Source organism: Camellia sinensis, chromosome 5 (assembly GCF_055761805.1).
Source record: "Camellia sinensis isolate YWXY chromosome 5, ASM5576180v1, whole genome shotgun sequence".
Taxonomy (NCBI): domain Eukaryota; kingdom Viridiplantae; phylum Streptophyta; class Magnoliopsida; order Ericales; family Theaceae; genus Camellia; species Camellia sinensis.
This window is the reverse complement of record NC_138965.1, coordinates 37,153,755-37,225,843: the sequence shown is the minus strand read 5'-3', so window position 1 is coordinate 37,225,843 and position 72,089 is coordinate 37,153,755. Positions and strand designations below refer to the sequence as shown.

Genomic DNA, 72,089 nt, shown 5'->3' with positions numbered 1-72,089 from the left:
GAGGCATTCCGACCTCCTCACTGGCGTGGACCCCATAGGATAGCCGCTGGAACGCCGTCACCCTCTGAGCCTCCCGCCGGCGAGCTCGTTCCTTTAAGACTGCCCGCAAATCCTCTGAACAAGCGGAATAAGAATACCTCGACGTCGTTGCCAGACGTGAGGGTTGATAGGTGCTGTCTTGCGCGCTGGACTTCTCTTCGTGCAGGTCGGAATCTCCAACCTTGTAACTTCTGGTGATGGAAATGGACACTGTGTGTCGCTGACTCTGACTGCCTGAACGGCGGGGTTGGGTGCGCTCATTGTGGTCTCCCACTCCTGCTACACCCTTCCCTTTAACATGCCACTTCAGCTCCTCCATCTCTGCCGCCATTCGCCGGATGACGGCGTCCTGGTCCCTTAACTTGTGTTCCAGACGTCTGGCATGTGATTCTCTCCGCCGCCGATGACTGTCTGGACTTCGTGAATGACCATAACTTCTTCCGCGCTTATCCCACGTATCTCTTGAATGTCCTCCTGGAGAAGTCTCCAGGTCCACCATTGGAGGAACGATGGTGGGATGCCCTTCTCTCCGTCTGCCTAGCTCCGGGGTAATTCCGTCGATGGCAGACAATGGAATCTCGTCGTTGTTCACCATGGACGGCAATCAGATGAGCCTGGAAGACAAGGTTTTGTCTGTCAAGTTCCCACAGATGGCGCCAATTGTACGGGGAACAAATATTTAGGCAAGCCCGTATTCCTATCTATTGTATCATATCTGTTTTATCGCCTGCATCCTTTCCATGTTAAGCTTGGTCTGGCATGTGCTCATACATTTCCTTCATAGAAGCATGGTTCTGTGGTAATGTGTACGCGCCTATTCCACTAAGAGAATTGTGGTCTGAGGGTTACGGCACCTTTTCTATGTTAGACGTGGTCTGTTTTGTGCCCATACCTTTGCTAGGTAGAAATGTGGTTTGGACGCGGGCCTTATTCGCCACATCCACTGCATCCATTGCATTGTACTTTGTTTTGTTGCATTCAGCATGTAGGATCACGATCTTTCCTCAGTAGATCATTCCTCACTTATATCACGCCACCCAATTATTTGTATTCTTTCTACGAAACACGTAGTTCTGCATGTGCACACACCTATCTCACTAAGAGAATTGTGGTTTGTGGGTTCCGGCACCTTTTCTATGTTATACGTAGTTTGATTTTGCATCTCCAACCCTTTATGATATTTGTGTAGTTTTGCACTATTTGTGGTTTGATTATTTCATTGCATTGCATTTCATTTATATTGTTTTGTTGCATTGTGTATCATTTTTGTATCCTGCCCTTGATCTATGCTAGTTTGATTCCTTGCAAAGGGATACATAGGCAGCCTGAGGGCGCAACCATTTATTTATTTGTATTTTGTTTGTTTGTCCAGGTCTTCGACCTTGTCAAAAATGGGTCGTCTCTGGGCTTTGATATTCACTCATGTCATTTCATGACTTTGAGCTCTATCAAAGAGAGGTAACTGTAGACACTCCATTTTTGACCACCCTTAAGACTTGGGCGCCACTGATGGCTTCTTTGGTGATGAAAGTTGTGCAGTGCAAAGGTTCACTTTCTTCGGCAAGAGGAGAGTTAAATCCCAACCTTACACCCCATTTTGGATCAAAGCTATTTTGAATGGTTTTTAGACCTTAAAACCCTCTCTTTCGAAATGCTTTTTTGAAAGAAAGTTTCTGCGATGTTCCGAGGTTCGCATTTTGTTAAATATTGCGCTTTTCGGTAAACCGAGCAAGGACAAAGTGGAAATGAATGAAAGAGAGATGAAATGTTTGAAAAATCTTCCAAAACACCTTGTTTAAAGGTTTGGAGTTGAAGAAAAGAGGAGAGGAGAGAAGAAACCAAGTTGAGGAGAAGTTGGGCATTAATTCGGTTAGGACCAAAACGGCTTCACTAAAATGAGCAAACTTTTTGCACAGTTGGAATTTTGATGCAAGGCTGCCACCATTGGAAAGCTTACTTCCGGGGCTTCAGCAACAGCATTTGCCAGCCACTTTTTCCCCTTGCCAGCCAGTTGGAGTGGCCGGTCAGCCACTTAAAGTGGCTGACCGACCAGTTAAGTAGCTGACTCAGATTTTTTTTGCAGATATTTCTTCTCTAGCTGTCCTCCAAGTGCTCCAGTTGGAGCCTTGTTTAAGCTCTAAATGGAGGATTGAGCTTGATTTGGTGCCTCTTTTGTGCCTAGTGTGTGCTTTGCTTCAAAGGTATATAACTTACCGCATTTAAGCTTGTCTTGCACACTTGTTTTGCCACCTTTGCAAACTATTTTTTGCTTGGTTTTGAACTGAAAATACTCTGTATTTTAGTCCTAAAATTGGCGGTTTAGCCCCCTTTTGAGTTTGGGGGCGGTCCACCCTTTTTGCTCTTGGCTTGTAGAGCCTTTTGAGCCATCTCTCAAAGCTTTTCAAATAACCTCTTTTTGGCCTTTTAATCACTGAAATCCAGGGGATTTTCAGCGGCAAAAAGTTGATTTTGAGTTCCAAAATAGGAGGGGGTGGCCTTCCCTCCTTATCTTTCTATGCCATGCCTTGTTAGCACTATAAAGTAGCATATTTTTATAGCTTGTGTTGGCTTAGTTCAAGCATATTTTTGGTATTATTTTAACATGTTATAACTCTGTTTTTGGCTGGTTAGAGCACCCCTCATTTGTTTCTTACACTTGTAGTGTAATTTTGCTCACTAGCCTAACATGCTTAATGAATTGGCCTATCTTTCTAGCTTGTGTTAGCTTGGCTCCAACACATTTTTGCTCATGTTTTAACATGTTTAAGCTCTGTTTTGAGTTGGTTTGATCACTCGAGCTTTGCTTTGTATGCTTGTAGAGCAATTGTGCTAAATTGCCTAACATGTGCTATTGTTTTGGCCTATAAGTCTAGCCATTCTTAGCTTATTTCAAGCATGTTTTAGGACGTCTTTTAAGTTGTTTTAGGACTGTTTTGGAGTGTTTGTCCCATGTGAGCTTTGTATTGCATAGCTATAGTGCAAGTGCCTTAACTAGTTTTGAGTTTTAGGGCCTCTAGCATGCTTTGTTTGTGATGTTTGCATGATATAGTACCCTTTAGCATGTAATTTCAAAGCATATATTACTGCCACACTCTCACATATTCCACTCGTTAAGTGCTTTTGAGAATTAAGCGTCATGCCTTGCTTGCGAGCCAATGAGTGAGCATGTATTTCTTGCTTTTTGTGCCTAAGTTTCAGCATGATTTAGCCACTGTTTTGGCATGTTTTAGCTCTGTCAAGAGCTGGGTTGGTTGTTTGAGCATTGTATGGCATGCCTCTAGTGTTGTGTCCTTCACTAGTTTCAATACCTTTGGGTCCTTAATATGTCTTGCATGCATGTCTTGCATGATTTAGTGTCTTTTGCATGCTATTTCAATGCTGAAATATATGCTATTGCACTCCATTAATTCACTTTTTCATGTGCTTTGGAAGAGGTCTTTAGCCCCTTGTTGGCTTGAGCATGGAATTGAGGCTCTCATATATAATAGTTTTAGCCTTCTCTTGAGGGTTTCTACTAACCAAAAGCATGAGGCTTCTTTCATGCTCAAGGTGCTTGTGGCTGAGGCCATTTTTCCATTTAGAGGACTAACACTTTGGACTTAACCGGTTAAAGGACTAATTGGTAAGCTAAAATGTGTAAACAAGAATTGGACAAGTAAAACATGAATAAGAAAAGCATTTGTGTTGCATTGCATGTGTTTGGATCGGACATTAATCCAAACACAAGAAATGTGGGACGTTTCATACTCAAAGTGACGAAACGTGTCACGTTTCTTAGTCGCCGACACCCTTGATCATGCATGATAGGGTGGTGGCCATTCGAGTCTTATGTGTGCATTCATCAAGCTTGTACAAGCTTGGTTCTCGGCCACCATGCATTGAAAATGTTTGGTTGGTGGCTTGAGAGCCGAGTGCCACTCTCCTTTGAGCTTGAAACATGATGAGGAGGGTGGATGTACGCACATTTTCTTGCAAATACATTGCTATGCCTCTATTGTTCTCTGTTGCAGCAAAACCAGAAGCTTGGAGAAGTAACTAGCAGACCGGCTAGTGGCACTAGCCGACTTGCCAGTTAAAGTGGCTGGCCGCCACTTTTTCTAGCTGGCATTCCACCGAGAGGTCCCTGTTTTGAAGCAAAGGCAATCTGGAGATTGGCACAATTTTCAAAGATCAAGGCAAGTGCAAACAGAGAAAACCGAAGGCAAGACAATGGATTTTCGGGACGACGCCAACTGAGCATGTATGTCTCCCTCGCCCGCGAGGCCATTTAACTGCTTTACTTAGCTAGTTAATTTACTAGTTTTGTAATTAGATAATTGATGTGTTTAGCTAATTAATTCATTTTGTAATATTTGAATTAGCTTAGATTAGCTAGTTATTCAATTCGGTTTGTAATTAATTAGCTAGAATAGTTAGTTAATTAGTTCGTTTTGTAATAAGTAGCTTAGCTTAGATTAGCTTAGCTTATTTATTCGGACCCTCCGTCGAGAGGGCATATGTTGTAATAAGTGTGCGTGTGCGTGTGAATGTCTTCTAACCCCACATCTTTCTCCCTTTTATTTAACTGCTTTCGATGGTTAGATTAGGGCATATTTCAATTAGCATATTTTATGCTTGCATATTTGCATTCATTCATTTGTCTTGCATGCACCGGGCTCGGCGCATCATTCAAACTGCATTGTATTTCAATACTTCTTTGAACACATGTTATCAAATTGCATTCATATGCCATCTTAGATAGCCGCGTCTATTTAGTTGCATTTTTGCATGTGCTACATTAGGCATGTTGAATATAGTTAGAATCAGGCATATTTCTAACTAGTTTTTTTTGTTTTGGCTCGAAGTACACTGTAAGTGTTTACGCTTTAGTATCTTGCATGAGTCTGAACGATTTCCATGTTTAGCATGCTTGCCATGAGGCTACGTGCTTAAGTGATTAATTGCTTGAATGCCTGTGGATGAAGGCTTTGTTACTTGAATTGAAATAATTCATCAAAATGTGAGTTTTAAGCCCACTTGAAGGTGGCGAATCATCATGTTTTAAGCCCATTTGAGGGTGGCAAATCCACGCTTTAGCCTACTTGAGGGTAGAAATTCTAAACCATTTTTGAAAAATAAATATTGAATTAAGTTGTTCCAATTCTTGCGATATAGTCTATACTTGCATGCTCTGTGCATCACGTAATAATGATAGACTAATAATCGGAATAAGAACACATAAGGTTTATAAAACAACATATCATGCTTAGTAGAGGCCGATCTTTTGATTGGGCGAGCGGGGGTGCTCATTTCAGGGCCTTCCTCTCTCGTACTCAAGTTCCCGAGCCGAGGCAACTTTGGTGATGATGGCCACGTGGCCTTTAGCACAGGTTAGGGTTTCCTAAATTTCCCAAAAACAAAATATTTAGGTGGCGACTCTGTAATCTGGCAAAGCAGTCCAATTTTGGCCTTATTTGATTGAAAATCAGTTTTTCAAAATGATTTGTCGGGTTGGACTCTTTGGTGATTTATCTGTCTTACATTGCACTTTATGAGATTAGACTCAGAACCATGACAGGAGTCCAAACTATAGTAGCTAAGAACCCAATTCGCGCCCTTTCATACGGAGAGAGTTCGGGCGGTCTACACTGTCCTAATTTGGAATGGTCTTTATGGCTTCCGATATGCAACTAGGTCCATTGGTCAAAAAGGGTGCCTTAGCAACACCACCTAATATACCTCTCGCTCCTAACACCGAGAAGTGAAAGGAGGATCAAACAGTACAACGGTAGTCCAGATCTAAGGTTTGAGTTCCCATCGTGGCAGAGCCCGCAATCGGTCAGCCTTATGGCACTTTTTTCCAAGCAAGCCTCCGGCAAACTGTTCAGGAATAGCAGATGGAAAACACTGTGACTTAGGCACACCAATGCATATGCAATGCAAAGAAACACATAAGTGTAAATAAAACAACATATCATGAGTTCGAGTCAAGTTCTCTAAGTCCCCAGTAGAGTTGCCAGAAACTGTGGACTCGACTTCTTCACGCCCCCTTTTGGAGAGCATCGAATCGGTCTCCTACAGTTCGGACTCCTGTCACGGTTCTGAGTCTAATCTCACAAAGTGCAATGTGAGACTGATAAACACCAAAGAGTCCAATTCGGCAAATCATTTTGGAAAATCAGATTTGAGATTAAATAATGCCAAAATTGGACTGCTTTGCCAGATTACAGAGTCGTCACCTAAATATTTTATTTTTGGAAAATTTAGAAAATCTTGACTCGTGCCAAAAGCCACGTGTTCGTCATCACCAAAGTTGTCTTGGCTTAGGAACTTGGGTATGAGTGGGGAAGGTCCTGAAATGAGCACCCCCGCTCGCCCAATCAAAGGATCGGCCTCTACTAAACATGATATCTTGTTTTATAAACCTCATGTGTTCTTATTTGATTATTACCTAACTTTACTTTGTGATGCACATAAGCAAGTATAGACTAAGTCGCAAGACTTTGAACAAATCAACTCATGTTTGTTTTTCGAAAATGGTTTGAACTTGCCACCCTCAAGTGGGCTAAAGCGCGGATTTGCCATCAAACATGATGGGCTTAAAACATACATTTGTCGAATTGTTCCAATTCAAGCAGCAAAGCCTTCATCCACAAGCATTCATGTAGTTAATCACATAAGCATATAGCCTCATGGCAAGCATGCGAAACATGGCATGATGGAAATTACACTCATGCAACATGCTAAAATGTAAAACTCCCCGAGTATTCCAAGCCAAAACAAAAACTAGTTAGAAAGTATGCACCATCCTAACTATGCAAAATGCCTAATGCAACACATGCAATATGAAATTAATAGGCTCGGCTACTAATATGGCATATGACTTGATTCAATTTGATAACATCCTTTTAAACACGTATTCAAAGAAGTGTATTTAAATTACAACGTAGTTTGAATGATGCGCCGAGCCTCGGTGCATGCAAGACAAATGAAAGATGCAAACATGCAAGCATAAGGTATGCTAATTGAAAATGTCCCTAATCTAACCATCGAAAGCAGTTAAGTAAAAGGGAGAAAGACGTGGGGTTGGAAGACATGCACACACGCACGCACGCACGCACACACACTTATTACAGCATTGTGCCCTCTCAAAGGAGGGTCCGAATAAATAAGAGCTAAGCTATGCTAAGCTAAGCTAATCTGAACTAATCTAATTAAACTAATTTGACTGATTATTACAAATCAAAATAAAGAAATAGCTAAGCTAAGGTACTTAATTATTACAACACTTAACTAATTTTCAACTAGTTAATTAAAGTACAAAACCAATGCACACTAATTAAACATATAAAGCATTAACTACGCTGCCTCTGCTCTGCTTTAGAACATGAAATATGCATGCATTCGGTTTTTTTCCCCGAAAAGCCTTTCGGTTTGCTCTTGAGAGGCTCTGTTTGCAAGGTTGACTAAGAACTTTCTGCTCTGCCTTACCAAACCAATGCTGAGGAATGCACTAGTGGCCTGCCAGCCATGAGAGCTTGCGGCCAGCCAGGAATGTGCCATGCTGGCCATGGATGAAGCCATTGCCGGCCAAGGATGAAGCACTGCGGGCCACTGGTGTACTAAATCACCAAAATGTAATAGAGCACAAACAGAGGAAAATGGAGGGTTTTCCAAGGACATGTTTGTACTATGCCCCTCCTTATCATCTCAAAACATCAAAGCAGTAGCATTCTTGGATCCAAAACCATCAATCAAGCATTTTCAATGCATGATGGCCAAAGATCCAAGTTGTACACTTTCAATAAATGCACAAAACAAGACTCTAGACCACTACCTTATCATGGATGATCAAAGGCAATGGAGACTAAGGAGATTGGCTCATTTCATCACTTTGAGTATGAAATGGACCAATCTACCTTGTGTTCAATATAATGTCTGATTGAACACATGCAATGCAAATGCAAAATGCTTATCTTATTCATGTTTTACTTGTCCAATTCTTGTTTACACATTTTAGCATTACCAAGTCATTCTTTAACCAGTTAAGTCCAAGATGATTGTCCTCTAATTGGAAAGATAGCCTAAACCACAAGTGTCTTGACCATGAAAGAGGCCTCACGCTGTTGGTTAGTAGAAACCCTCAAGAGAAGATTAAAACCATTAAGCATGAGAGCCTCAAGTTCACACTCAAGCCAACAAGGGGCTCAAGATCACTTTCAAAGAAAAATGAAAAGTGAAGAATGGAGGGAGGTTGCAGACTTTTTAGTGCTGAAATGGCATGCAAAAGACACTAAATCATGCAAGCAACATATGCAAGACATGCTCAAAAGCCAAAAGCATTAAACTAGTGAAGAACACTACACTAGAGGCATGCAATACCAAGCTCAAATGACCAAACCAGTTCAAAACAGAGCTACAACATGCCAAAATAGTGGCTAAAACATACTGAGATAGAAGCAAAAAAGGCAAGAAAATCATGCACACATGTTGGCTCGCAAGCAAGGCACAAAAGATAACTCTCAAAGACAATGAAACAGTGATATAAGTGAAAGTCTGGCAGAGGTATATACACCGAAATCACGTGTTAAATGATGCTACAACATGCAATTATCTCATGCAAAACATGTTAGAGTCCTAAAACAATGAGCTAGTGAAGGCCATTCACACTACAACCATGCAAGACAAGGTTCATTCGACCAAGACAGCTCAAAATAGAGTTAAAGCATGCTAAATCAGTAGCAAAAACATGCTGAGATCAAGTCACGAAAGAGTAAAAACACATGCTCACATGCTAAGCCATCTACACTTGTAAACAAAACACAAGGAGGGGAGGGCACCCCCTCCTATTTTGGACCTCAAAACCAAGTTTTTGCCACTGAAATTCTCCTGGAATTCAGTGGTTAAGAGGCCAAAAAAATTTATTTTAAGAGCTTTGAAAAATGGCACAACACCTTAGCAAACAAGCTACAAAAGAGGGTAGACCACCACTAACTCCAAAACACACCTCAAACCACTATTTTAAACCATAAAAATAGATTTTTTTAGAGGTTAAAACCAACCTCAAAAAAACATGCAAAGGTGGCTAAGCAACTAACTAAAGCAAAGCTTGAAAGGGGTAGGCCTTTACCTTCGAAGCACAACACTAAAACAGCCAAAATTCTAAGCCAAAACCAAGCTTAAGACCTCAAACCAAGCCTCAAAGAACCTCAGCTCCAAGGTGAAGGTGTTTGGTCAAGGGGCTTAGTGAAAATATGTAGAAAATTCTCACTTTCAAGCACAAAATAGGAAGAGAGAGAATTCTAGAGAGAGAGAGAGAGAGAGAGAGAGAGAGAGGAAATTTTTCTCACAAAATTTTCGTAACCCCCCACATGCAAGAGGATGACATCTATATATAGAAGATACAAAATTCTCTTGAAAAGATCCAACCATCCACGTGCAAGCAGATGCTCCAATCTGTGCAAACAACTGGCACCAAAATATTAGAAAATATCTACTGATGCACTGGTGGCCGGCCAGCCATCAGTGATGGCCGGCATGGCACATCAATGGCCGGTAGGCCAAAGTCCTTGGCTAGCAGTGCCTTATCATGGCCGGCAGTGCATCAGTGGATGGAAAGCTCAAACCTGTGGCGCTCCGCCATGGAATTTGAGTGCTCAACGAGCAATCAAACTTGTCACTGGATGTACCTGCAAGAACATCCAAGTCTTGATGACAGTAAAAAATGGGGTGTCTACAAATATAAAAGAATGAAAGGAAAAAAAGGGCTCGCAAGGTTGAAAACCCAAAAGAGTGGCTTTGGAAAAAGTTAGAGCACAAAAGGAAAGTAAAAATACTCAAGTGAGCCTTACCCGTGTACTAAGGCCTGATTCCTATCTTTGGGATACGTAGGTATCTTCATCCCGAAGTTCGACTCTAACCATTTTCAACTTGCCTGTCTAGTCCATGTTTGATTGGTGTATCCTTATTCAACTCAGTTATCCTATCCATGTTCAATTAGCTCATCTTTGTTTAATTCGGTTGTCCTATTCCGATTCAGTTGTAAGACAGATCTTGCCCGAGTTATCTAATTTGAGTTTGTGCATCTCAAGGGTTGATCCCGTGTTGGTCGGGTTGTGGCCATTTGTGAAAATAGTTTTTGAGGTTTTTTTTTATATTTATAATAAAGTCGACTTATCTTCTTGAAAATTATTCCATTTTTACAAAACTGGACCATTCTTAGACTCAAAAAAGGAACATTTTCAGTGTTCACAGCTTAGCTTACATGATTTCAAAATAGAGAGTTGAACAAGCATGTTAATCTAACTCTCATGTTGCTCAAAATCTTTTTAGTTTGAAAAAAAAAAAAAAAAAAAAAGTCAAGGTAATGAACTAGGGGCATAGTTGAGTCAGGAATTATGTCTTCTCCGCGCACTCTCGAGTCCCATGTTTAAATTTCAGTTGGCCTGCTAACCATTCAGTCGGCCATCTAGATTTTAGTTGACTCCAGGCGTGCTTCATGTTTGTGTCAGCCGACCAGTCACTCAATCTGCCGGTAGGCCAATTTATGAACCCAAAATAGGAAAACTACAGAATTTGTGTAAAGCTCAATGGCTTGTCTTTTAGAGTTTTGTTTTGAGTCTCTTTTATTCTAGTGAATGTAAATAGGTTTGTTTGGAATTTTTTTTTTTTTTATTTTTTTTTTGCTCTGTTCATCTTTAATTGAGCCATTCTTTGATTTCTTGTCAGCTGAGGGCTCAATGTCCAATTTAGAATTCATTCAAATTCGATCATTCTTAAATTCAAATTTAATAAAATATTTTCAAACTCAAGTGCAAAGCCATTCACGCCATGATGTGCAAAAATGAAATTTTTTTATTAATATTCTAGGGTGAACCCCCCTTGATTACAGCATTACAAAAAGAGGAAGAAATTTTGAAACAAAAGAGAGAAAATTTTGAAGGATTGGTGCTCCTTCCTTAAAAAAAAAAAAGAAAAAAAGAATTGCATTTTCTCAGTTTTCCACCAGCAGCTCAGCGGCGAAGATTACAACCGATATCATTTGCACACAACTTCGTCGTTCGACCTCACCGGCAGTCTTACTTCATTATTACTTTTTTGAAGCCCTGGAGGACTTTGTCCCCATATTCAGAAAGCCTTCGAAGGAGATTAGTCCCCGCTGGCCATCAAATGCGAAGTGTGAGGGTACTCCTAATCGGGCCATGGAGGTGGCCTGTCGTTTCAGCTCTTTATTCTCATTCTTCAGTGCGCTAATCTCTTCTCGAGCATCTTTATACATATGTTGAAGCAGGGAGAGTTACGCTGACAACTAATACACTTTAAACGTTCAATTCTGCAATCAACGGGACAAGTTAGAGATCGCAGTCACGGTCTCTACACATGACCTCAACATATACAAGTTAGCCTTGATGTCAGACTGTGCTACCATTATTTGCTCAACTGATATCGCTGGAAAATTGAAAACTGGGGAAGGAGGAGGGGTATGTAGCTGAGGTTCAAGGGAGTCAGAACCAATTAACTCTATTGTGGACTCGTTGAGGTCTGGAAAAAGAGTGAAACAACTGTCGGAAGAGGCCATGTTAGAAGAATGTGATGCAAAAGAAAGGGGTTGTAGAGTGGTGGCAGAGAGAGTTTGTAGCTTTTTGCTCTGCGTTTCTCACAGGCCTTGGTTTAACCAAAGAATGAGAAAGGAAAAGAAGACAAGGAGGTGAAGGTGCCGACGCAATCGTTGAAAAAATCGAGGGTCTAGCTTTGTCGGTCAAGTGACGTGTTTGTTGAAATCGTGCACTAGACACGACGCTCAAAACAGATGAAGGAAGAGAGAGAGAGACAAAAAATCAGAGGGTAGAGAGACATATGTATGTATGTATATATTTTGTATGAATATGTATCTACCTGCATATACTTTGTATGTGTATGTATATTAATGTATATGTATACTTCTGTTGTGTATACTGCTGCCTTTGTATATCGTTTACCAGGTTAAAACTTTTCCCCTCTCCATATGAGATACGGTTAGGTACGCCTGTTGGTTACACCACCTTTGCTCCTTTCACTTGAAACGTGTTAGGATTTCATGTTTACATTGTTAAAACCTCCCCTCCCCCCTCTCCACATGAGATACAGTTAGGTACTCCTGTTGGTTACACTACATTTGCTCATTTTGCATGAAACGTGTTTGGTTTTAACGTTTTCTCGGATAAAATCTTCCCTCTCTCTGTATGATATATGGTTGGTACACCTCTTAGTTACACCACCTTTGCTCCTTTCATGTGAAACATGTTTGGATTTGACAATTTCCTGGATAAAACCTTTCGCCTCTCCCTATGAGATATGGTTGGGTGCGCCTGTTGGTTACACCACCTTTGCTCCTTTCACGTGAAACATGTTTGGATTTGACGTTTTCCTGGACAAAACCTCCCCATCTTCGTATAAGATACGGTTAGGTAAGCCTGATGGTTACACCATCTTTGCTCCTATCACGTGAAATATGTTAGGATTTGATGTTTACCCGGTTAAAACCATCTCCCTCTCCGTATGAGATAAGGTTAGGTATGCCTGTTACTTACACCACATTTGCTCTTCTCAAGTGAAACGTATTAGGATTTGATGTTTACCTAAATAAAACCGTCCCCCTCTTCGTATAAGATATGGTTAGGTACACTTGTTGGTTACACTACCTTTGCTCTTTTCACGTGAAACGTGTTAGGATTTGACGTTTATCTGGTAAAAACTTTTCCTCTTTCCGTATGAGATACGGTTAGGTATACTTGTTGGTTACACCACATTTTCACCTTTCACGTGAATCGTGTAAGGATTTGATGTTTACTTGGTTAAAACCTTTCCCCTCTTCGTATAAGATACAGTTAGGTACGCTTGTTGGTTACACCACATTTGCTCTTTTCACGTGAAACGTGTTAGGACTTTCACCTCTGCTTGTTGGTTACACCACATTTTCACCTTTCACGTGAAATGTGTTAGGATTTGATGTTTCTTGGTTAAAACCTTCCCCCTCTCCGTATGAGATACGGGTAGGTATGCCTGCTGGTTACACCACCTTTGCTCATTTCACATGAAACGTGTTAGGATTTTCACCTTTGCTTGATGGTTACTCCATATTTTCACATTTCTCGTGAAATGTGTTAGGATTTGATGTTTACTTGGTTAAAACATTTCCCCTCTCCGTATGAGATACGGTTAGGTACGCCTGTTTGTTACACCACTTTTGCTCATTTCACGTGAAACATGTTAGGATTTTCACCTTTGCTTTTTGGTTACACCACATTTTCAGCTTTCACATGAAACGTGTTAGGATTTGATGTTTAACTAGTTAAAACCTTCCTCATTTCTTTATGAGATATAGTTAGGTATAATTGTTAGTTACACCATATTTTTACATTTCACGAGAAACGTGTTAGGATTTGATGTGTACCTGGTTAAAACCTTTCCCCTTTCTGTATGAGATACGGTTAGGTATGCTTGTTGGTTACACCACATTTTCACCTTTCATGTGAAACGTGTTAGGATTTGATGTTTACCAGGTTTTAACCTTCCCTCTTTCCATATGAACTACAATTAGATATGCTTGTTGGTTACACTACATTTTCATCTTTCACGTGAAACGTGTTAGGAGTTGATGTTTATCCGGTTAAAACCTTTTCCCTTTCTGTTGTATGAGATACGGTTAGGTATGCTTATTGGTTAAACGACCTTTGCTCATTTCACGTGAAACGTGCTAGAATTAGATGTTTACTTGGTTAAAACCTTCCTCATTTCCGTATGAGATATGGTTAGGTATGTTTGTTGGTTACACTACATTTTTACCTTTCAAGTGAAACGTGTTAGGATTTGATGTTTATTCAGTTAAAACCTTCCCCCTCTCCGTATGAAATACGACCAGGAATGTTTGTTGGTTACACCACTATACCTCCTCCCACGTGAAACGTGTTTGGATTTCGAGTTCATTATTTTCTTCTGTCACATGAAATGTGTTTGGATCTCAGGTTCACTATTTCTCTTCTCACATGAGACGTGTTTGGATTTTGAGTTCACCTTTCTTCTATCAACTGATATGGCATATTTGTATGCGATGCAGTCTCTCTATTATTTGTGTTGTGGCACATTTATATGCATTATACCCTCTGTTATGCTTCATATGATTTGCACGAGGCTTGTCTCATATGTTACTATCTTTATATCTTTATCATCACTCCACTACATTGCATCCTATTACATAATCATGAATTTTCAAAACAAACGGCTATGCGAAGCGTGTGAATCCAACTTTCAAATTATATACGGAACATGTCATATTATTCTGCCACTGGACTACGCTAGTTTGATTCCTTGCAATGGGATATGCAGGCAACCTTCAGGTTCAACCACTTGCATTGCATCTCATCTTCGGGCTTCGATATTCACTCACGTCATGAAATGACTCAAAGCTCTGTCAAAGAGGGGTAACTGTAGATACCCCATTTTGACTGACCGTAAGACTTTCGCACTTTCTTTTGATCACCCTATGATGAATAACAAGAAGGTATTTCTCACAAAATCCTCAACAAGAAAAATGGAATTTGGTTTTCTCTCAAAAACCTTACGCCCCATTTTGGCTAAACTATTTTAGGCCTTAAAACCCTATTTTCAAAATATTTATCCAAATGTTTCTACGATGTTCCGAGGCTCCCATTTTGATTAAACTATTGCACTTTTCAGAAAATTGAGTAAGGACAAAGTGAAGATAAATGGAAGAGAGGTGAACTCTTTGAAAAATATTTGAAAGCATCTTCCCTATAGGTTTGGAGTGAGATGGAAGAAAATTGGTTTAGGAAAAGTGTTAGACTTATTTATTTTGATGATTTATTTAATTATGTTTTAATTTATTTGAAAGAGAAAAAGAGAATCCAAAATTTATTTTGATGATTTATTTAATTATATTTTAATTTATTTGAAAAAGAAAAATAGAATCCAAAATTTATTTTGATGATTTATTTAATTATGTTTTAATTTATTTGAAAAAGAAAAATAGAATCAAAATTTATTTTGTCCCATTATTTCTCACTTAAACTTTTATCCTAAATATTTTTTGAATGTATTTAATATTTGCTTAAATCAGGAGTTCATTTCAACCCCAAAATAATGCCCAAACCAGAGGTTCAAATAGCCGAAAAACAAAGGTTCAAATAACCGAGCACAGCAGCAGGCCAAAAGGTTCAAGTGGAAGATATTCAAATTAGTAATGATGGAGTGGAAGATATTCAAATGAATACAACGGCTATAAACGGTTATAAGTTTCATTATATATACCAAAGCCTCTGATGTGAACAAGAGATAGCAACTACAAACAAGTTATAGAAACCAGAAAATATTCTTTGATCTAAAATCACTCTCATCTATTCTCTGAAAAATTTTATGAGAAGTGTTCTTCAATTTTTGTTTACATCCTCTATAAGAAATTATACATTAAGTCGTATAGCTTTAAGCCCATCTTTCTTGTGTGAGGATTATTGAAAAATCAGAGTCTCATTTTTATATCTATCTTTGAGAGATAATTCTTGTAGCTTTCTGTGAAAGCAAAAACACCTTCTTTTCAACCCTGCAAGAGTGTAGTACTCTCAGTGTTTTTTGGACTTAGAAAGTCTGTGTAAAATCCGTGGAGGATTGCTCCATCTGTGAAAAGGTTGCTAGCACCCTGTGAAGCTAGAGAATAGTGAAAAATCTCAAGTGAAGCTTGAGAAGTGGACGTTGGCCGAGTTGAAATCAAACCACTATAAATTTGTTTGCCTCTCTCTCCCTTATCTCTTTATTTTATTTAAATTGCCATAGCTATATTTCATATTTTTATTGTGCTAAAATCATTAATTGACATAGTTGTTAGAACACTTGTTTTAATTATTTTTATTTCATTAACTATATTTATCTATTGTGCTAGTCATAATTTTTATTAGGGTATTATTATTTTTATTTGTAAAAACATAATTCACCCCCCTCTTAGGTTGTCTTTTGGGTAACAATTGATATCAAAGCCTAGACTCTTGTTTTAGATTTAACCATCTGGGAGTTTTAATCCATGGCAACCTTAGCTGAAGGACAAGCCATAAATAGGCCACCATTGTTTGACAGAAACAACTATAGTCATTGGAAGGATAAGATGACCCTATACCTACAAGTCACTGATTATGCCATGTGGATTATTGTCACCAAAGGTCCAAAAATTCCTACCAAATTAGTAGACAATATTAATGTACCTAAAAATGAAGATGAATGTGATGAGAGGGATCATAAATTATTGCAAGCCAATGCTAAAGCCAAATTCACCCTTGTTTGTGGATTAGACTCTAAGGAGTATAATAGAATTTCAAGTTGTGATTCGGCAAAAGAAATTTGGGACAAACTTGAGGTAACGTATGAAGGTACAAACCAAGTGAAGGAATCTCGTATTGATATGCTTGTTCGTAGTTATGAATTGTTTAAAATGAACTTTGACGAATCTATTTCAAGTATGTTTACTAGATTTACTGAAATTGTAAACTCTTTGAAATCTCTTGGCAAAACTTATACTAATAGTGAGTTGGTAAGAAACATTCTTAGGTGCTTACCAAAGAATTGGGAAGCAAAGGTCACGACCATTATAGAAGTCAAAAATCTCTCCACACTTGGATTGGGTGAGCTTATGGGTTCCCTTATGACTCATGAGATCACCATGAAAGGACATGAAGATGTTGAAAATAAAAAGGAAAGTGGAATTGCATTCAAAGCCTCATCAAATGAAGAAGAACATGAAAACTCTAGTGAGGATGAAAAGCTATGCCACGTTTAGTAGAAATCTCAAAAAGTACTTCAAGAAAAACAATTATGGAGGAAGAAGACCTTTCAAGAAAGAGTACAACAAAGATAACAAGAAAGGGCCTATTATTTGCTATGAGGGCAAAAATCCTGGACATATGAAGATGGATTGTCCAAAATTGAAGAATCATGGAAAAGACTACAAAAGAAACAAAAAGGCCATGGTAGCAACTTGGGGAGAAAGTGAAGATGGAAGCTCAAGTGATGAAATTGAAAATGAAGTAGCCAACTTATGTCTCATGGCTCTTGAATATGAAGACTCTACTCAAGATGAGGTAACTACTCTTTATGAAGAACTTGAAAGTGCATTCCATGAACTACAAGATGAATTTAGAAAAGTTTGTGCCAAAAATAATGTATTAAAGAAATCTGTTGCATCTTTATCTGTAAATGTAGAAGAATTAAAGAAAGAAAAATTTGTTTTGAAAAATGATTTTGATACTATCTCTAATGAGAAAACTACTTTAAAAAACAATATTGATGATTTAACAAAAACACTTCAAAATTTTGTAAAAGGTAGAAATAATCTCAACATGCTTCTTGGAAATCAAATATGTGTTTTCGATAAAGCGAGCATTGGATATGACCCTATTAAAACACAAAAGAATCTCAATATAATTTTTGAAAAAGCGCCTCTCATGACTCTCCCTCATATTACTTGTTATTATTGTAGAAAGAAAGCCCATTATATATCTTCTTTTCCATTCAAAAATAATATAAACATGGGAATTAAAAAGATTTAGATTCTTAAGGGATCTAACAAAACTAACCAAGAAGGACCCAAGAAACTATGGATACCAAAACCAACACTTGATCGTCATCTTATAGGTTTGCTTTAAGTCCAAAGCTAAAGAAGGGAAGTGGTACCTTGATAGTGGATGTTCCAAACACATGACTGGAGATAAATCCTTCTTTACTACACTGTTATCCAAAGATGGATGCTTTGTTACTTTTGGAGACAACAAGAAAGGAAAAATCATTGGTATTAGTACCATCGGTATTTCTTCTAACCCTTCTATTGAAAATGTTTTACTTGTTAATGGACTTAAGCATAATCTACTTAGTATTAGTCAATTATGTGATAAAGATAATCGGGTTATTTTTGATAAATCACATTACACAATTGAAAACACAAATTATCATAAAGCTTTATTCGTTGGTAATCGTCATGATAATGTTTATGTTTTTCATCTCAATGATCTCTATGCTAGTGATGTTAAATGTCTATATGTTAATAATGAAAATAGTTGGTTATGGCATAGAAGACTTGGTCATGCTCATATGGATTTAATTGCTAAACTTTTGAAAAAGGATTTAGTCATTGGACTTCCAAAAATTAGATTTGAAAAAGATCATCTTTGCAGTGCTTGTCGACAAGGAAAACAAACTAAAACATCGTTTAAATCAAAATCTCACATTTCCACAACTAGACCTTTACAACTACTGCATATGGATTTATTTGGTCCTTCAAGGACATCTAGTCTAGGTCGTAAACATTATTGTCTTGTTATTGTTGATGATTATTCAAGATTTACATGGGTTATGTTTTTAGCACACAAAGATGAAACCTTTTTCTTCTTTCACAAAACTCTGTTGTAGAATTCAAAATGAAAAAGGCTTTCTTATTACTAATATTCGAACCGACCATGGTAGAGAAATTGAAAATGGGAAATTTGAATTATTTTGTGATGAGCGTTGTATTGGACATAATTTTTCAGCACCTAGAACCCCTAAACAAAATGGTGTAGTAGAAAGAAAGAATAGAACTTTAGAAAAGATGAGTAGAACAATGCTTTGCGAAAATAATCTTCCTAAATATTTTTGGGCCGAAGTCATTCACACCACATGTTATATTTTAAATTGTGCATTAATTAGACCTATTCTCAAAAAGACTCCTTATGAACTTTGGCATGATAGAAAGCCCAACAGTAGTCACTTGCATGTTTTTGGTTGTACATGTTTTATGCATAATAATGGTAAGGATAACTTAGGTAAATTTGATTCAAAATCTGATGAAGCAATTTTTCTTGGATATTCCTTAACTAGCAAAGTTTATCGTGTTTTTAATAAAAGAACTCTTGTTGTGGAAGAATCTATACATGTGGCATTTGATGAAACTAACATCTCTGCTCAAAAGCAAATTGCTAGTGATAATATAGATTTGGAACCAAATGTGGAAGATTCAAGTATCTACAAAGAAGAGAACCAACCATGTAAGTTGAACAAAGAGATTGAACAACCTATTCTTCCACCTCAAGAAGAAGGAGGAAACAATAATGATTTGCCAAGAGAATGGAAGTTTGTTCATAATCACCCTAAGGATTTAATCCTAGGTGACCCTACAAAAGATATTGAAACTCGCTCTTCACTTAGAAATATTTGTAGTAACTTGGCTTTTCTCTCACAGATTGAGCCTAAAAACTTCCAAGAAGCCAAATTCGATGAACATTGGATGATAGCTATGCTTGAAGAGCTTAACCAATTTGAGAGAAACAAAGTGTGGGAACTTGTGCCAAAACCTAAAGACCATACTATTATCGGTACCAAATGGACCTTTCGAAACAAGCTTGATGAATCCGGCACAATTATAAGAAACAAGGCTGGACTTGTTGCACAAGGATACAATCAAGAAGAAGGTATTGATTTCGATAAAACCTTTGCTCCGGTTGTTAGATTAGAAGCCATTCGCATGTTAATTGCATTTGCATGTTTTAGAGATTTCAAACTTTATCAAATGGATGTAAAAAGTGTCTTTCTTAATGGTTTTATAAATGAGGAAGTTTATGTTAAACAACTCCCAGGTTTTGAAGATCATGCTTTTCCAAATCATGTTTTCAAACTATCAAAAGCTTTATATGATTTGAAACAAGCACCTCGTGCATTGTATGAACGATTAAGTAAATTTTTGATTGAAAATATTTTTTCTAGAGGAACGATTGACACAACACTTTTTGTTAAAATTAAAAATGATGATTTACTTATTGTGCAAATATATGTGGATGACATTATATTTGTTGCTACTAATGAAACTTTGTGTAAGGAATTTGCTAAGTGTATGCAAGGTGAATTTGAGATGAGCATGATGGGGGAGCTAAATTATTTCCTTGGGCTTCAAATCAAACAATGTAAGGAAGAAACTTTTATCAACTAAGCTAAGTACACAAAAGAACTACTCAAAAATTTTAGTATATATGACTCAAAAATAGCTGGAACACCTATGAGCACATCCATTAAGCTAGACAATGATGAAAAAGGTAAGTCCATTGATCAAATAAAATATCGAGGTATGATCGGCTCACTTCTTTATTTAACTGCAAGTAGACCCGATATTATGTTTAGTGTTTGTATGTGTGCTAGATATCAATCAAATCCTAAAGTTTGGGACTGTTTTATCTTAGAGGTGTTGCATTTGATTTAATTAGTTACTCGGATGCCGACTTTGCCGGATGCAAACTTGATAGAAAAAGCACCAGTGGCACTTGTCACTTCCTTAGTAACTCATTAGTATCTTGGTTTAGCAAAAAGCAAAATTTTGTTTCTTTATCAACGACCGAAGCTGAATATATAGTTTCTGGAAGTTGTTGTGCCCAAATACTTTGGATGAAACAACAATTAGAGGACTTTGATTTGCATTATAATCATATCCCTATTAAATGTGATAATACTAGTGCCATCAATTTAAGCAAAAATCCGGATCGACACTCACGAACAAAACATATTGAAATTCGACATCATTTTTTAAGAGATCATGTTCAAAAAGGGGATATTGTATTTGAATTTGTAAACACCGACAAGCAATTGACAGCTATTTTCACAAAACCCTTAAGCGAGGATCACTTCAATTTTATTCGTAGCGAGCTTGGAATGTCGATTTCTACTTAAAAAGTTTTGTTATGACTATGAAACTTGAATTTTTGTTAAAATGATGTGTATTGCTACATTGATATGGAAACATTTATATCAGTTGCATGCTCTTAAGTCCTTTATACATTTATTATCCTTAACAGTTTGTTATTCTCAACTGTGTAATTTTTTTGGGGTTCTGCATCTTGAGGTAAAATTAACTTTGCATACATTGATTTTCTTTAAAACCATCATGGTATTTTTTTTGCATTACACTTCCAGCAACACCGACGTCCCATTAAGTATAATTTACGCTAGTATTATTTTATTTTAATTTATTTTTTTATTGCTATTAGGCTTAATATCTTTTATTTTTTTTTATTTATTTTTTGTTGTTTTACTAATAGGCTTTATTTCCTTTATTATTGTTTTTCTTCTTTTCTTTTCATTATTATTATTTATTTATTTTTTGTTTTTCCCTGAGGCTTAATTTTGATTTATTTTTTTTCTGCACTTTACTTTCATCTTCAAGTGATTACATTAAACATAAAAACAAACACAAATCAAAATATACATATTTACATTAAAAAAAAAATTCCCTTCATTTTTCTGGCCATTAGTCGACCTCAATTACTCACCTCTTCCACTGCCCTCTTCTTCTTCTTATCACCTTGGGCAACGCTTGACGTCCCTGCCGCCGTGCTTTCGTCAAGAGCGAGCACTCCCTGCCGACTATCAAAATCCAAGAACGACGTTGCTCCAAATCAGGCCATGGAGGTGGTCTTCCATTTAAGCTCTTTATATTCGACCTTCAGTGTGCAAATCTCTGCTTGCGCATCCTTGTACATGTGCTGGAGCAGAGAGAGTTGGGCGTTGACCTGGTGGAGCTCACTTGTTCTATTCTACAGTCAATGCGCCAATTTTATGGCTGCAGTCACCGTCTCCATACAGGACGTTAGTGTGAAATGATTGGCTTCAATATCTGATTGCGCTGTCATTATTTGCTCAATCGACATCGTAAAAAGGTTGGAAAGAGTAGGCGTCGGGGCACTTGGTCTAGCAGTACTTGAGGGGTCATTCAAGTCCAAAAAGAGAGTGAGGGGACGGGGCAAGGCCATGTGGTCAACGAGAGAGATGTAATCGAAACGATGGTCATTTTTGGCAGACTTTCTACTCTGCTCAGTCTCTTTGCTCAGTCTCTCAAGACGACATAGAAAGTCTAGCGATCCCGGGTTTGTCCCCTTTATGTACAGTGTTCCGGTCGTAGGTTCTGTGGAGTTGGTGGTTGTATGTCTTGTTGTCATCCTTTAGATTCCGTGTGTCTGAGTTTTAGGATGTGTTAGGCGTGTTTCGAACAGGCGGGTTGAGCCTTAGTCCCTTTCCTTGTTGCCCAGAGTTTTGGTGGTACGCTCGAGCGGGTACCCTTGCGCTCGAGCGGAGTTGGATTTTTAGTTGTACGCTCGAGCGGACCATATCACGCTCGAGCGGAGTTTTCACACTTCTAGTATCTGTGCCTCTACAAAACTTCTGCAGATGTGTTTTTCACGCTCGAGCGGGTTTCCTTACGCTTGAGCGGGTCTGTTGCCGCTCGAGCGGGGTGTTCATTGTCTGCGAAAGTTTTGAGAGGGGGCAATCTACGCTCGAGCGAACTAGTTTTCGCGCTCAAGCGGATGTATTTTGTTCTTGTGTCCTGGTGCTCGAGCGGGCCTTCTTGCGCTCGAGCGGGTCCAGTTTTTGTGCTTGACGCTCGAGCGTTCTATTCTTCGCTCGAGCGGATCATGCGTATATCAGTTGGCAGCTGTGCATTTTTTAATCACATTTCAACATCCTTTCTCTCTCTTACTTTTTTGAAAAATCCTTTTGAGAGCTTCTCTCACTAAAACTCAACTTCTCTCTAAGTATTGATCTAGTAGGAGTGATTTCCTCACCTTTGGCCTTTACAAAAATTGTGTTGATCGTCGAGGGCTACGTTTTGATCCGAGCATATTGAGTTTTGGAGCACTCTGGGTTTCGTCATCTTCTCCCTTTGAGCTCCGAATTTGAGGTAGGGATATCCTACTCTTCCTTATGAGTTTTGTCTTTGAATTTTAGCATTTTGATATGTTGGGGGTTATTGGGTATTTTTGAGAAAGTTTGGGTCTTTGTGTAATTTTACAAAAGATGGGGGTTTGCTATATGTAAACCTATATGCATGTTTGATAAATAGAAATGAGGCTAGTGTTGAACTATTGAAGAAAATGGAACCTTAGTGTTGTTATGTAGATTATGGGTAAAGCCGTAATTACATTGATAAATTAATTTGTACAAGAAATTTAGGGAATTGAGAAATTGAATAGGAAATATTCAAATTAGAAAGATATGGGGTTAAAGGGTGTAGTTGGACTCACTTATCGCTCACCTAGTTAAACTGTTGATAATATATCAAATTGGTGCATTTATTTCCTATTTAGAAATAACTGTATTGGACTATCGGTGGAGGATAGTCTTGATTGTTGTAGGCAATGTATGATGATTAGGCAAACTAAAGCTAATCTATTGAGTATGCTAATGAACATGGAAATTGGTTTAATACATCAAAATGTTGTATTGATAGGCTAAATTTGTGTATGATAATTGTTTATATACATTGTATTGTGTGGGAGGAGAAAGGGGCTGTACTCCACGGTTCATTGGAAGAATGGGGCTGAACCTCTAAACCGAATCTTGTGACAGTGATACAGCACTACAATGTGTATCAGGCTGCGAATTAGAAGTGTTTTTGTTTCATTAATACAGCACTACAATGTGTATTATTTGAGACTTATGGAAGTGTTTGTTTTAATTTGATATAGCACTAAATTGTATATCATTATCATTCGTGAAATATGGAATTGTTTGTTTTGATTTGATATAGCACTAAAATGTATATCATTATCATTCGTGAAATATGGAATTGTTTGTTTGATTTGATATAGCACTAAAATGTATATCGTTGAGAAATATGGAAATGTTTTGTTTGACTTAGATATGACACCAACATGTATATCCATCATGAATTTTGAAAGTGTTCTAGTGGGGAATTATGATCTCATCAAATGATTTGGCCAGGGCACTGAGCCTTGTTTTCAAACTCTAAGTTGAATAAGAAATGGAAAGTGAATCGTAACACGGACATGAATGTCATGGAACAGTAATGTGAGGTAAACGAGTGTACAAGTGTTGACCACCTATCAACTGCTAATCTTTTAGTCATTGCTTATAGTTGGTTTAGTGTATTTCTACTGGGCTGTGGCTCACCCTATATGGGATACCATTTTCAGGTACAGGAAGCATGCCACCTCCAAGGACATAGCTTGAGAGGCTAGAGGCAGGCAGACGTTTGTGGTTGTGTTATCTTTTGTTTTATTTCATGTAATTTCAAGCCAAGGGCTTAATGTGTATTTGAGTTAGTACTCTCCTCTTTGTAACCAAGTGTTAACTTGGAAAACTGTGAGTCCGTAGGGCATTTGCTTTTGTTGTTAACATGTAATGCTTTTGTAAAGAATTACTCTGATGAATAGAATGATGTTTATCTCTTATATCAATGCATGTCTAAATTGATGGATGTAGACACCCCATTTTTGACCGTCCTTAAGACTTGGACGTCATCGTTTGAACACTCGATGATTACCCTTGTTTGTGTTCGTCTTGAGTTCTCGGAAGTTTCGGCTACGTGCCTTACCTCGAGACCTCTCGACTTGTCTGTTTTGTGTCTGGTTTTGCACCAAACACTTGTTGTTTTGCTTCTGAGGGTGGGAAGTAGCTTGTAGGCCATCCCCACACCTCACCGGCCATGGCTTGAGGCCACCGGCCTTGTTTCCTTGCCACCGGCCATTGGTGATGGCCGGTCGGCACTATTGATGGTCGGTCGGCATTGTGTTTGGGCGGCCGGCCGCTGTTTTTGATCAATCGGCCACTTTTCCTAGCTGAGACCTTTTTTTGAGGGAGCTTGACCCTTTTGACCTTTTTTTTAGCTTTTCTGAGAAGCTTGACCCTTTTTTAGTTTCTCCAAGAAGCTTGACCCTTTTTAGCTTCTCCAAGAAGCTTGCCCCTTTTTAGCTTCTCCAAGAAGTTTGACCCTTTTGAACCCTTGGTTTTAGCTTCTTGAGGAAGCTTGAACCTTTTGAAACCCTAGTTTTAGCTTCTTGAGGAAGCTTGAACCTTTTGAACCCTTGGTTTTAGCTTCTTGAGGAAGCTTGACCCTTTTGAACCTTAGTTCTAGCTTCTCCAAGAAGCTTGAACCCTTCTAAGCTTCCAAGAGAAGCTTGGACCTTTTACACCATTGTTCTAGCTTCTCCAAGAAGCTTGGCCCTTTTGTCTAGCTTCTCCAAGAAGCTTGGCCTTCTTGGCTCTTTTGCTCCAAGCTTCTAAGAGAAGCCTGACCCCCTTGACCCTTTTTTTTGTTAGCTTCTCTAAGAAGCTTGGCACCTTGTCTTGCTCTATAAATATAGAGCCTATCCTTCCATTCAAGAGGTGCCAAGAATTGGTCTAAGGCGCCATACATATATCTCTCTCCATATCTCCTCCATTTTAGCTCCAAATTGCTTGGTTCTTGGCTCCTTTTCACGCCAACCCCTAGCTTAACACCTCCATCATCAACCTAAGGAGCTTGGAGGCCATTTTCAGAGGCTAAGGGACTGGTTTTTTGTCCAAGAAGCTGCTGGTTTTGTTGGTCTACAAGGGTGAGCCTTTAACACTCTTTTATCCCCCGTTTTTGCACAAGTTTTTAGCTTATCTTGCTTGCTGTTTTGAGCTTTGTGTATAACATAAAAAAGTTCTATTTTTTTATGTTTAAGATACTTCATTAAGACCACTTTTGTGTTTGGGGTCGTTTACCCTATCTTACGCCTTGTTTGGCCCCATTTTTGTGTGATTTCTTGGTTTAATAGTCCCTTGCATGCACCTTACACTTGCCTTGCATTCCTTTATTTTGCCTAGAAAGGCATCTTGCATTTGGACCACCATGCTTGCATGTTTTGGCTTAGCTTTGTGAAGTTTTTAGTCATGTTTTAACATGTTTAAGTTCTGTTTGGTGTCGTTTTGGTCATGCTTGCCATGCTTTGTATAGCCTCTTTGCATTCTAGCTTGTTAGCCTTGGGTGTGTGTGTCACTAGCATGCTTTACTCGGCTTGTTCTCATGATTTGGCATCATTGGAGACCATATTTCAGTCCATGTTCCATGCTTTCATACTTGCATTTTCCATCCCTTTTCATGCTTTGGAGAGTTGATAGCTTATGCTCCATGTTTAGGCCTTTGTGCATGCATGCTTGTGTGTGAGTTTTCATGCCTTTGTTACATCATTTTGGCCACTGATTTTGGCATGCTTGAGAGCTACCTATATTAGTTTGAGTCCATCTTTGCATGATTGTGTATGCTTGTCTTGCATATTGTCACATCCTTGTTCCATTTTACATGATTGTTGCATGCTATACATATTCACATGTTCATGTTGCATACTTAGCTCACATGCCTAGGTTGCATTACATTGGCATGCATACTTTGCCTCTTGAATTGAGTATGATAGAGGTTGAGTTCATTGTTTGTTTATGTGCATTTCATTCCACATTGAAATTGCACACTTTGGTTCTTTGGGCCATCACGCATTGAAATGCGCGATTGGTGGTCCGAGAATCAAGTACCATGCTCCTTTGAGCCATAAACATGATAAGGAGTGTGGTTGGTGCAAACATTGCTTGAAATGCATTGCCATGCCATGTTTTGTCCTCTGCTGCTGTCAAACCAGTTTCTGCAGGAAAATTTGGCCGACCGGCCATCTTCAGTGCCGACCAGCAAATAGTGTTGGCCGTTGGATCAATTTTGTGGCCGGTGATCATTTCCCTTGGTCGGTGGCCATTCCCCTCAGCCGGTGGTGTTCCACAGTGTGTAGAGAGCATATCCTGGGACTTGTACAATTTTCAGAGGAGTAGAGCAGGGAAAACAGAGGCAACTTGTGCATGGCGTTGGATTTCCGAGCAAACCCGAGCACGCGTGCATTGGATCCTCTTCCCGAGGCCTTTACTGCTTTCCATAGTTTAGTTAATTTGTTAATTAATTAAGTGGTCTGTAATAACTAATTTGTATATTCTTTTGGTCCCTCCAAGCGAGGGCGAATTTGTAATAAGTGTGGGTGCGTGTGTCCATGTCTTCCAACTCCCACTTCTTTCTCCCTTTTACTTACATGCTTTGATGGTTAGTATTAGGGCATATTTAAATTAGTATACCTTATGATATGCATGCGTGCATCCATACATTTGTCTTGCATGCACCGGGCTCGGCGCATCATACTAACTGCATTGCATTTCAATTCCAAGTTGAATACGTGCCAGTTGTAGCATCTCACATGTCATTGTAGATTAGCCGAGCCTATCTTAGTTGCATTTTGCATGTGTTGCGTTAGCCATCTTAACATGAACTAGGATCATGCATATGATTACTAACTAGTTTCTGTTTTGGCTTGGAGTACTCTGTTAGCATTTATGTTTTAGCATCCTTGTATGCGTGTAAGTGTTGCCATGAAAGCATGCTTACCATGAGGCTACTTGCTTATGTGATATAACTACTTGAATGCCTGTGGGTGGAGGTTGAATTACCTAAATTGGAATAATGCACTAAAACTGTGAGTTTTAAGCCCACTAGATAGTGGCAAAACCATCTTTTCTAAAAGCCCACTCGAGGGTGGCAAAACCTGCATTTTAGCCTACTTGCGAGTAGCAAACCATTTTCAAAACAAACAAGCTATGTTTTGTTCCAATTTAGGCGATTTGGTCTATACTTGTTTGCTGTGCGGATAAGATAGTAATTCTAGGCTAATAACCGGAATAAGAACACATAACGTTTTCAAAACTGGATATCATGGTTAGTAGAGGCCGATCTTCGGATCGGGCGAGAGGGGGTGCTCATAGCTGACCTTCCCCAATCGTACCCAAGCTCCTGAGCCGAGGCAACTTTGGTGATGACGGACACGTGGCCTTTGGCACCGAGTTAGGGTTTCCTAAATTCCCCCAAAAAATAAACATTTAGGTGGCGACTCTGTATCTAGCAAAGCAGTCCATGTTTGGCACTTCTTTTCAAAATCTGTTTCTCAAAACGATTTGCCGGATTTGGACTCTTTGGTTCAGATTAAGAACCGTGACACAAATCGAGTCCGAACTGTAGTGGGGTCCCTCGCGGACGTGTTGCAGTTTCTGGCGACTCCACTGGGGATTTAGAGAGCTTTACTCGAACTCGTGATATCCTGTTTTGATTTCACTTATGTGTTTCTTTGCATTGCATGTGCATTGGTGCGCCCAGGACACCGGGTTTGCCATATTCCATTCCTGAACGGTTTGCCGGAGGCTTGTCTTGTCAAGGCATGACCATAAGGCTGATCGGTTATGGGCTCTGACAGTATGGGAACACAAACCCCAGTTTTTACCGGGGCACCCTTTTGACCATTCGACCTAGTGCATATTCGGAATCCATAGTGACCATTCCAAACTAGGACAGGTTGCTTACCCGATTATAGGTTGTTTGAAAACCGCTGCGTGCGTAGTGAAACCCTAGCTCCTGACAAAATAGGACAGGGAAACCCTACCCCAACATAGGGGTGTCTTGGCTCTCATTTGTTTACTATGTGCTTTTAGAGTGTATCTCTACAGGGAATGCGGATAACAGTTTGCAAGTCTGAGTATCAGGCTTGTGGGCATCAGCATCAGTATTTGGGGAATTAGTTTTACCCGAGGGTATCAATTTTGGGACAGATATTTGGGGAACAGTTATCAGTATTGAGCACAGTCGTTCTGCTATCCGTTCTAGTGAAATTGAGCTGAGATGCTGTCTGTTTTTTCTTTTGCAAGGTAGTCCTAGAACTATAGCTTCAGAAGGCTCCACTATCCCCCAGGTACATTGGACTTGTGCTGGTAGACTTTGTCGGGTCAGAGATTCAGTTCGAGGGCAATCAGTGTTCCTTCGCCAGAGGCAGGGTAAAAAGGCCAGTCAGGCATAGATCATCAGTCTTCGAATCAGCAGTCATTATCCATCTCACTTGTGCGCAGTTGGGTTGAGATATCTGTTTTTACCTCAAGAAGGTATACCGGTTGCTCAGTTAGATCGGAACAATATGTCGAGTCTGGAAGAGATGGTGCGCCAACTCCAGGATAGTATGAAAGCCATGCAGCAAGACACTGTCCGTCAAGCAGAATTCGCCAAGCAACAGGCTGTGGTCATAGCCCAACAGGCAGAGACAATTGCCAGGTTAGAGCAGCAAACTAGAGTATCTACTTCACACCAGGCTCCTCCCTCACCAAGAGTTCCAACACTCGGGGAGACAGCTAATGTCCAGGAAGATACTGACATTCTGACAGGGCCAGCTCTGCCCCCGGTCCTACCCCAGCTATCTAAAACACCCACCAACCTACCAGACCTCCCCTTTGATGTCGAGATGGACCCCACAGCATTGAAAGTGAGCAAGCTTGAGAAATTGTTCAAGAAGTCTCAGGGGGCCCACTCCATTGCTGACATTGAAGATGGGTATACAGACTCGGCTGTGACGCTGCCGGACAGATTTAAGATGCCGCACATCGACCGCTTTGATGGATCTGGGGATCCCATGGTACATTTGCGGCTGTTTTCGGACATACTAAGGCCGATGGGCCTCACCAGATTACAGAAGCTATCATTGTTTGGCCGGACCCTGTCTGGGATAGCCGCAATCTGATATGCAAAATTGGAGAACTCTGTGAAACAGAATTGGGAAGAGATGGCTGAGGCCTTCAGTGATCAATACTCCTACAACACACAGATTGAGGTCACAACTCGTGATCTTGAAGTCACCCGCCAAGAGCCAAAGGAGGGTTTTTCAGAGTTTATGGCGAGGTGGAGAGCAAAGGCCTCGATGATGGCTATAAGGCCTTCCGACAACGACCAGATAAGGATGGTTATGCGCAACCTCCAACCCAAACTGATGCAGAAAATGATCGTGCTCCCCTTCCGTACCATTTCAGATCTGCATGAGATAGGGGTACAAATCGAGGATGCTATGAAGCAGGGCCTTATTGATCAGGAGAAGGGGCAGCCCAGGAAGGCGTTCACCCACAGTTCGAATGCAACCACCAGCGGTGATGCAGCTGCTAGGACTTCAGACGTGGGCATGGTCGCCACCACCACACCGAGAGCAGCCACCCCCTTTGTTGGTGCATCCACTTCAAACCCCCGAACTTCGGACTATCTACCCCGAGGCAAGAGGGTTTTCACCCCACTCTTTATGCCTTTGTCTAAAGCTCTAGGGGTCCTACTCAGGAAAGGGCATCTGAAACCGTTAGAACAACGGCCCCTACCCGATCCTCTCCCTCCAAAGCATGACCCGACCAAGTACTGTGCTTTTCATCAACAAACCGGTCATGACACCGACAATTGTGTCCGTCTCTGCCACGAGATACAAAATTTGATTGACAACAGGGTCATCCCCGCACCAAGTCCTGCAAAGTCTATCGACACTTGATCAGTGAACTTGTGGGGGATAATGTGATGTGATCGAGGGATGAACTACCTGCGGGTGGCGCTCAGTTTACTCCGTATGTGGCGTATGGCACGCACTGTTTTGAGCATTTACGAATGCTGGGTTTTGTACGTTTTGGCTTGGGTATTGAGTCAGTTCTGTTGTTTTGAGTCTGTCTCTTTGTTTTGAGTCAGTCTTTTCATATCGAGTCAGTCCTGTTGAGTCTGTCTCGTTGTATTGAGTCAGTCGGGTCTGTCTTGTTGTATCAAGTCAGTCCTGTTTTGTTGGAGTCGGGTGATTCCGGGGGTGTTACCTCGGACATCACTATCTTGTTTTGTGTTTGTCTTTTTGCTTTCTTTTGAGTCTGTTTCTGCCTTGGAGCCAGTTATGCCAACAGATTTGAATGGAACAGCAGTGATTTTCACACTCTTATGTTTACTTCTGCCGTGTGCCAGTTGTGCCAGAAGTTTGAATGAAATGACAGTGCTCGTCGCTTGCCTTTTCTGTGCCTTTGAAGTCATTGTAATGACCTAAGTTTTTCAAAACTTTTTTCGAAACATTGTGATAAAAACGAAGAGGAAGGAATTCCTCAGGTTTTGCAAAACTTGATCAATTGAGAGAAAGAGAGACATGCTAAGCCCTTAATGATCGAGATCATGCTTGTTAATGTGAGTACTGAGAAGGATCCTGACTTGATCCAGATTGGTTCCCCACTGTCTTCAGCGCGAGCGATTTGTCACTTTCTTAAAAGATTTCAAAAACTGTATTGCACGATCTTGCGAAGACCTGTGTGGAATCACTCTTGAGATTGTGCAGCTTAGGATCGCTCTCAGCCTCGAGATTCGACCCCTCACTTTCAAACCTTGAACCTGAGTTCAGAACGTTCAACGGTCAACCACAACGTGAGGCCTGTGTGGCCATTTTGAAGCAGCCCTCGAACAAGCGGCACCAAAGTCAGATCAAGAGGATCAGATCAAAGGAAGCTTGTAAAGCTAGATCAGAAGCCCTCCCTCAAACTAGGGGCAAAAATGTCAGATATGCTCGAAGAGCCGAAGATGGATCCTTCAGTAAATCAATACAACAGCCACTCTCCTGGATACGGATGGCTTCAAAACCCTAAAACCATTTGGCATGGACTTGTTACACTTTTACCCTTTGAGAGGCTCGCTGGGCCGAAAACCCGGAAGGGCGACCCAGGCAAAAGTTAGAGCAAGAGAAAAATACAAAAAAAAAAAAAAAAAAAAAAAAAAAATATACAAAAGAAAAGAAAAAATAAAGAAAAAAATGCAAAAAAAAGAAGAGAAAAAGAAATGAAAAAAATTGAAAAGAAAAGAAGAACAAAGCTCGCAAGGTCGAAAACCCACAACGGGCGCCTTGGCAAAAGTTAGAGCCTAAAAATGAGAGGATAATACCCGAGTGTACCTTACCCCGAACTACGTGAGGCTTGATTCCCATCTTTCGGATACGTAGGCAACTTCATTCTGAAGTCCAACCGTAAAATACTTCAAATTCAACTGTGTCCATGTGATGGTTCTAGTCATCTTTGTCTTTTTTGTATTCGGGAGTTCGGTTGCAATCATCGCTCTGAGGACTGATTACAATACACTACGGTGCCATTCAGACAAGGGGCAACTTTCCGTTGCCATTCAATGCACCGCGGTGTCATTCAAACAAGGGGCAACTTTCCGTTGCCATTCAATGCACTGCGGTGCCGTTCAAACAAGGGGCAACTTTCCGTTGCCATGCAGCTCTCTTCGAGCAAGGGGGCAATTTTCCTCCGATCTGAGGTCGTGCATCTAAAAAGTAGGTTCTGTCCTCGTTGGACAGTGGCCGTTTGCAAAAACAATTTTTGAGAATTTTTACTGAGGTTTACTGATCCCTCGAAAATTATTCCATCTTTTCCAAAACTAGACCATTTCTTGGACCCAAAAAGGGAAAATTTTCAGTGCTCATAACCTAACTTGCATTATTTTCAAATCAAAAATCGAACAAGTATGTTAATCTAACTATCATATTGGTCAAAAATTTTTTAGTTGAAAGCAAAAAGAAAAAGTGGTCAAAATGATGAACTAGGGGCACAGTTGAGTCAGGCTTCCTGTCTTTTCCCCGTTGTCAATGCATCTGCCAGAAGGGCACTCTACCTGCCGGAAAGGGGCACAACTGAAGTTAACAACAAAGGGCTGAAAGCTCTTTCATCCTCCAAGCAATGAGGTATCAAGCCAAGTGCGAAGCACGAACGGGAATGGATCAAGATATCCCACTCCTTTGTTTGGACAGATCTGATCACATCCAAACTCCCCAGCAAAGCATCGTCAACCGATGTCAATTGCAAATCTGCTGCACATCTAGCCGCATCGCAACCCCTCTGTGGGAGAAAGTTCACTGTTGTGAGCAGAAGAAGAGAATCTAGCAGAATGCTTGGGGCAAGAACCCGCAACTTCCTGTTTATTCATCAACCACCCAGGGGAGGGATAAAAAAATGAGAGATTGAAGAATAGAGAGATGTGCACTGAGAGAAAAAGTGAGAAAGGGGCTTTTTCAGAAAAATAGAGATTGAGTGCCAAAGTGACTTGAGAATCACAAATGAGAAAATGATGGGAAACAATACCCAGAGAAACTGGCTCCTCGTGTGCTGAGAGGTCTCTCGTCTTTGTAACACGTCTGTGTGTCGTGTCTCTTGTTTTGTTTGTCTCGATTCTGGATTTGAGTCGTTCCGAGCGTGTCTCGATGTGTTTAGGTTGTTTACCTTTTGTTTTTCGTTGTTGAGTCTTTTTCGCTGTGTTCAGTCGTAGGCTCAATACCTGGTCGAGAACTCATTTTCCCAATTTCAAAAAATGATTTGTTGTGCTCTCAGAGTGCTGTGCCATTCTCCACATTTGTGCAAAAAAGGGAATTTGTTTTTCGAAAACTGCAGGGTTCAACCCAGGTCATGTGAGAACAGTAAAATCAGGATCTATCTGAAGCTATATAGGTTTTGGACTGCAAAGCAAAAGGAAAGAGGGAAAATCGAAGCATCTAAGTGTGTTTCACCTTCAGCAAATCCCGTGATTGTACTCTGGATACACCTCTTCAGGCCTTGTCAGTGCTCCGAAGAATGAGTGTGCCTCTACTCCAATCTTAAGCCTGCTTCAAGTCAGAATGGCAATTAAAGCAGTAGCAGATGTTATCTCTCACCAATATAAACAGGGTGTTCCCTTTTCAGGCGGAGTGTGTTACAAACCCCTTCGAGAGGTAAATCGGAGGTCGCGTTTGGATTTGGCCTCGTTAAGGCTTTTATTTCCTCATTCAGCATTTTGTTTCAAACGTGCTTTTGAAGTTGCACATTCGTCGCATTGTTATGCACACCATTTCTCGCATTGTTACGCACTCCATTCGTTGCATTGTTATGCACATCTATCTAGCATTGTTATGCACCGTTACGCCTGCATTGTTATGCACATTATACTTGCATTATCATGCACCTCTTTAACTTGCGTTATCACGCACATTCTACTTGCATTGTTATGCACAGTTCAATCGCATGGTTATGCACACTCTACTTCCTTCCGAAACTTCGGGATACGTCCCTATGTTTCTCATTCCTTCCGAAACACCGGGATACGTCCCTATGTTTCTCTCTCCTTTCCGAAACTCCGGGATACGTCCCCATGTTTCTTTTTTCTTTCCGAAGCACTGGGATACGTCCCTATGCTTTTCTTTCTTTCTGAAATTCCGGGATACGTCCCTATGTTTCTTATTCCTTCCGAAACTCCGGGATACGTCCCTATGTTTCTCATTCCTTCCGAAACTCCGGGATACGTCCCTATGTTTCTCTTTCCTTCCGAAACTCCGGGATACATCCTTACGTTTCTCCTTTTTTCCGAAACATCGGGATACGTCCCTATGTTTCTTCTCCTTTTCTGAAACACCGGGATACGTCCCTACGTTTCACTCCTCCTTTTCCGAGACACTGGGATACGTCCTTATGTTTCTCTCCCTTTTCCGAAACACCGGGATACTTCCCTACGTTTCTTTCTTCTTTTCTGAAACACCGGGATACGTCCCTATGTTTCTTCTCCTTTGTCGAAACCTTTGGGATACGTCCCTAACCTTTGGGATACGTCCCTAATCCTTGGGATACGTCCCTAACCTTTGGGATACATCCCTAATCCTTGGGATACATCCCTAACCTTTGGGATACGTCCCTAATCCTTGGGATACGTCCGTAATCCTTAGGATACGTCCCTAACCTTTGGGATACGTCCCTAACCTTTGGGATACGTCCCTAATCCTTGGGATACGTCCCTAATCACCGGGATACGTCCCTATGTTTCTCCATCTTCGGTTAAAAGCGTTCGGAATGCGTTCCAATGCTCACACCATTCCGAAACACCGGGATGTGTCCCTATGTTTCTCACTCAATCCGAAACGGCGGGATATGTCCTAATGTTTCTCCTTCTTTGGTTACAAGCATTTGGAATACGTTCCAATGCTTATACCTTTTCGAAACACTGGGATACGCCCCTATGTTTCTCTCTCCTGAAATACCGGGATACGTCCCTATGTTTCTTCTCCCTTCTTTTCAAAACACCAGGATACGTCCCTATGTTTCTTCTCTTTTTTCGAAACACCGGGATACGTCCCTATGTTTCTTCTCTTTTTCCGAAACACCGGGATACGTCCCTACATTTCTCCTTCTTTTTCCAAAACACCGGGATACGTCCCTATGTTTCTCATTCATTTCGAAACACCAGGATATGTCCCTATGTTTCTCCCTCTTTGGTTAAGAGCATTTGGAATACGTTCCAATGCTTGTATATTTCCGAAACACCGGGATACGTCCCTATGTTTCTTGCATGATCATAAGTTATGCTCGACTTTGTGCATTGTCTTGCATTGTGCCCCTGCCCTCGGGCGCATACCTTTATTTGTAGCTTGTATGCTTTGTCTAAGTCTTCGGCCTTGTCAAAAATGGGTCGTCTCTGGGCTTTGACATTCACTCCCGTCATTGTTATGACTTTCGAGTTCTGTCAAAGAGGGGTAACTGTAGACACCCCATTTTTGACCGTCCTTAAGACTTGGACGTCATCGTTTGAACACTCGATGATTACCCTTGTTTGTGTTCGTCTTGAGTTCTCGGAGGTTTCGGCTACGTGCCTTACCTCGAGACCTCTCGACTTGTCTGTTTTGTGTCTAGTTTTGCACCAAACACTTGTTGTTTTGCTTCTGAGGGTGGGAAGTAGCTTGTAGGCCATCCCCACACCTCACCGGCCATGGCTTGAGGCCACCGGCCTTGTTTCCTTGCCACCGGCTAATGGTGATGGCCGGTCGGCACTATTGATGGTCGGTCGGCATTGTGTTTGGTCGGCCGACCGCTGTTTTTGATCAATCGGCCACTTTTCCTGGCCGAGACCTTTTTTTGAGGGAGCTTGACCCTTTTTTAGCTTCTCCAAGAAGCTTAACCCTTTTTTAGCTTCTCCAAGAAGCTTGACCCTTTTTAGCTTCTCCAAGAAGCTTGCCCCTTTTTAGTTTCTCCAAGAAGCTTGACCCTTTTGAACCCTTGGTTTTAGCTTCTTGAGGAAGCTTGAACCTTTTAAAACCCTGGTTTTAGCTTCTTGAGGAAGCTTGAACCTTTTGAATCCTTGGTTTTAGCTTCTTGAGGAAGCTTGAACCTTTTGAACCCTTGGTTTTAGCTTCTTGATGAAGCTTGAACCTTTTGAACCTTGGTTCTAACTTCTCCAAGAAGCTTGAACCCTTTGCTCCAAGCTTCTCCAAGAAGCTTGAACCCTTCTAAGCTTCCAAGAGAAGCTTGCACCTTTTGCACCATTGTTCTAGCTTCCCCAAGAAGCTTGGCCCTTTTGTCTAGCTTCTCCAAGAAGCTTGGCCTTCTTGGCCCTTTTGCTCCAAGCTTCTAAGAGAAGCTTGACCCCCTTGACCCTTTTTTTTGTTAGCTTCTCTAAGAAGCTTGGCACCTTGTCTTGCTCTATAAATATAGAGCCTATCCTTCCATTCAAGTGGTTCCAAGAATTGGTCTAAGGCTCCATACATATATCTCTCTCCATATCTCCTCCATTTTAGCTCCAAATTGCTTTGTTCTTGGCTCCTTTTCACACCAACCCCTAGCCTAACACCTCCATCATCAACCTAAGGAGCTTGGAGGCCATTTTCAAAGGCTAAGGGACTGGTTTTTTGTCCAAGAAGCTGCTGGTTTTGTTGGTCTACAAGGGTGAGCCTTTAACCCTCTTTTTTCCCCCATTTTTGCACAAGTTTTTAGCCTGTCTTGCTTGCTGTTTTGAGCTTTGTGTATAACATAAAAAAGTTCTGTTTTTTTGTGTTTAAGATACTTCATTAAGACCACTTTTGTGTTTGGGGTCGTTTAGCCTATCTTAGGCCTTGTTTGGCCCCATTTTTGTGTGATTTTGGTGAGCTCCGGGACCACCTTGTTTGGGCCTCCTCACCACTGAAATCTTGAGGGATTTCAGTGGTGAGGATGGTGGTTTGAGGTCCTAAGAAGGAGAGGGGTGACCCTCTCCCTTGTTGCCTTGTTTGTTGCCCTTTTTGGCCTTCCAAAGGGGCTCCTATTTGCATGCTTCCAAGCCTTGTTTCAAGCATTTTTTAGTGGGTTTTAGGACCCCCATAAGCCATTTCAAGAGTTGGTTTGGTCTTGTTGAATGTCCTTATTGCATGTGTAGAGCAACCCTCTTGTTGGCGTTTCAAAGGAACACCCCATTCTAGCATGTGTGGACCTTGTTTCCATGGGTTTTTGGGGCTTATTTGACATACCATGTTACTGTTTTTGCTTGGTTTAATGGTCCCTTGCATGCACCTTACACTTGCCTTGCATTCCTTTATTTTGCCTAGAAAGGCATCTTGCATTTGGACCACCATACTTGCATGTTTTGGCTTAGCTTTGTGAAGTTTTTAGTCATGTTTTAACATGCTTAAGTTCTGTTTGGTGTCATTTTGGTCATGTTTGCCATGCTTTGTATAGCCTCTTTGCATTCTAGCTTGTTAGCCTTGGGTGTGTGTGTCACTAGCATGCTTTACTTGGCTTGTTCTCATGATTTGGCATCATTGGAGACCATATTTCAGTCCATGTTCCATGCTTTCATACTTGCATTTTCCATCCCTTTTCATGCTTTGGAGAGTTGATAGCTTATGCTCCATGTTTAGGCCTTTGTGCATGCATGCTTGTGTGTGAGTTTTCATGCCTTTGTTACATCATTTTGGCCACTGATTTTGGCATGCTTGAGAGCTACCTATATTAGTTTGAGTCCATCTTTGCATGATTGTGCATGCTTGTCTTGCATATTGTCACATCCTTCTTCCATTTTACATGATTGTTGCATGCTATACATATTCACATGTTCATGTTGCATACTTAGCTCACATGCCTAGGTTGCATTACATTGGCATGCATACTTTGCCTCTTGAATTGAGTATGATAGAGGTTGAGTTCATTGTTTGTTTATGTGCATTTCATTCCACATTGAAATTGCACACTTTGGTTCTTTGGGCCATCACGCATTGAAATGCGCGATTGGTGGTCCGAGAATCAAGTACCATGCTCCTTTGAGCCATAAACATGATAAGGAGTGTGGTTGGTGTAAACATTGCTTGAAATGCATTGCCATGCCATGTTTTGTCCTCTGCTGCTGTCAAACCAGTTTCTGCAGGAAAATTTGGCCGGCCGGCCATCTTCAGTGCCGATCAGCAAATAGTGTTGGCCGTTGGATCAATTTTGTGGCCGGTGATCATTTCCCTTGGTCGGTGGCCATTCCCCTCAGCCGGTGGTGTTCCACAGTGTGCAGAGAGCATATCCTGGGACTTGTACAATTTTCAGAGGAGTAGAGCAGGGAAAACAGAGGCAACTTGTGCATGGCGTTGGATTTCCGAGCAAACCCGAGCACGCGCGCATTGGATCCTCTTCCCGAGGCCTTTACTGCTTTCCATAGTTTAGTTAATTTGTTAATTAATTAAGTGGTCTGTAATAACTAATTTGTATATTCTTTTGGTCCCTCCAAGCGAGGGCGAATTTGTAATAAGTGTGGGTGCGTGTGTGCATGTCTTCCAACCCCCACTTCTTTCTCATTTTTACTTACATGCTTTGATGGTTAGTATTAGGGCATATTTAAATTAGTATACCTTATGATATGCATGCGTGCATCCATACATTTGTCTTGCATGCACCGGGCTCGGCGCATCATACTAACTACATTGCATTTCAATTCCAAGTTGAATACGTGCTAGTTGTAGCATCTCACATGTCATTGTAGATTAGCCGAGCCTATCTTAGTTGCATTTTGCATGTGTTGCATTAGCCATCTTAACATGAACTAGGATCATGGATATGATTACTAACTAGTTTCTGTTTTGGTTTGGAGTACTCGGTGAGCATTTATGTTTTAGCATCCTTGTATGCGTGTAAGTGTTGCCATGAAAGCATGCTTACCATGAGGCTACTTGCTTATGTGATATAACTGCTTGAATGCCTGTGGGTGGAGGTTGAATTACCTAAATTGGAATAATGCACTAAAACTGTGAGTTTTAAGCCCACTAGATAGTGGCAAAACCATCTTTTCTAAAAGCCCACTCGAGGGTGGCAAAACCTGCATTTTAGCCTACTTGCGAGTAGCAAACCATTTTCAAAACAAACATGCTATGTTTTGTTCCAATTTAGGCGATTTGGTCTATACTTGTTTGCTGTGCGCATAACATAGTAATTCTAGGCTAATAACCGGAATAAGAGCACATAGCGTTTTCAAAACTGGATATCATGGTTAGTAAAGGCCGATCTTCGGATCGGGCGAGAGGGGGTGCTCATAGCTGACCTTCCCCAATCATACCCAAGCTCCCGAGCCGAGGCAACTTTGGTGATGACGGACACGTGGCCTTTGGCACCGAGTCAGGGTTTCCTAAATTCCCCCAAAAAATAAACATTTAGGTGGCGACTCTGTATCTGGCAAAGCAGTCCATGTTTGGCATTTCTTTTCAAAATCTGTTTCTCAAAACGATTTTCCGGATTTGGACTCTTTGGTTCAGATTAAGAACCGTGACACAAATCGAGTCTGAACTGTAGCGGGGTCCCTCGCGGACGTGTTACAATGGGATTAATGTTTTTATTTTGAGGGCATTACAGAAAGGGATGCTAGCGAATGAGGAAGAAGAAGGAGAAGCAAGTGATTAAGAAGAAGAAGACGGAAGAGAAGAAGACAAGCGGGAGAGAGAGCCGAGGTAGTTGATTGACCCGTCTCGCTTTTGTCGGTCGACTGACACAAAAGCGAGGCCGCGTGTCCGACGCGATTTTTGACGAAAAAGAGAGAGGCTGACAAATCATATATAGATATATATATTTATATCTCTATTTTGATTATCTGTTATTGATGCCATTTATCTCTATCATTTTCCTCCTCTGCCTCCATATTCTGAGCCATGATTTCCTTTTTAATAATGTCACAGGGGGAGAAACTTATGATGTTATATATTATGATGTTATGTATGATGGTATTATTTTCAAACTAATCTGATGTTATGTATTTATAGTTTGATATCTTAATCTTATATCATGTTGTTGATTAAAGCTTATTTATTACACATGTGCTAACCTATGTATTTAGAAATGAATTGATGGAGCATGACTTGAGGGGGAGCCTTTCTTACTCCCAAATCAAATTAAAACATCATTGTGTGCCATCATCAAAAAGGGAGAGATTGTTTGACTTATTTATTTTGATGATTTATTTAATTATGTTTTAGTTTATTTGAAAGAGAAAAATAGAATCCAAAATTTATTTTGATGATTTATTTGATTATATTTAATTTATTTGAAAAATAAAAATAGAATCCAAAATTTATTTTGATGATTTATTTAATTATATTTTAATAGAATCTAAAATTTATTTGGATGATTTATTTAATTGTGTTTTAATTTATTTGAAAGAGAAAAATAGAATCAAAATTTATTTTGTCCCATTATTTCTCACCTAAACTTTTATCTTAAATGTTGTTTGAATGTATTTAATATTTTCTTAAATCAGGAGTTCATTTCAACCCAAAAATAATGCCCAAACCAGAGGTTCAAACAGCCCAAAAACGAAGGGTCAAACAGCCCAACACAGTAGTAGGCCAAAAGGTTCAAGTGAAAGATATTCAAATTAGTAATGATGGAGTGGAAGATATTCAAATGAATACAACGGCTATAAACGGCTATAAGTTTCATTATATATACCAAAGCCTCTGATGTGAACAAGAGACAATAACGACAAATAAGTTACAGAAACCAGAAAATATTCTTTGATCAAAAATCACTCTCATCTATTCTTTGAAAAATTTTCTGAGAAGTGTTCTTCAATTTTTGTTTACATCCTCTCTTAGAAATTATACATTAAGTCGTATAGCTTTAAGTCTACCTTTCCTGTGTGAGGATTACAGAAAAATCAGAGTCTCATTTTTATATCTATCTTTAAGAGATAATTCTTGTAGCTTTCTATGAAAGTAAAAACACTTTCTTTTCAATCTTGTAAGAGTGTAGTACTCTCAGTGTTTTTTGGACTTAGAAAGTACGTGTAAAATCCGTGGAGGATTGCTCCATCTGTGAAAAGGTTGCTAGCACCCTGTGAAGCTAGAGAATAGTGAAAAATCTCAAGTGAAGCTTGAGAAGTGGACGTAGGCCGTGTTGAAGCCGAACCACTATAAATTTGTTTGCCTCTCTCTCTCTCTCTCTCTCTCTCTCTCTCTCTCTCTCTCTTATCTCTTTATTTTATTTTATTTAAATTGCCATAGCTATATTTCATATTTTTATTATGCTAAAATCATTAATTGACATAGTTGTTAGAACACTTGTTTTAATTATTTTTATTTCATTAACTATATTTATCTATTGTGCTAGTCATAATTTTTATTAGGGTATTATTATTTTTATTTGTAAAAACATAATTCACCCCCCTCTTAGGTTGTCTTTTGGGTAACAAAAAGGATGAGCATCAAATCGTTAAGAAAGAAATGAATAACCTTCACTAAATTAGGCATATCTCTTTGTACACTAGGCGTTTAAATGTGAGGCCACTACCATTGCAAAGTAGACTTTTGGTGCTTCAATTTAGGCTCAAGAATCACCTAAAATCGAGTCCGGATAAGGGAGATATGCTCGTTTGAAGTCGGGCTTAAGAGCCGATTTTGTTGACCTGGCTCAAGACAACAGTAAACCCTTTTTTTCTTTTTTTTTTTTGGTTTGGTTGGGACACCCCATTGACCCATTTTATGATCCATTCAAATGCACCCATTCATCCTCCATTATCTCCACTCACCCTCCATTATCAAAAAAGGTTTTGGCCTTGTCATAAAGGATGAATCAAAAGCAACAAAGTCTTGATCATCATTATCATCCTTGTCATCCCCATCACCTTGGTCTTCCACCTTGTCCCCCATTCCTTGACTTGTTTATTCCTTCATGGCTTAGACATTCAGATTGTATATTAAAGAGGGAGAGGATGGAATGAGGGAAGAAGAACATCATTCGAGAGAGTTAGAGAGAAAAGAAAGCAAAAGAGAAAAAATTGTCTATATTGCAACCTTGAGTCAAAACAATTCCAAGCTTCCATAGCTACTGAAATTCCTTATTTCCATAAACCAAAACCACTCCAAAAATTCTGATGTAGCCAAAGATTAATTGTCTTGATCATCAGGAAGAGTGTTTAGTGATTGAAAGTGAGAAAAACTAGAGAGTTAGCCACTTTCCATATCATAAACTCCATAATTTCGAATTGAGGATTTGAGAACACATTTCCTATACTTGAGGGTGATCAAGAGGGAGTTTGTGAACTAAGGAGTTCATCGTTTCCTTGGAAGGTGAATTTAACAAACTTTTCATTGTCTTGCATTTCTTACTTTATTTTGCTCTTTTGCTTTGATGTCTTGTTATATTACATATTGTTGTAATCTAATTGAAACTGGTGAGTTGAGACTCCCATATATATTGTTTTTAGTTCTGTTTTTGTTGTGGAAATCTAAGAAAACAAAGTTTGGCCAAGTTTACTGGGCTACCTGGCCTGTTAGTTGGCTGGGTAGCCACCTAAAAGTACACCATTGCATCCACGACCTTCATGACCATGCCCGTGATCTCTAGGCAAAACAAAGCAGCCTTCTGACGTTGAGAAGATCAACCTCCGATGTTCTTTAAGGCGCTTGAAGCTATTATTTTCTTATGTTTATTTTGTTTTAAGTGTTTGTAAGGATTTTTATATTGTGTTGTAATATTTATTCATCTCCCTCAGATTTGTAATATTTAAAGTGTTGTAATAATTCCTCATCCCCACTTCTTATCTATCTCATTCATTAATCGCTTTCCCTAACTGTACATATGTATATATTTTGCATGCCATGCGTATCCATGCTTTTACATACATGATTCATGACTAGATCCGGCTAAATTTGCATCTTTGTGCTTTAATTGATTATTACATGATTGTGCGCTATCGCATATTTTGCAATGTTTCACATGTCATGTTTTAAAAGCTGGATCTTTAGAAGCATTCTTGTGTATCTATTGCATTAGGATTTTGTATATAGGATCATGAATATTTTACTAACTATGTTTCATAGCTGTTGGAGGGACATCGATAAATATGTATGTTGTTATGCTTTAGCATCCCGTTTGTACATAATTTTCTATTTATGTTTAGCATCCTAGCATGTGGCTATTTGCTTATGTGATATATCTCTATGAATGCCGGTGGGTGGAGGTTGTGTCCCTTAATTTGGAATGATATTGATTTTCATGTTTGTAAACTCAATTTCTTTGAGTTATGCATCTTCAAAACTTTTTCAAAAAATACATGAACTCAAATTGTTCCAAGATGAATGGCATAATCTATACTTGTGTGCTTCACATAGTAAATTTTTAGGATTTATTAAATAAGTCAAAATATGAACATATAAAGCAAATAAAATTCATATCATGGTTTAATAGAGGTCGATCTTTGATCGGATGGGCTGGGGTGCTCATTATTGACCTTCATCTCTCATACCTAAGGTTCCGAGCCATGCATATTTGGTTACGATGAACAGTGGCCTTGGCATGAGTCATGGGTTTCCTAATTTCCCAAAATATTAGGTGGCGACTCTGAAATCTAATGACGCAGTCCATTTTTGACAAAATTACAATAAAGTGTATTTTCAATAAAAGTTTCCAAATTTGGACTCTCATATATGTTTTATATTTCATTCGTGAGACTAGATCGCAGAGATCTCAGGAGTCCGAACAGTTTAACGTGCGCGGGTACCCCCTAGGTAATGTTACAAGCACATATTAGAAATTCCAAAGTAAAGTAAATAAATCAGTAACGGTTTCAACAAAAGCAGAGAAAAGAACTAAAATTCATAGTAGGTATTCAAAATCCTTAACATCATGAAGAATATCCAGCATATAACATATTACCATCACACAATATAACAAAATTATAAGGAAAAAGAGCAAGAATTATTGCCTAACCAATTTCTCACTAGTCCCAAAGCAACCATTTGCCGAGTTAGCGCACAAAGGTTGAGGTTATAGATCGTCACAAATCCAACAATCCGCCCAATGATAGCCAAAGCGGAAGACTTTTCTACTCACCGGATGTACTGTAGAAGCATTTCCAGGAATGACATTTCCATAGAGAGAGAATTGTAATTGGGATGCTACTTCACTAGTTGATTGGCTACTCTTCTCTTCTTGCTCCTTGTACACAAGATGGACTTTGACCTCCTTCACTTGGAAATCTTCATTTCCAATCACTGAAATATTCAGCTCATCCCCACCTTTCAACTGATTTTCAAACTTCCAATAACTTAACCACATCATATCCTCATCAGCTTCTGGAATGCCAATGACATTTGGGGAATGGCTCCAAATCAGACTCTTGGTTGTATTATTGATAATAGTATGTGCATCACAATCATGGTCAAGATATTTTGGATTATTGGAAAGTGCATAAATAGAACACACACTCAAGGCTTGAATTCTGAAATGCGATGGCACAATAAAAGATATTGAAGATCTTGTATTTTTAATATTAAACCAAGTTGGAATCTTGCTTTCTAGAAGATAAGCGTAAAATATGTGTTCTTCATGACATCTTTCCACCAAAGAAACCATAATTTAACCATTACAATTTTTTATTATTTTTATTTTTGTTTATTATGAGAGAGAGAGAGAGAGAGAGAGAGAGAGAGAGAGAGAGAGCTGTAGGGAAAGCTTCCTTTGATTCTCTAAGTACATGTTTGAAAGCGTAACAGTTGGGCTTCCTATGGATCCAAAGTTGGGCAAGCCCAAATTATTCATTATCTCCACATCAATATTCCATATGGGTTCTAACTTAAACCAGCCCATGACCTCAACTATATTGTCGCACATATCATAGAATAGTAATGGTCTCCAATGCTCCATCATAACAAATTGATTCTCCCATGTGTCATTATATTGCATGGTTGATGGAGCTGAATAAAATGCACATTTTGTGCTGTAAAACTCTCTCGAATTCCGCCACTTTATTTATACATCACAGAGGTTCTCGAATTCTATGGTTGATGATGGAAATGATTGAAATGTTACTTTCTCCAACAATGTACATTCAGCGACTGACAATACTTTCAAATTCTGCTCCACTGTAAGTGATTAAACCCTTTTACACTCTTTTAATACGAGGATCTGAAGTCCAGTAAGACCTTTGATGCAATTCGGGAGGCTACAAATTGGATTATTGCTTAGATTTAATATCTGTAATAAGGATAGGTTACTAAGATCCTTTGGAAAAGCATCCTCCGATAAATTGCAATCCACAAGACTTAAGTGTACCAAATATCGTGGTAAAAGGGCCCATGAAATTTCTACACTCTCTCTTGGCTTCGATAGAGAAGGCCAAATGAATGAATACCATGGTTTGACCTCCTTAGTGGAAGAGAGTAATGGACTTACGACAGTTCCATTTGCATTGAACTTTGTTAAAGAATCCATAATCCCCATCTCTATTGGCAATTCCTTAATATTTGAGCAACCTGAGATGTTAAGTGTTTCCAAATATTTTAGCATAACAATGCTTCTTGGAAGCTTCCTTAGATTTTTGCAATCTTTCGAATTTAATAAAACAAGTATTTGAAGGTGTCCAATAGATTCATGAACCTTTACCAGTCATGCACAATTTTCAAGTATTAGTCGCTCAAGATTGGGTACTTCCAAGAAATCAGGAGTTTCGGAAAGGCAATGGAAATGACTAAGATCAAGGATTTTTAATGACTCGAGAAACTGTAATAGAAAAAAATGTTGGTTATTGTTTCTTTTAATTCTCAAACAAAATTGAAATGAAAACAAACAAATGAGTAACATACCTTGGTTCCTTTCCAAACCTTTTGCAAGTTGCTATACTACATGTCAAGAACAACCAGGTTATCCAAAGGGAAATCATCACATATAGAGTTGAAAGATAATCCATGCCAACACAACCATTGTAATCCTTTCGGAAAATTTTCAAAGCTTCCATTGACTTGTAAATTTTTGAGTTGCAAAAGTTTTAGTTTGTGCATCCTTGCAAATGCATCAACTTCCAAAGCTATCTTATCTGAATTTCGTAGAGCAATGCCTACTGTCTGCCAGGAGAAGATGCCAAAACGATGCCTTTTAAACAAATTTCCCACATTGGACATCAAAGATGTTCTGAGGAATTCTTCAAAATGACGTTTTCTATTGACACCAAAGATTGTCCTGTCATATTTACCTTCCAAAAAATTCATATCAAGTATAAGATCTTTAATTTTTCCTGTCCTCTAATAAAGAATGAGAGGGAGATGACATCAATCAAGAAGAGTAATGCTATACAAAATACATATATATACAAAATTCTCATACAAAATGATGTAACTTTCATTTCAAAAAAAAAAAAAAAAAAGCACCACCAATGTAAATGATTTTTTTTTTTTTTATGAAGTTTCTAAGTTTGGATCATTTTTTGATAGTAAATAACTACAGAAATACATACAAATATAAATGAGGAGACGGATTAATTCTTATAGTATTTTCTTTCAAGACATTGAAGGAATACTTATGATTTCAGAGTCTACTATGTTCTCCTAGCTCCTTAGGTAATTCTTGATGAACAATTTCTTTTCCCATTTCTTGAACAAATTGATGCATCACCAAATTTTTGTGTTTATCAATCATTAATAGACATCTATCAATGAGATTTTGAATCCCAATCATTGTGTAAAAATCACATCCATCTAGAATTGTAACTACCCAATCTTCATCCATCCCAACAAAGAAACAAGTAACATAGAGGAATAAATTTTTGTCGTGGTCATCTTGCAAAGAGTCATAGCTTGTTTTGAGTTTTTCAATGACTTGATAATCAGGAATCACTTTCAATTTCTCCAATTGAATTTTCCAGACATTTAAGCTTTTCCCTAATAGAGAAGAACCAAAAAAATTTATAGCTAATGGAAGCCCTCCACAGTATTGTATCACCCATTCTGAGACCTCTATGAAACCATCAATGGGACGGTTTTGCCCAAAGGCATGCCAACTAAAGAGCTCTAAGGACTTATTGTAATCCAAATTTCCAACCTTGTGAATGTGGCAAACTTCATAAGCCCTTAGCAACATCTCATGTCTAGTGGTTATGATGATTTTACTACCTTGAAAAAGCCAATCTCGTGTTCCAAGTATTGCATCTAGTTGGTCTATCGTATCCACATCATCAAGAACTATAAGAACTCTTTTGCAACGTAATGCATCTTTAATTTTAACAATTTCTTCTTCAACATTATACAACTTTTTCTTTCTTCCCTTTAAAATATTTGAAAGAAGTTGTCTTTGTAATTGAAGTAAACCATTTGGTTGTTTTAGAGTTTCTCTTACATTTGCAAGAAAATTGCTATCTTTGAACTTTGAGAAGTTTGAATTATATAGAAATTTGGCAATGGTTGTCGTTCATATTCCACCTATCCCACAAATTGTGACTATACCAACATCACTAGACCCATCTCATAACCAAAGCCCAATATTTTTGGCTCGAGAATGTATTCCAATCAAGTAGGGGGAATTGCCCAAGATTGTGTGTCTTAGTTTGTCTAAAATGACTTCTACAATTTTGTGGATAAATTTTGACTCGAGTCTAAAGACAAGATCAAGATTTAAAATAAAGCACAGTAAGAATGCAATGACTTGAAATTAATTATAAATTCTCATGCAATAATGAAGAAGATGACTACGTTATTTATTGTCTTTGTTGAAGCAATTAGATGAGTCCTAGATGAAAAGGGGGGGGGCTTTTACAATCATCGTTTTGGATCAATACTATTTTTTCTAATATAAATTGTTTTCCCTGTTTTGCATTTTATGAGGATACAGTAAGCTAATAAGTTATTAAATTTTTTGAAGAATAGTCTAATTTTTTTTCAACGAAACTTTAGGACTAAAAATACCAAGACCCCTCAATTATTGGTAAATAAATATGATTTATCACCTCAACTACTATATCACTTTCACCTCTTTGTACGGTTTTTATACTTGAAGGAGTTAATATATACAAGTTCATAAATAAAGTAATGCGGGCTACTAGTTGATGGGGCCTATCTTGTTGTAATTAACCCAAATTTTTATGATTGGAAATGAACAACTTCATGTGATCTTTTCAAATAGCTTGAAAGGGAGAACCATCTCAAAAAATCGTAGTTAATAAATCAAAGTTTTATTTGGGTATTATGAAGAACTTCCTGTGAACCTGTACCGATTTGAAAAGAAACCGACTGGATGTTCTCTCAAGGACAATTTAACTTCTATATTTGAGGTTATATTCTAAAAATTAAAAGATGTCAAACTCTCAGAATTTAAAATAAATAAAAAAAAAAGTTCATCCCAAATTTTGATGAAATAATTTTTAATATAAAAGGCCCTCCTATGAAATACTTTTAACTATGAAATCCCAAAAAAGAGTGATGCAAGTAATGCTTAGCTAAAAGAGCAAAATTACCCGTCAGCTTGATTTTGTAAATCCATCCGTGCTAAATCTGCAACTTCTCAGAGTGCTGCTCTCCATTCATGTATCTTGCCCTTCCGTTCATCTTTTTTTTTCAGCTCTTTCTGTATGGAATCTCTCTTCATGCCTCGTGAATGCTTCTTTGAAACTTTCGATTTGCTTTCTCACATGTGATGGATCCACGTGATAGAAGACAGGTAGCACTACATGCCCAGTAGTCCTTCTACGTTTGAGGATCATCACAAGTTTATCAAGACACCAGCTCGAAGAAGCATAGTTTTTTGAGAAGACAACTATTGACATCTTCGACTCTTGAATTGCTTTCTGCAATTCAAACTTAATATTTTCTCCTTTTTCAATCTCATCATCATCTCTAAAGGTGCAAAATCCTCTATGATTTAAAGCTATGTAGAGGTGGTCAGTGAACGTCTTGTGAGTGTCTTTACCTCTGAAACTCAAGAACACATGACAACTACATGGAGAATCTGAAGAGGAGGCATCTTGGCTCTAAAGCTCCACAAAGAATTAAGGACAGAAGAGCTATGAGATGGGATTAATGTTATCTGTCAAGGCATCATATATATTTTATAAGAGATGCGACTATATATAACCATATATCTAAAAAGGTGAGGAAATGCAACCATAATTTACCTGTTTGTAGGTGTTGATTTTTGACCACACAACCAAACAAGAGAACTTAGCAGAAGAACATCGGCATAATAGATTAAGCCCGAACAACCTGACACAGAAAGATAAGAATCTGGCGGTGGTTCATCCACCCAGGGGCACTCCGACGATCAAGTCAGTAATTATCCCTCAAAGATAGCCAATAGTGCTTAAATCAGTAGACAAAGCATAAAAAAACAAACCTTAGACCCACGAGGGTGCCTTACTTTTATAGCTAGCACTAACCTGATCCTATAGAAGCCTAGCTTCAATGGACTTTGGCTCAATGCTCATCTTGGACTCCCAAGTAGATAGAGATAAACTCTCTAAGAGCTTTATCTTTATCCAGACTGAGGTCCTCTCCCATTCTAGGACTCTTGTCCCTTATCCGTTCATCTCAGATTCCGATATCTCCAAAGATAACCTCGGCCTAGTAGAGATCATCTCGGTATGTGACCAAGCCACATGGTACCTTGCATGACACTTCGACATCACCTTGGCCACGTGTTGTCATTCATAAAATATGTCCCCACAACTGCCCCCTAGGTTCTATTACCTCGGCATCCTGAGGTGATGGAACCTACATCATTTGTCCACGTAGCACATCGGCTAAGACTTACTTTATCCTTCATGACCGAGATCATCACCTGCCGGCTTTACATGACCAAGACTCTGCAGTTTACTTCATCAATGACCAAGAACTAAGAACCAAGTTCTTCAAGTTCCTTAACCGAGATCGCTCCTCTAGCCGAGGTTTTGTTTCATTAAATCAAGAACTCCAAGAGTTTTATCCGCATATGAGCTATCACACACAATTTACTTAACCATTTTCTCCATGCGTCACTCCCTCATTGGTTCATACCTAACTCGCATTTCTGCACACACCGCTTGATAGACACGTCGTCCAAGGCAAATCATTATGGTTTGTTGCCTTTTCACAATTTTAACAAAACTCTACCCTCTCTCTCCATCTCTTCACTTTTGAGTATTCAATTTGCAACTAATTTCCTCTCTGTAACGCTTCTCTCCCAAATCCTCCATTTTCGTGCTTCGAAGCTCCTGCAACAGCTTCAATCATCTTCTCCGACGAGCATTTTGTTATTTGGTTCCGATTATTCACGCCGTTTGACTCCGGCGATCTTTATTCTGGCGTCTTTTTCTTTGGCTCCAATCGGTAAGTCCTCAATTTCCTCCCTTTTCTGTCTTTCACTATTCCTTTGATTTGTTTCAAATCTGTTACCTGTTTACATGTTGTTTGCTGCCATTGCAAACCAGTTTTTGTTCTTGAATCCTTGCTTGTGCTTTGAATTTCATCATTTGGGTGTCAAACATGCTTGTTTGCGAATTTGTGTTGTTCAATCTGTCTCTGGGTCTACATATGCACATACGAACTGTTCATATACTTGATGCTTTAGCAATTTGTCACTATTCTTGACTTCTACACATCTGCACACACTTACTCAGTGTTCCTGAATTTCTGTTTGTTTTCTTGAGTCTGAATCATGTTCTTTTCTGTTTTGCTTCGACTTGCTTCTAGATTCTTGCACTTGATTCTTGTTTCCGTATAGACTTAGGTTTGGGATTTGGTAGAAATCACATTCTTTAGGAAAATTGAAACAAATTCCCCCTAGATCTTGAAAAACCCTCGCCCCAACGTCAGTCTAGGTTTTAGCCGAGGTTTCCAAACCTCTACCAAATATTCTTCTCTGAAATTTTGCACAAATCCACCTTAAGTCGACATCATGGAAATGTTTAGGTGGAGAGTTGGCACCTCAGAAAAACTTGAATATTTTATAAGAGAGTTCTCTATCCCTGGCGACATCCAACACAGGTTAGCTGGGGAGGAAGACTCTATAATGCCTAGTGAGGACTCCATGCCCTTCCCAGTAGTTGCTTTCATAGAGTGTGGACTTAGGTTCCCTCTAGACATTCTTTTCCAAGAAATCCTTCATTATTACAAGCTTAACCCAATGCAACTGGCCATAAACTCATATCAGGTTATCAATGGCATAATTGAGCTAGCACACCGAGAAAAGCTAGGATCACTTTAGCCAACATCCAATTCTGCTATACCATGTGTGGCGTCAAGTACGTAAAAGGCTACATGTACTACCTGAAGCCTAGATCCACCACCTTTAAACTAATAGCCGACCTCCCAGACTCCAACAAGGGTGTTGGAGATGATTACTTCATCGTCTCGGGCATCTAGGAGTTTTCACCTGATGACGACCTCCATCTCAATCCTCTGAGCCGAACAGTTTTTAAAGAGGGTAATGGTAAGACCTAGTCATTCGTACTAAAATTCCATTTTGGTTAAGGCTTGCTAGTTTATTCGTCTCTTCTAATGTTTGTTCTTTGTTTTCTACTGTTCTTTCTCAGCCGGTGAAGGGATTTCGGCAATCATTCGTTCCCAGCCGAGATCTAAAGAAGCTCTTAGATCTCCCTATGCAGAAGGGCAAGGAGCCTCTTCTATTGAACTACATACCAACATACAGGTCGGCCCTGCCTGACGTTCCACGCTGAAGTAAGACCCCTCCTTCTGCCACAACTCCATCTATAACTTCATCTCCAAGGCCAGATCAGCCCTCCACCTCTGACCCAGCTGAGCAACCATCTACTTCTGCCCCTCAACTTATTCCTCCATCCCAACACCAATGCCAACGCAGAGCTCCAATCTCTACCCCTGCCGGCAGAACTCGCAGCTGCAAACGCTGATATTCTGAGTCATCGGCTTACGACCCAGCTAATTCCCCAACCGCCCTTCTAGTAAAACATTTCGGCAGCAAAGTAACAGTTGCTTCCACTACCGACGAAATGGGCTATAAACCAGCCATCATTGAGGATTTTCTTGCCAATATCCCCGGGGTTGTGACGGTGTAATCCTCGTCTTCTCCGTTCCAATCAAAGCTAAGGCCAAAAAGATTGAAGAAGGCTAAGGCTAAGGCCATAGTGACTCAAATTGACTCTAAGGACACTGTTCTAATTTCAAAACTAGCCAAGGTCAAGAAGAACCAAACTTCCGCTGAGAAAAGGCCAGCCGAGGCTAATGCATCAAATTCCCAACCATCTAAAAGGTCGAGGTCTGACCAACCTGAGGGTCGTAGCTTTCCGTGCAATATGACCTGGGCTCCCGAAGTCATGGTGGGGGATAGACCCTCGACAATGGGCGACAACGCAATCAAGGATGTGGAGGTCGGCGATGCCTTGTCAACGATCGTTCTCCTTCCCGAAGACATAAATTATATGGCCGATCTTCACGAGTACAAAAACTTCAGCCTGATGATGCAGCATTCAGTCTTGGCAATCCTCTTTATTTACTTTTGTATAGTCTTTCTATACTTAGTCAAATTTCACTAATCTATTTTACTTCTTGCAGGCTATCCAACATGCTTATTCATACGCGGTCAAGACTGAGATGACAAGGAAGGAGTTGGCAAAGAAGACCAAGGAAGCCGCCAAACTCCTCACCTCACTCAATCATGCTGAGGCCAACAATCGAGCCCTACTGGATCAAGCCAAGGCTTCCAAAGCTGCTCAGGATTTGGCTGAGGAAAAAGTCAAAATGGCCGATGCTGAAGCCGAGGCCGCCATAGCTGATCTTAAGGCTTCCAAGGCCAAGACAACTAATTTAGAGACTAAGCTTCAAGAGGCCCTTGACTCAAAGGAGGCCGAGGTCAAGGCAGCCGATGAAAAAGCTTACGAAGAGGGACAGGCCGCCGTCAGTGACCAGTACAAAGAGCAAGTCGACCTGGCTTGCAATCGAGGTTATTACCTTGGTTAGATGGCAGCGCCTAACAAGTTATCCGTCCCAATGGACTCCGACCTCTAAGACATCAATCAACTTCAAATGCCTTTCCCTCCAGAGCCCAAGGAATCTGGAGAAGAAGTCGAAGGGGATGATGCCGAGGATGATGAAACCGATGAAGAAGATGAGGAGGCTGCCACTGATGCCAAGTCGCCCACCTTAAATGAGCAAGTCCTTGACTTGACTCAAGATGAGGAGGATGACTTGGCTTCCAAGGGCACCTCTTTTAGACCAACCACTTCGGAGACCGAGGTCCAAAGTGCCGAGAAGAGTTTGGATCAAACTCTACTTGAAATAGATGCTGAGATAGAGGCGGAGAAGAATGCAACACTACCAACCAAGGCCGATGCCCATGCCACCAGTACTTAGAATTTTCTTCTTTCAGTTGTACCTCTGTTTTGTTTGAACAATGTTTAGCTTTTATATTTGGCCGATGTGCCCCTTTTGTAATTGAACAAGTAATCTTTTTCCTTGAATGCCAGTCTTTCTTCTTCCAAGTGTTGAATGTGTGCCTTCTTTTTTTCCTCCATGTATGCTTATTGCTTTCTTTCCAGCCTTCTATACTTCCATACTTAGAATATTTTTGTATTTCTTTCAAAGTATACCTTAATTGTATAATTACTCTGGGATATAATACCTCAGATACAAACTTGAATGTTTTCCTCGGCCAACCATCGAAATACCTCTACTAACACTTTAAAATATCAAAATGTTTTTACAAGTGCTATTCAGTATCACTTTTTACGTCATATGCTATCTTTTAAGACTTCACCCTTTCCAAGTTTGGACGACCTGGTTGGTTACCTTAGGTAATATGTAGCTCGAATACTTTAATCAAAATTACCTCAGCTAACTCTCACTTGTAAATTTCTCCAAAATTTCCAACAAGTGTTAAGCCCATTCTGACTTGTAAATTTTGTCTATAAAATTTTAGCAAGTCCCAAGCACTTTAAACTTTCAAGCTTATTCATCATTCTCCAGCTCTCTGCCTCCTAATGTGAACCTAAGTTTTACTTAAGTTCACATTAAGCACGTATAACCTTTCGCCGAAGTCAGATTCGAACAAAGACTAGCCGAGATGTTCAACCTGGGTTTCTCTGTTAATCCAATTGAAATGCACTTAGTTCTATTTTGAGTTTGACTCTGCCAATATGGCAAGTCCAGGTTATTTCAACTCAGTTCAACTCCATTATATGCAAGTATAATTCAACTTTGCCATATAATATGTCTAAGTTATTCGTCATGTTTCATTCAGAAACATCGCCAACTTAGTTCAACTCTATTATAATTCAACTCTACCATATAATAAGTCTAAGTTATTCGTCATGTTTCATTCAGGAACATTGCCAACTTAGTTCAACTCTATTATATACAAGTATAATTCAACTCTGCCATATAATAAGTCTAAGTTATTCATCATGTTTCATTCAAAAACACCGCCAACTTAGTTTAACTCTATTATATGCAAGTATAATTCAACTCTTCCATATAATAAGTCTAAGTTATTCGTCATGTTTCACTTTAAAAACATCGCCATGGGACTAAGTAGTCATATGACACAAATTTCAAATTCACCAAACTAAAATTTTATTACTACCTCGGCTAATGAAATTATGACATAAACTTCGAAATAACAAAAATCTAATGATAGAAAAACTTCAAGTTGCAAGTGTTCCAAGGTCTTGACAACTCTTTGCATCACTATCCTCAAGCCGATATGCCTTATTGCCGGCGACTAAGATGATTCTATAAGGCCCCTCTCAATTTGGGCCTAGCTTGCCCTCCCTGGGATCCTTCTTGTTGTCGACCACTTTCCTTAGCACAAGGTCCTCAACTTTGAACTCTCTTGGGTTGACCTTCTTGTTGTAAACCCTAGCAAGTTGTTGCTGGTATGCTCCCAATCGAATTGTTGCTCTCTCTCTCTTCTCTTCTCCAGTAGGTCTAGATCTTGAGCTAGAAATGTCTCATTAGTACCATTTTCCACTCCCTGGGTTCTGATCCCTGGAATGCCGACTTCTAGTGGGATAACTGCTTTAATGCCATAGGCCATGGCAAATGGACACTCCCCAGTTGATCTCCTCGGCGTAGTCTGATATGCCCAGAGTACATTGGGCAACTCTTCCACCTATTTTTCCTTTGCTGCTTCCAGCCTCTTTTTGATCCCATCCAAGATAGTCTTATTGGATGCTTTTGATTAACCATTACTCTAAGGGAAACTTGGAGAAGAGTAGTAATTCTTGATTTTGTACTTTGCACATAAGTTTTTGATTAGCTTACTGCCAAACTATGTACCATTGTCTGCTATTATTGCCTTTGGGATCCCAAACCTGGTGATAATGTTCTTCCATATGAAGTTCTTCACATCAATAGCTAGAATCTTCACAAAAGGTTCAGCTTCTACCCACTTTGTGAAACAATCAGTTGCTACCAACAGGAACTTCCTTTGCCCAGTTGCTTGGGGTAGTTGTCCAACAAAATCCATGCCCCACTGGGAAAATGGCCAAGGGCTGGACACTGGGTTCAAATCTGCTGCTGGTTGATATATCAAAGGTGCGAACCTTTGACACTTCTCGTACTTTCTGACGTAGGCTTCAACATCCTTCTACATGTAGGGTGACCAGTACCCTTAAGTAATGGCCCTATGATCAAGTGATCTGCCCCCAGCATGGCTTCCACATACCCCTTCATATATTTCATACGAGAAGTCTCCAACCTGAGAAGGATGCACACATCTCAAAAGAGGACTAGTAAAAGACCTTCTGTATAGATGTCCTTTTGCTGTTAGGCTAAACTGTGTCGACTTTAGTCTAGTCTTGTGTGCCTCTTTTCGGTCATCCGGTAACTTTCCATCTCTAAGGAACATTACTATTGCATCCATCCAACTTGGGCCCATCTCCACACACATTGCTTCGTACTCTGTGATCAGTGGTTCCATACTTGGGCCTGACAAATAATCAACCATTATTGTTATTGTCTCCCTTGATTTCATTGCACTAGCCAGATTAACCAAGGCATCGGCATGGCTATTGTCATCTCGACTAACTTGCTGTAGTCGGCAATCCTGAAACAAGGCTAACAGTCTAACAACCTCTTTGACATAGGCTATCATTCTTTCATCTCGGGCTGTATATTCGGATGTTGCCGGGTTCACAATAAGTTGGGAGTCACAAAAGACTACCACCTCGTCGGCTTCCATTGCTGCTGCTAACTTTAACCCTATGATTAGCGCCTCATATTCTGCTTCATTTTTTGAGGCTTTGAACCCCAAACGAATAGACTAACATTCGCCCATCTGGTGATACCAACACCACTCATGCCCCCGTTCCTCGACGGTTTGAACTCCCATTAACAAACAGGCGGAAGAAGTCGCCGAAGTAAATATTGCAAGGCTTGTGTGATACCCCAGTTCCGTAATATGCTAATTCATCCTCCTTATGCATATGATTATGTGTTTGATACGATTTTGAGTGCCATTTACATGAATATATGTGGTTTTGAATTTCTATCTGTTCACCGTAGGAATATCTATTTGATTATCTGCTTTGGAAATTTAATTGAAGGCCTTATCGGCCATAGAACCCGAAATTGATTGCGTCATTGTGATTGGCATAATTTTTAGAGCGTACGGTGAAGTTTAATTGAAAAATTGATTCGGACCAGATTAAATTGATTAAACTGATGAATTAGAGCCAATTATTTATTATTATTAAATAAATGCCAGTGGGATTTGTTGTAGAGGAGCACTGCACCCCAATTCCTCTCCTTCATTGTATTTTGGCTGATCTTGGACTCAAGATTAGGGAGAGGGCCGGTTATAGAGAGAGAAAGGGGGAGACTTGTGTAATTTTGGCTCAAGGCTTGGGAATTTGAAGATTAAGCTCAAGAATTAGCTTGAACTTGGGTGTTTAAGGCTCCTAGGTGAGTAATCATCCCTTGAATCATGGATTTTGGTTTGCAATGTGTAAATTCAGAGTTGAATGATGATAAAGAGCATGAATTGAGTGGATTTTGTTGTATCTGAAGTCAATAGAGGCATGCATGTAGGAAATTGCCATGAATTTCCATATTTGAACACAATGTGTATAAGCCATGTTGAATCTTGTTTGAAATCCATGTATTTGGCCACCTCTTCACCAATTAAGTTGGGAATGATGAGCATCTCCCACATGCATGTACAAATCATGGGAGTGTAAGTCTTGAATGTTTGAATTTGAGCATGTTGGTGATGAGTTGAGATAATTTGGGACATGCATGTAGATAATTCAAGAAATTGAGCTTCCTAATGTTGTAATTTGGTATTGGTATCATGTTAGTATGTGTATATGTGATATTTGAGCCATTGCATGCAAGAAATGTTGTTCGAAAGTCGAATTGGAGCTCAAGAACACAATCTGGAAAAGCCAGAAATTTGATGTCCGCTCGAGCGGGGAAACCGCCAATCGAGCGTGAATGTCGTGCTCCCAGTATTTTTCTGCAGACCATGATGTACGCTCGAGCGGGGAAGTTCACGCCCGAGCGGGGAGCTTTATGGAATGAACTTCACCTCAAACGTCTAAGTTAACGCTCGAGCGTAAAAATGATGCAACCAGTACTTTTGCAAGCCTTAAGGGTCCTCTCGAGCGGGGACCCTGTTTTCTAAAATTTTGAAAATGCATTCTGTGTTCTGTTTTCCGTTCCCTTTCACTTCTAAGCACTCTTAGGCATGCATTAAGCATTGCAAATGAGAATGAAGCCTAAAGAGGAATATGTGAATTAAAGAACGGATTGAATTATTTGTGACCCATATGTGTTATGTGATATATAGGGTCAAGCTCCAAGGCAAATCCACAAGCCGATCACTGTGAGTAATATCTGAAATATGTTATTGTCCAATTGCTTACTTCTATGTAAGTTTTGTAAAGTTCATTAATTTTGAATGGTGGACAGAGTTTGATATGACAAGTTTGAAATGAAAGTCTAAATGGCTTAAATGCCAGTTTAATATGACAAGTTTGAAAGGCTTAAATGCCAGTTTAATATGACAAGTTTGAAAGGCTTAAATGCCAGTGTGATATGACAAGTTTGAAAGGCTTAAATGCCGGTTTGATATGACAAGTTTGAAAGGCCTAAGGGCCAGTTTGATGCGAAAGCATAAATGGGCCAAAGGCCAGCTCGACACGAAAGTGTAAATGGGCCAGAGGCCGTTTTGACATGAATGAATGGGCCAGAGGCCGTTTTGTCATGAATGAAAGTTTGAATGGGCCAAAGGCCAGTTTGTTATGAAAGTATAAATAGGCCAGAGGCCAGTTTGACACGAAAGTGTAAATGGGCCAGAGGCCGTTTTGACATGAATTAATGGCCCGAGGCTGTTTTGACATAATAAAAGTTTGAAAGAGGCCGAAGGCCAGTTTGATATGGAAAGATAAATGGGCCAAAGGCCAGTATGTTTGAAACCACAGTCACTCGATTTTAATTGTATATATATATGTTAAATGCAAATTTGAATTGGGCCCAGGGCCGTTTGAAGTATGTTGTTCTACATATTGTTTGTAACTTCTTTGTTGGATATTATTCACTAGACTATCGCTCATGCTCATTCACATGTTTGTAGATGAGCGAAGAGAAGTCCAAACTCAGCCCCAGTGAAGTCTATATGGAACAACTAAGGTTTGGAAGAGTCAACCCTTGTGTCTCACGCACGAGACACGTCTTCGCCCTTTTGTCATTCTATGTTATTTTGTCACGTTGGCGAGGACTTTGATGTACGTCTGTATATAGTCGAGTTTTTGGCTGACTTAGTTTTGGATGATCCTGTCTGTACAGAACTTTATGTTACTATACCTTCTGTTGTGAGTTATTAACATATGTCTGTATGGAATGTTGTGATGTGCATATAAGAACAGCTCTAAGGAAAAAGTTTTAAATTTCCTTCTGTTTGGCCCCTTTCCTCTGATGAGTTTTGTTTTATTTGGCTTGAGGCCATAGGTAATCTCGTGATTACTGGCCGGTTATGGCCTTAACCCGTAGGGGCTGGTTCGGGTCATGACAGAGTGGTATCAGAGCACGAGTTAATAACTCACACACTTGTCCAAAAGAGCAATAAGCGTCTAAAAAAGATCTAGGATGCATTAATGTGATAAGTATGAAATTGAAAACATTGAGAACATGCTTAAATGTTTTGATATGAACGATTATGTGCTATAAGTTTGTGAATTGCTTGCATTGCAAAATATTTGAATACGTATGCTCCTTTGTATATGCATACCTGTGAATCTTTTGTACATAGTATGATGCAAGTTTAATCAAATGTTGAGAATATGTGATTATATGAGATATGAATTGTTGCACTAATGTATACAACAAGTTTGTTTTGTTATAATGCACATACATGAACATATGAGTCATGAAAAGTTGCTTATGTGCATTCGATTCTGCAAATGGGTGTCTATGTGAAACATGAACATGATTTGAGTATATAATCACTTAGTAAACGTTCAGCATGCGATATCTAATAAGTATGCAATCGTCTGTTACGTATGTGATTAATTGTGTCCTGACACTACGTAAAATGAGAATATGACAATGTGCCTATGTGCAAATATACCTACGTGTATCTGTGTTTATTTTTGTATTGGGCATCCCAGTGATTGGCAAGGTTTAATAAGAATTTGTGTAGAGTGTGGATAAATTAAGGGCATACGAGCTGGAAGGCTCTTCCACAGCCCGGCTCGATAGTCTGGAAGGAATAGTACAAGAAATGGCAGAGATCTTAAGACAACAACGTCAGTTGCCGCTGCGGCAAGAACCTTGCCAGCACCAGTGTAAGGAACACCGAGGAGTGTGTTATCAGATTTCTGGAGTTTGTTATAGGTGTGGTGAAATGGATATGGTAAGGAACTGTCCCTGGACTGAACAAAATGTGAATAGATCTTCTACCTCAGTTGGATTCGTACCAATGGTAGGAATTGGTAATCAAGATAGAGTAATTGCACTCGTCCCAGAAAGCACTCAGAATACTACAACTGTTATCCCAGATATCTATACTGTTTTTAAGCGAATGCCTATATGTTGAATGATTTTGGACTGGTACATGTGTACATCTTTGCTTGGGATATTATTTGATTCGGATCAGCGTATTCTTTCGTATCTGTTATATGTATCTAGATTGGTTGGATCTTACGGGATCAATACATTACTCACTGTAAGTATCTGCCCCATTTGGGAAATTTGTGAAACACGTATCGAGATATTGATCGACTTTGTACATGCACATGTACATCCAAACCTATACTCAGGGTGATTTGTTATATTACTGTCCTCAATGACTAAACCACTGGAATTATGACTTCGTGATTGTGTGACCGAGTTGAGCACCCCAAATAATGAACTCTATGAATTGTGAGGTCATGCACTTTGATAGGTAGAAAGTTGATTGGACTATGTGATTATATTGAGCTCGACTCGTAAACCTATGTTTTTATGACTGATTCAGAACTTTTGCATAACAGACCCTATCTTATGTACAACCGAGGAACTTTTTTTAATGTGTTACTGTGCACCATGTGCTTGCATGTAGGATTTATTTGGGAACTGCTGTATTGACTATGATACATACCTCTCGATATGAACAACTGCATGCATACGCAATTACACCTGAACTTATGTGAACAATGTCATATTGTACATGACTTGAGATGTTTTGGTATAAACAGTTGTGATGAATGACTTGATATGACTTCGAGAATTGATGAACTTAGGACAGTTGTGGAACTATTAACCATGTACCTAAGCAAACGAAGTATGCCTTACAGAACCAAATGACCCTATGTGAGAAAACTTTGATATGATTCGTTCCGATAGAACCTTGTCTGATTTGGCCTGATAGAACCCTTATTGGATATAATTTGATGGGACCTTTGCTTGATTTGATTTGACAAGACCTTTGACGGGATTACTTCGATAAGACCCTTAATCTGATCTGACCTTATTAAAGGGAATTAAGAATTGCTTGTAAATAAATAGCCAGATTATTCTTGGCAGGAAAACTGATAGACCCAAAACTTGAATCCGTTTGGAGCACTTAACCGATTTGAAAGACCTTTTGTGGGCTATCAACAGATTGATCTAACCATGAACACCATTGCGAACCAACCTTCAACTATTCAGAACATATGTGTTATAAATGAACCGAATTGTGCAAATCCAGTGATTGGGAGTTTTAAGGAACAATGCTTGTGCGTTGTCACATTCTTGTTTGTTTGACGCTATGGGAACTAATGTCGGCAGATTGATTTGACTATAAGCAGTACTGAACATTTATCTTTGACTGATCAGAATATGTTTCATATGTCCGCTTCAGTGCTATCGGATTTTAGGAAATTAGGTTATGTGAGTGGTATTGTGTTTGTTTTGATGACATTCTTGAGACGTCCTTTCGTGCTAGGGGGCGTTAAGCCTATGTAGCACCTTTGTTGAGATATCTTTTTTTGCCACCGACGGTTTTGCATGGGTGGGTTTGTCTAATCGATCTCGGGTCGGCCACCGATGGTCGTGAACGGGTGTGCTTTGATTCCGAGATGATTATTCCTTTGTTTTGTCCAAAATGTCATCCATCGATATTATGTGGATATTATTAGCATCAAAGGAACTTTGGGAAAACCCTGATTATCTGAAAGTGTGTGAATTCAGTACACTCTGTGTAAATAACTGCTCAGTGCCATTATACTCTGTAATCGAGACTCTGGGGATGTGTAAATTGTGCTTAATATGTGATTGACTCCTTTGATATTGTCCTTGACATCATGGGGATTTGTATATGCTTTGCCTTATGCTTTTGATGATTATCAGATAATATGGATAGACTCGATAGAACAGGGGATTGAATATGGACTGAATTGTAAATCGTAAACTGTTGAATGAATTGTGGACACGTGTATTATGTTAGAAGTCCACTACTTCGATGTTTTATACTTTACAACTGGTACTATGGGGATATATGAGTTATGTATGTTGTATGATTGATTGCTTTACCGTTATCTTTGACTCAGCAATCAGTGTCTGGATCCGCTTAAAATTCCTGAAGACTGTTGATTGATCTTGGATAACTGTGATGAGTCACCGAACTAAATACCGAATCGAATTGTGAATTACGGAATTATTGAAGAATAAATTGAACTTTTGTAACAAGGGAATGGGCCGAACTTCTATGCCAAGGTTAGCTGACATTTGGAATAAAAGGTTGGTGACCTATTATGAAGAAGGCAATTGTTGAAATTGCGCCTAAATATTTTCGGCATCAACAAATCGAACTTGAACATTAGATATAGACCGGACTACTTCGACCCTTCGCTATTTCGAAACAGAAATGGAAATATGTGACTACGAATTTCATTGTGGGGTTACCTTGAGCACCCAAGGTATAAGTCCTATTTGGGTTATTGTGTATAGAATTATTGAGTTTGCTCATTCCTCCTTGTGAAATTTTCGCATGCTTTTTGTAGGCTAGCCACCGGTTACGTCGATAAGATTGCTCGTTTACATGAGGTCCCAGCATCTATTGTTTTAGACAGAAATTCTAAAATGTGTTTGAATTTTGACGAGCATTTAAGAGGCGAGGGGAACTGAATTGTGATTCAGCGCTGTTTCCTATCCGCAAATTGAGGTATAATCAAAAATAACTTTTTAGAACTTTTGGGAGAAATGCTCCAAATATATTCAGCAGATCTTTCAGGGAATTTGGAAAGTCTATTCGTTGTTGGTAGACTCTGCTTACAATAATAGCTTGTACTCTAGTTTCGGTATGGCACCATACAAGCCTTGTATGGAAGAAAAAGGTAAGTGTCTGACTGATTGAGAACTGAGTGTTGCTTGATTTTGGGACTAAGTAAATGGCTATCAAAAAGGACTGGAACCGTTGATTGAAAAGTGTTACGACTTGTGTTCGACTAAAGGTAAAATAAGTTTGGAGGACCAAACTTCCTAAAGGGGGGAAGACTGTGATACCCCTGTTCCGTAATATGCTAATTCATCCTCCATATGCATATGATTATTATGTGTTTGATACGATTTTGAGTGCCATTTACATGAATATATGTGGTTTTGAATTTCTATCTGTTCACCGTAGGAATATCTGTTTGATTATCTGCTTTGGAAATTTAATTGAAGGCCTTATCGGCCATAGAACCCGAAATTGATTGCGTCATTGTGATTGGCATAATTTTTAGAGCTTATGGTGAAGTTTCATTGAAAAATTGATTCAGACCAGATTAAATTGATTAAACTGATGAATTAGAGCCAATTATTTATTATTATTAAATAAATGCTAGTGGAATTTGTTGTAGAGGAGCACTACACCCCAATTCCTCTCCTTTATTGTATTTTGGCTAATCTTGGACTCAAGATTAGGGAGAGGGCCGGTTATAGAGAGAGAAAGGGGGAGACTGGTGTAATTTTGGCTCAAGGTTTGGGAATTTGAAGATTAAGCTCAAGAATTGGCTAGAACTTGGATGTTTAAGGCTCCTAGGTGAGTAATCATCCCTTGAATCATGGATTTTTGTTTGCAATGTGTAAATTCAGAGTTGAATGATGATAAAGAGCATGAATTGAGTGGATTTTGTTGTATTTGAAGTCGATAGAGACATGCACGTTGGAAATTGCCATGAATTTTCATATTTGAACACAATGTGTATAAGTCATGTTGAATCTTGTTTCAAATCCATGTATTTGGCCACCTCTTCACCAATTAAGTTGGGAATGATGAGCATCTCCCACATGCATTTACAAATCATGGGAGTGTAAGTCTTGAATGTTTGAATTTGAGCATGTTGGTGATGAGTTGAGATAATTTGGGACATGCATATAGATAATTCAAGAAATTGAGCATCCTAATGTTGTAATTTGGTATTGGTATCATGTTAGTATGTGTATATGTGATATTTGAGCCATTGCATGCAAGAAATGTTGGTTGAAAGTCGAATTGGAGCTCAAGAACACAATCTAGAAAACCCAGAAATTTGATGTCCGCTCTAGCGGGGAAACCGCCGCTCGAGCGTGAATGTCGTGCTCCCAGTATTTTTCTGCAGACCATAATGTACGCTCGAGCGGGGAAGTTCACTCTCGAGCGGGGAGCTTTGTGGAATGAACTTCCACTTGAGCGTCTAAATTAACTCTCGAGCGTAAAAATGATGTAACCAGTACTTTTGCAGGCCTTAAGGGTCCGCTCGAGCGGGGAAGTCCACGCTCGAGTGGGGACCCTGTTTTCTGAAATTTTGAAAATGCATTCTGTGTTCTGTTTTCCATTCCCTTTCACTTCTAAGCACTCTTGCGTATGCATTAAGCATTGTAAATGAGTTAAAGAGATAAGAATGAAGCCTAAAGAGGAATATGTGAATTAAAGAACGGATTGAATTATTTGTGACCTATATGTGTTATGTGATATGTAGGGTCAAGCTCCAGGGCAAATCCACAACCCGATCACTGTAAGTAATATCTGAAATATGTTATTGTCCAATTGCTTACTTCTATGTAAGTTTTGTAAAGTTCATTAATTTTGAATGGTGGACAGAGTTTGATATGACAAGTTTGAAATGAAAGTCTGAAAGGCTTAAATGCCAGTTTAATATGACAAGTTTGAAAGGCTTAAATGCTAGTGTGAAATGAAAGTTTGAAAGGCTTAAATGCCAGTGTTATATGACAAGTTTGAAAGGCTTAAATGCCGGTTTGATATGACAAGTTTGAAAGGCCTAAGGGCCAGTTTGATGCGAAAACATAAATGGGCCAAAGGCCAGCTCGACACGAAAATGTAAATGGGCCAGAGGCCGTTTTGACATAAATGAATGGGCCAGAGGCCGTTTTTTCATGAATGAAAGTCTGAATGGGCCAAAGGCCAATTTGTTATGAAAGTATAAATAGGCCAGAGGCCAGTTTGACACGAAAGTGTAAATGGGCCAGTGGCCGTTTTGACATGAATGAATGGGCCTGAGGCCGTTTTGACATAATAAAAGTTTGAAAGGGGCCAAAGGCCAGTTTGATATGGAAGGATAAATGGGCCAAAGACCAGTATGTTTGAAACCACAGTCACTCGATTTTAATTGTGTATATATATGTTAAATGCAAATTTGAATTGGGCCCAGGGCCGTTTGAAGTATGTTGTTCTACATATTGTTTGTAACTTCTTTGTTGGATATTATTCACTGGGCTATCGCTCACGCTCATTCATGTGTTTATAGATAAGCCAAGAGAAGTCCAAACCCAGCCCCAGTGAAGTCTATATGGAACAACTAAGGTTTTGAAGAGTCAGCCCTTGCGTCTCACGCACGAGACACGTCTTCGCCCTTTTGCCATTCTATGCTATTTTGTCATGTTGGCGAGGACTTTGATGTACGTCTGTATATAGTCGAGTTTTTGGCTGACTTAGTTTTGGATGATCCTGTCTGTACAGAACTTTATGTTACTATACCTTCTGTTATGAGTTATTAACATATGTCTGTATGGAATGTTGTGATGTGCATACAAGCACAGGTCTAAGGACAAGGTTTTAAATTTGCTTTCGTTTGGCCCCTTTCCTCTGATGAGTTTTGTCTTATTTGGTTTGAGGTCGTAGGTAATCTCGTGATTACTGGCCGGTTATGGCCTTAACCCATAGGGGCGGGTTTGGGTTATGACAGAGTGGTATCAGAGCACGAGTTAATAACTCACACACTTGTCCAAAAGAGCAATAAGCGTCTAGAAAAGATCTAGGATGCATTCATGTGATAAGTATGAAATTGAAAGCATCGAGAACACGCTTAAATGTTTTGATATGAACGATTATGTGCTATAAGTTTGTGAATTGCTTGCATTGCAAAATATTTGAATATGTATATTCTTTTGTATATGCATAGTTGTGAATCTTTTGTATATAGTATGATGCAAGTTTAATCAAATGTTGAGAATATGTGATTATATGAGATATGAATTGTTGCACTAATGTGTACAACAAGTTTGTTTTGTTATAATGCACATACATGAACATATGAGTCATGAAAAGTTGCGTATGTGCATTCGATTCTGTAAATGGGTGTCTATGTGAAATATGAACAGGATTTGAGTATATAATCACTTAGTAAACGTTCAGCATGCGATATCTGATAAGTATGCAATCGTCTGTTACGTATGTGATTAATTGTGTCCTGACGCTACGTAAAATGAGAATATGACAATGTGCTTATGTGCAAATATACCTACGTGTATCTGTGTTTGTTTTTGTATTGGGCATCCCAGTGATTGGCAAGGTTTAATAAGAATTTGTGTAGAGTGTGGATAAATTAAGGGCATACGAGCTGGAAGGCTCTTCCACAGCCCGACTTGATAGTTTGGAAGGAATAGTACAAGAAATGGCAGAGATCTTAAGACAACAACGTCAGTTGCCGCTACGGCAAGAACCTTGCCACCACCAGTGTAAGGAACACCGAGGAGTGTGTTATCAGATTTCTGGAGTTTGTTATAGGTGTGGTGAAATGGACCATATGGTAAGGAACTGTCCCCGGACTGAACAAAATGTGAATAGATCTTCAGCCTCAGTTGGATTCGTACCAATTGTAGGAATTACTAATCAAGATAGAGTAATTGCACTCGTCCTAGAAAGCACTCAGAATACTGCAACTGTTATCCCAGGTATCTATACTGTTTTTAAGCGAATGCCTATATGTTGATTGATTTTGGACTGGTACATGTGTACATCTTTTCTTGGGATATTATTTGGTTCAGATCAGCGTATTCTTCCGTATCTGTTATATGTATCTAGATTGGTTGGATCTACGGGATCAATACATTACTCACTGTAAGTATCTGCCCCATTTGGGAAATTTGTGTATTGATTGACTCTGTACATGCACATGTACATCCAAACCTATACTCCGGGTGATTTGTTATATTACTGTCCTCAATGACTAAACCACTAGAATTATGACTTCGTGATTGTGTGACCGAGTTGAGCACCCCAAATAATGAACTCTATGAATTGTGAGGTCATGCACTTTGATCGGTAGAAAGTTGATTGGACTATGTGATTATATTGAGCTCGAATCGTAAACCTATGTTTTTGTGACTGATTTAGAACTTTTGCATAACAGACCCTATCTTATGTACAACCGAGGAACTTTGTTTAATGTGTTACTGTGCACCATGTGCTTGCATGTAGGACTTATTTGGGTACTGCTGTATTGACTATGATACATACCTCTCGATATGAACAACTGCATGCATACACAACTACACCTGAACTTATGTGAACAATGTCATATTGTACATGACTTGAGATGTTTTGGATAAACAATTGTGATGAATGACTTGATATGACTTCGAGAATTGATGAACTTAGGACAGTTGTGGAACTATTAACCATGTACCTAAGCAAACGAAGTATGCCTTACAGAACCAAATGTACCCTATGTGAGAAAACTTTGATATGATTCGATCCGATAGAACCTTGTCTGATTTGGCCTGATAGAACCCTTATTGGATATAATTTGATGGGACCTTTGCTTGATTTGATTTGACAAGACCTTTGACGGGATTACTTCGATAAGACCCTCAATCCGATCTGACCTTGTTAAAGGGAATTAAGAATTGCTTGTAAATAAATAGCCAGATTATTCTTGGTAGGAAAACTGATAGACACAAAACTTGAATCCGTTTGGAGCACTTGACCGATTTGAAAGACATTTTATGGGCTATCAACAGATTGATCTAACCATGAACACCATTGAGAACTAACCTTCAACTATTGAGAACATATGTGTTATAAATGAACTGAATTGTGCAAATCCAGTGATTGGGAGTTTTAAGGAACAATGCTTGTACGTTGTCACATTCTTCTTTGTTTGACGCTATGGGAACCGATGACGGCAGATTGATTTGACTATAAACAGTACTAAACATTTGTCTTTGACTGATCAGAATATGTTTCATATGTCCGCTTCAGTGTTATCGGATTTTAGGAAATCAGGTTATGTGAGTGGTATTGTGTTTGTTTTGATGACATTCTTGAGACGTCTTTTCGTGCTAGGGGGCGTTAAGCCTATGTAGCACCTTTGTTGAGATATCTTTTTTTGCTACCGACAGTTTTGTACGGGTGGGTTTGTCTAATCGATCTCGGGTTGGCCACTGACGGTCGTGAATGGGTGTGCTTTGATTCCGAGGCGATTATTCCTTTGTTTTGTCCGGAATGTCATCCATTGATATTATGTGGATATTATTAGCATCAAAGGAACTTTGGGAAAACCCTGATTATTCGAAAGTGTGTGAATTCAGTACGCTCTGTGCAAATAATTGCTCAGTGCCATTATACTCTGTAATCGAGACGCTGGGGATGTGTAAATTGTGCTTAATATGTGATTGACTCCTTTGATATTGTCTTTGACATCATGGGGATTTGTATATGCTTTGCCTTATGCTTTTGACGATTATCAGATAATATGGACAGACTCGATAGAACATGGGATTGAATAAGGACTGAATTGTAAACCGTAAACTGTTAAATGAATTGCGGACACGTGTATTATGTTAAAAGTCCACTACTTCGATGTTATTGTACTTTACAACTGGTACAATGGGGATATATGAGTTACATATGTCGTATGATTGATTGCTTTACCATTATCTTTGACTCGGGAATCAGTGTCTGGATCCGCTTAAAATTCCTGAAGACTGTTGATTGATCTTGGATAACTATGATGAGTCACCGAACTAAATACCGAATCGGATTGTGAATTACGAAATTATTGAAGAATAAATTGAACTTTTGTGACAAGGGAATAGGCCGAACTTCTATGGTAAGATTAGCGGACATTTGGAATAAAAGGTTGGTGACCTATTATGAAGAAGGAAATTGTTGAAATTGCGCCTATATATTTTCGGCATCAACAAATCGAACTTGAACATCAGATATAGACCGAACTACTTCGACCCTTCGCTATTTCGAAACAGAAATGGAAATATGTGACTACATATTTCATTGTGGGGCTACCTTGAGCACCCAAGGTATAAGTCCTATTTGGGTTATTGTGTATAGAATTATTGAGTTTGCTCATTCCTCCTTGTGAAATTTTCGCATGCTGTTTGTAGGCTAGCCACCGGTTACATCGATAAGATTGCTCGTTTACATGAGGTCCCAGTATCTATTGTTTTAGACAGAAATTCTAAAATGTGTTTGAATTTAGACGAGCATTTAAGAGGCAAGGGGAACTGAATTGTGATTCCGCGCTGTTTCCTATCCGCAAATTGAGGTATAATCATAAAGAAATTTTTAGAACTTTTTGGAGAAATGCTCCAAATATATTCAGCAGATCTTTCAGGGAATTAGGAAAGTCTATTCGTTGTTGGCAGACTATGCTTAAAACAACAGCTTGCACTCTAGTTTTGGTATGGCACCATACAAGCCTCGTATGGAAGAAAATGGTAAGTCTCTGACAGATTGAGAACCGAGTGTGGCTTGATTTTGGGACTAAGTAAATGGCTATCAAAAAGGACTGGAACCGTTGAATGAAAAGTGTTACGACTTGTGTTCGACTAAAGGTAAAATAAGTTTGGAGGACCAAACTTCCTAAAGAGGGGAAGACTGTGATACCCATGTTCCGTAATATGCTAATTCATCCTCCTTATGCATATGATTATGTGTTTGATACAATTTTGAGTGCCATTTACATGAATATATGTGGTTTGGAATTTCTATCTGTTCACCGTAGGAATATCTGTTTGATTATCTGCTTTGGAAATTTAATTGAAGGTCTTATCGGCCATGAAACCCAAAATTGATTGCGTCATTGTGATTGGCATAATTTTTAGAGCCTACGGTGAAGTTTAATTGAAAAATTGATTCGGACCAGATTAAATTGATAAAACTGATGAATTAGAGCCAATTATTTATTATTATTAAATAAATGCTAGTGGGATTTGTTGTAGAGGAGCACTACACCCCAATTCCTCTCCTTTATTGTATTTTGGCTAATCTTGGACTCAAGATTAGGGAGACGGCCGGTTATAGAGAGAGAAAGGGGGAGACTTGTGTAATTTTGGCTCAAGGCTTGGGAATTTGAAGATTCAGCTCAAGAATTAGCTAGAACTTGGGTGTTTAAGGCTCCTAGGTGAGTAATCTTCCCTTGAATCTTGGATTTTTGTTTGCAGTGTGTAAATTCAGAGTTGAATGATGATAAAGAGCATGAATTGTGTGGATTTTGTTGTATTTGAAGTCAATAGAGGCATGCATGTAGGAAATTGCAATGAATTTCTATATTTGAACACAATGTGTATAAGCCATGTTGAATCTTTTTTGAAATCCATGTATTTGGCCACCTCTTCACCAATTAAGTTGGGAATGATGAGCATCTCCCACATGCGTGTACAAATTATGGGAGTGTAAGTCTTGAATGTTTGAATTTGAGCATGTGGTGATGAGTTGAGATAATTTGGGACATGTATGTAGATAATTCAAGAAATTGAGCTTCCTAATGTTGTAATTTGGTATTGGTATCATGTTAGTATGTGTATATGTGATATTTGAGCCATTGCATGCAAGAAATGTTGTTTGAAAGTCGAATTGGAGCTCAAGAACACAATCTGGAAAACCCAGAAATTTGATGTCTGCTCGAGCGGGGAAACCGCCGCTCGAGCGTGAATGTCGTGCTCCCAGTATTTTTCTGCAGACTATGATGTACACTTAAGCGGGGAAGTTCACGCTCGAGCGGGGAGCTTTGTGGAATGAACTTCCGCTTGAGCGTCTAAGTTAACGCTCGAGCGTAAAAATGATGTAACCAGTACTTTTGCAGGCCTTAAGGGTCCGCTCGAGCGGGGAAGTCCACGCTCGAGTGGGGACCCTGTTTTCTGAAATTTTGAAAATGCATTCTGTGTTCTGTTTTCCGTTCCCTTTCACTTCTAAGCACTCTTACGCATGCATTGAGCATTGTAAATGTGTTAAAGAGATAAGAATGAAGCCTAAAGAGGAATATGTGAATTAAAGAACGGATTGAATTATTTGTGACCCATATGTGTTATGTGATATGTAGGGTCAAGCTCCAGGGTAAATCCATAAGCCGATCACTATGAGTAATATCTGAAATATGTTATTGTCCAATTGCTTACTTCTATGTAAGTTTTGTAAAGTTCATTAATTTTGAATGGTGGACAAAGTTTGATATGACAAGTTTGAAATGAAAGTCTGAAAGGCTTAAATGCTAGTTTAATATGACAAGTTTGAAAGGCTTAAATGCCAGTTTGATATGACAAGTTTGAAAGGCTTAAATGCCAGTTTGAAATGAAAGTTTGAAAGGCTTAAATGCCAGTTTAATATGACAAGTTTGAAAGGCTTAAATGCCAGTGTGATATGACAAGTTTCAAAGGCTTAAATGCCGGTTTGATATGACAAGTTTGAAAGGCCTAAGGGCCAGTTTGATGCGAAAACATAAATGGGCCAAAGGCCAGCTCGACACGAAAGTGTAAATCAGCCAGAGGTCGTTTTGACATGAATGAATGGGCCAGAGGCCATTTTGTCATGAATGAAAGTCTGAATGGGCCAAAGGCCAGTTTGTTATGAAAGTATAAATAGGCCAGAGGCCAGTTTGACACGAAAGTGTGAATAGGCCAAAGGCCAGTTTGACACGAAAGTGTAAATGGGCCAGAAGCCGTTTTGACATGAATGAATGGGCTCGAGGCCGTTTTGACAAAATAAAAGTTTGAAAGGGGCCAAAGGCCAGTTTGACATGGAAAGATAAATGGGCCAAAGGCCAGTATGTTTGAAACCACAGTCACTCGATTTTAATTGTGTATATATATGTTAAATGCAAATTTGAATTGGGCCTAGGGTCGTTTGAAGTATGTTGTTCTACATATTGTTTGTAACTTCTTTGTTGGATATTATTCACTGGGCTATCGCTCACGCTCATTCATGCGTTTGTAGGTGAGCCAAGAGAAGTCCAAACCCAGCCCCAGTGAAGTCTATATGGAACAACTAAGGTTTTGAAGAGTCAGCCCTTGCGTCTCACGCACGAGACACGTCTTCGCCCTTTTTCCATTCTATGCTATTTTGTCATGTTGGCGAGGACTTTGATGTATGTCTGTATATAGTCGAGTTTTTGGCTGACTTAGTTTTGGATGATCCTGTCTGTACAGAACTTTATGTTACTATACATTCTATTGTGAGTTATTAACATATGTCTGTATGGAATATTGTGATGTGCATATAAGCACAGCTCTAAGGACAAGGTTTTAAATTTGCTTCCGTTTGGCCCTTTTCCTCTGATGAGTTTTGTCTTATTTGGGTTGAGGCTGTAGGTAATCTCGTGATTACTGGCCGGTTATGGTCTTAACCCATAGGGGCGGGTTTGGGTCGTGACAGCTTGAGTTTCTCTTCTTTCTTCTGCTCTATTGTGTTCCCAGTTAGGTCTCTTCTTGTTCCCATAGACACCCTAAGTCACGGCT

The 72,089-nt window shown here is 39.4% G+C and overlaps 1 protein-coding gene across 1 annotated transcript; it reads right to left on the bottom strand.

The window, feature by feature from the left end:
• Positions 1 to 43,725: 43,725 nt before the first annotated feature.
• LOC114291933 (disease resistance protein RPV1-like) lies at positions 43,726 to 51,407 on the bottom strand. Its single transcript, XM_082871689.1, has 8 exons — positions 51,339 to 51,407; positions 48,356 to 48,694; positions 46,272 to 46,995; positions 45,699 to 45,928; positions 45,543 to 45,578; positions 45,354 to 45,459; positions 45,133 to 45,212; positions 43,726 to 44,076 (listed from the first exon to the last, which is right to left on the bottom strand). The coding sequence occupies exons 1-8, from the start codon at positions 51,405 to 51,407 to the stop codon at positions 43,726 to 43,728; spliced, it is 1,935 nt and encodes a 644-aa protein (XP_082727815.1).
• Positions 51,408 to 72,089: the final 20,682 nt, after the last annotated feature.

Excerpts from the sequence above, each read along its gene's own strand:
- LOC114291933 (XM_082871689.1), bottom strand. The coding sequence starts at position 51,407 with ATGGAGTTGTGGCAGAAGGAGGGGTCTTACTTCAGCGTGGAACGTCAG. Across the intron at positions 46,996-48,355 it reads ATCACGTGGATCCATCACAT|GGAAGAAAGAAAAAGTTGTA; the intron begins GTGAGAAAGCAA and ends AATATTTTAAAG. Across the intron at positions 44,077-45,132 it reads TCAATGCAAATGGAACTGTC|AGTCTGATTTGGAGCCATTC; the intron begins GTAAGTCCATTA and ends AATACAACCAAG.